The sequence below is a fragment of the Hyperolius riggenbachi genome, unplaced genomic scaffold, assembly GCF_040937935.1.
Source record: "Hyperolius riggenbachi isolate aHypRig1 unplaced genomic scaffold, aHypRig1.pri scaffold_274, whole genome shotgun sequence".
In the NCBI taxonomy this organism is placed as follows: Eukaryota; Metazoa; Chordata; class Amphibia; order Anura; family Hyperoliidae; genus Hyperolius; species Hyperolius riggenbachi.
In genome coordinates, this window is record NW_027152485.1 from 21,660 (window position 1) to 93,748 (window position 72,089).

General features: G+C 45.2%; 1 protein-coding gene across 2 annotated transcripts; it reads left to right on the forward strand.

Annotated features, from left to right (window-relative positions):
* Positions 1 to 1,990: 1,990 nt before the first annotated feature.
* On the forward strand, positions 1,991 to 51,115 carry LOC137543869 (1-phosphatidylinositol 3-phosphate 5-kinase-like). Of its 2 annotated transcripts, none has more exons than XM_068264939.1 (4): positions 1,991 to 2,124; positions 20,386 to 20,543; positions 49,639 to 49,750; positions 51,038 to 51,115. In XM_068264939.1, the coding sequence occupies exons 1-4, from the start codon at positions 2,032 to 2,034 to the stop codon at positions 51,083 to 51,085; spliced, it is 411 nt and encodes a 136-aa protein (XP_068121040.1). In that variant the 5' UTR covers positions 1,991 to 2,031; the 3' UTR covers positions 51,086 to 51,115. The 2 variants fall into 2 exon arrangements, with proteins under 2 accessions (XP_068121040.1, XP_068121041.1); XM_068264940.1 differs by having other exon boundaries at positions 51,042 to 51,071.
* Positions 51,116 to 72,089: the final 20,974 nt, after the last annotated feature.

The following is a 72,089-nucleotide window of genomic DNA, read 5'->3' on the forward strand; positions in this document are numbered from 1 at the left end:
ATAATTTGCATTCAGACTTGAACCTAGCTCATTTACTCATCAGTACTTGGACTGCTGCCTCTACTAGACCTTAGCAGCAAAAAGTCAGCTACACCCCTTACTTGAGGAGTATACTATTCTTGTCACCAGTGGACAATACCACAGGCCATAACCTGGTAGTCACTAGCAGTGTTGCAGTCCATTGCCACCTACAGGATTTGACTCTTTACCTCTTACATGAAGCTATTGTTAAGATACAATTGTCATGGGGCCTGAACGGAGAAACGGTTTGACCACAGTTTGCAGTATACAGACACTGGAACCAGGAATTAAGGTGCAAAAATAAAATAATAAATGCAAATGCAATATTGCAAGCATATATACAAGCGTGAATGCAAATATACAACATATGCACAGCACACAATATATATACGAATAACCCGGGAAGCAGTGACAAAAATATATATATATATATATATATATATATATATATATATATATATATATATATATATATATATATATATATATATAACACCTGACTATCTATTTACAAACGGTGTGCAGGAGGTATATATGTACAAGCAAATATATATACAATAACGCGGTATCAAAGGGAGCAGGCAAAGACAGGTCAAAACGGAATAACAGAGTCAGCAACAGGTAATCAGATACATGCAAGGTACAGAGGAATAAACAGAAGCAGAGTCAGGACAAGCAAAGGTTCAGCAGCAGGTAATCAGATCACAGAGTAGGGTACAAGAAACCAGGTATCAGGAACATAGGTGACCAGAGACACAGACCTGTAACAAAGGAAGTTCTGGCCAGGACTTGGAGGAAGAGGCAGACTTATATAGTCCATGTAACAGGAAGCAGCTGGTGGTAATTGTCCCATTAGAGGCATCTGCAGGCCAGACATTGAACTGCAAGTCTTTTGCATAAGTAGCACACGGCCACCCGCTGGAGGAAGGCAGAAATGCATAGCTGCTAAATTTATTTATTGTATTTATAAAGCGCCAACATATTACTCAGCGCTGAACATTAATTTAGGTTACAGACAATATTTAGGGGTGACATACAGCAATATGACTACAGGAATACAAGAAAACCAGATCACACAGCACAGTATGAGTACCAGGTAATGCTTAGTCAGTCACTAGATGGTGCATGGAGATTAGGCAAGTTAGGTTCACTCAGATGCATAGCATGGGTTCACAGTAATGGAGGTGCATGATCAGGTAGGACACAAAAGGAGGAGGACCTGCCCAAATGCTTACAATCTAGAGGGAGAGGTAAGGACACGAACGGTAGGGGACCAGAGTTCAGCTGTAGGTTTAGAGCACTTGTTAGGGGTAGTAGGCCAGAGTGAAAAGGTGAGTTTTGAGGGCTTTCTTGAAGATGTTGGAGGAGGCTGCCCTAATGGGTGGAGGTAGGGAGTTCCATAGTGTTGGAGCAGCTCTTGAGAAGTCCTGGAGGCGTGCATGGGACTGGGTGATGCGGGGGGCGGTTAGGCGAAGTTCATTGGAAGAGCGGAATGAGCGGCTAGGTGTGTACCTCTGAGTAAGATCGGAAATGTAGGTTGGACAGGTTTTGTGGACAGATTTGTAGGTCAGACACAGTATCTTGAACCTGATTCTGGACTGGATAGGAAGCCAGTGGAGGGATTCTAGGAGGGGATCTGCCGTGGTGGAGCGATGGGAGCAGTGGATAATTCTGGCTGCCGCATTCATGATGGACTGCAGTGGGGCTGTTCGGGTCATAGGGAGACCAGACAGCAGGGCATTGCAGTAGTCAAGGCTGGTGGCACAGTGAGAGTTCAGGATAGACCAGGTAAATACTGCCACCAGCAGGCAGGAGTAGGAAATACATGAGTCGTGACAACAATCTTGTATTGTAAAGATCAATCACTGCTTAGATTCCTGCCTCAGTAGATGATTTATATCACTTATAATTTATATCTATAATTTCATTGAAATGCATAAATTTTTTTCTTATCTTTCATCTAGATCTGCAAGTATTACTAATCTATCATTAGACCGTTCTGGATCGCCCATGCTACCACCTTACGAAAGTTCTGTCAGCCCCCAGTCCTCCCGCTCTTATGCGAAAAATGACACAAATGAAGAGGAGAGGAAGATACTGCTGGTAAATCGAACATGTTTTTATGCATTTATGTTCTTTTGTGACTATTGTTTAGGACTGTGATCTGCACAAGATTTCTCTTCCCTTGATACTTTTAATCATGAGAAAAAAATTAGGACACTGAAAGTCTGTGTGTTTTTGTAACATTCTTGGAAATAGGGATATTTAATCTCAATTTTATAACAGTGGAAGCTGCAAGTAGTGTAATTAAACAGTTAACTACTTCTTGAGCTTTGCTACTCATATCTATGTCCCTGTACACATGCAGATCTGGAGCGTAGATATGTGTATTGTTTACTTACCGCCGCAATTCGCAATCGCCACACCGTTTCCCTTGCCATCGCAAGTCGGCCATTTCCTGATCTGGGTATGGTGAGTGGCTGTTCCCAAACCCAATCACCATGCCGGTGATGAATAAAGGCGGATGTCGGCGAGACGTGGCTTTTATTTTCAAAGTGAAAGTAAACGGATACATACATTTAGGTCCTGTCTAATCGGGAACTAAGTGTAGAGCCATCTTGTGGCCAAAATGTAAAAATACACCCAAATACACAATTTTAAACTGAAAAATTAAAAAGTTAAAGGGACTCCGACCAGTAAATAAAAACAAAATAGCCACATAACTACCCTCCAGAAAGGTAGGATACATGGCACAGGCATCTGTTGATTAAGGTGTTAGTGCATAGGCAGACAGGCAGATAAGGAGGCCATAAAACAGACACTGTGGTTTAGCTCTTCAAAGTTGTTGGAATATGAGCAATAAAGCAGGCTTCAATAATATCAGCGTTGCTTAGTGTGGTTTGCCTTCTTAAAACAGAAGGAATTTACAATAATGCAATATAAATGTAGTTACCCACAATGCACCGCTACTGCATATGCAAATGATCTCTTTATGCCCTTGAAGCTAGGCTAGCATCCAGAACTTTTTTACCAGTGCTGGTACCTGCATGCTATACACACTATATCACTACTATATATATTCTCATTTATTATTTAGCATCCAGAACTGCTGGTGGTCTAGCAAGGCTATCACTTTAAATTTTATGGAGCCATACCAACCCCACATGCAGAAAGTCTGTTTCAAACTTTTGGTCCTCCTCAGTGTATGGCAGGAATTGATATGGCCGTATGGGATAGGGCTTGGACCAGTACAGCACTGTAACCGAGCAGCTCGGGGTGACCCAAAACCACAAGGAAAGCATCTGCATTGGAACTATTAGAGCATGTTCTTGCATAAGCAGACAGACATGTAAAAAGTTTCAGAAAACAAACAAAAAGTTTAGCTCTTTAACCACGTGCCGACCGCCCACTACCTATAGGCGTCGGCAAAGTGGCACCCCCAGGACCGCGTAACGCCGATCGGCGGCGGTACTTGGGGGACTGTTCCGCTGGCAATAGGCTCCGCCCACCCGCGACGTCAACCCGCCGGCCAATTAGCGGCGGCTGGTTGTTAACCCCCGATCTACCGCATAGAAATCATATAATACGCTTTGTAATGTATACAAAGCGTATTATACAGGCTGCCTCCTGCCCTGGTGGTCCCAGTGATCGAGGGACCACCAGGGCAGGAGGCAGCCCCCCTAGTAAACACACACACACACACACACACACACACACACACTGATCCTGCCCCCTGATCGCCCACAGCACCCCTCAGAACCCCCCCTGATCGCCCCCTCAGACCACTGTTTGCACCCAATCACCCCCCTATTCAATCATCAGGCACCCCCTGTCACTATCTGTGAACGCTATATTTTAGATTAGGTCCTAAACTGCCCCCTGGGGGCTCCTGATCCCCCACACCCTCAGATCCTCCCCGGACCCCCCCCCTGTGTACTGTATACATCTATTCTCCCCTGTAATCACCCACTGATCACCTGTCAATCACCCCCTGTCACCACCTGTCACTGCCACCCATCGGATCAGACCCTAACCTGCCCCTTGTGGGCACCCAATTGCCCGCCCACACCCTCAGATCGCCCTCAGACCCCCCCCTCATCACCTCCCCAGTGCATTGATTGCATCTATTCTCCCATCTAATCACCCACTGATCACCCATCAATCGCCTCCAGTCACCCCTTAACACTCCTATCCATCAGATCAGGCCCTAATCTGCCCCCTGTGGGCTTCTGATCACCCGGCCAATCACTCACCCTGCTGCCTCGCGTCATCACGGCGGCCGGCGTGACACTACGGCGCATGCGCGGTTTAATCGCGCATGCGCCGTAGTGTCATGCCTGCCGTCGTAAAGACGCGAGGCGGCCGGCGTGGTGATGTCAGCCATGACGTTTGAGGAAGAGGAGCCCAACACTAGGGGCCAGTGTCGCCCGGCTACCGCCGGCCAGCCATTTTGGAAGAGGTGATGGGATGAAGAGCCAGGACGCCGGCGTGGGACGTCCCGACCTCCACTGGGCTGCAGAAAGCCCCAGGTGAGTACCATTTTCTATTTTAATATGAGCTCGGAGTCCCTTTAATTTAGGTGGTAGGTTGTATGACCGAACAATAAACTGTTAAAGCTGCAGTGGTCTGAATGGAAAAAAAGTGTCTGATCCTTAAGGGGTTTTAAGATGGCAGTCCTTAAGTGGTTAAAGATGTTGCAATATAATCCATAAGACCAGCTCAAATCACAGGTAGGTGGAGAGCTCTCTCATACAGGCATCTGTTAAATAAAGCAAATTCAGCCCAATGGAAGACGATAGCATAATAAAGGGATGTTTCTTGCTCTTCATATGGGTATTATTGCTGGTGGGAGGGGAAACACCCTTCCTGGCAGCAATAATCACCATTTGAAATGCAATAACCACCCCTATATGAAATTTAGCAACCACCCCCGTGTTGTCAGGAGCCGCGGCACTTCCCATTCTCTGCTTATACGCATGTCAGTAATTTTTTCCTGGTTTCTGAGGTAAATGTTACAGGATCAGCTAATTCGCGATTTGGCTTATACACGTGTATATACGGCACAAAGTGTTTCTAAAGGTTTACAAAGTTACAAGCATCACCGGATAACTAATTGTCCTTGAGTAAGTTACTTGAATTACTTGATTTTTTTTCTGCAATTTATTTTATTGAGACATGGTTGGACATAAATTGTTACATTTATACATTTACAGATCAAGTGACAATCAAAGAACCATCGCAATAATGCATAACCTAAAATCTGTCCCTTGGTCATTCCCTCGTGTTCTCTTATTGCTTTTCTGTAATGACTGAAACATTCTTTAGAACTTAGATGAAAGGTTCGAAAACTTCCAGACGTCCAGAACTCTAGATCCGAGAATTTGTTGTATGGTAGTTTGTCTGCTATATATAATTCTCAGCAGCACATTTATGTTCTCAGCATTATTATTAATTTATTATCTGTGGCACTGTACAGAGTTAGGGCCCTTTTATACTTAATCAGTTGGTATACGTTAGTGTGCATTAGTATGCATTTTATCCATAGTAGTGCATTGTGAAAAAGGTTTCAGTTAAAACGCGTATAGTGTGAACTGTCATAGGAAAACATGGGCATTACTTTGAAAATCAGTTTTCTTTCAGTGTTAACTGAGAACAACTGATTAAGTGTAAAAGGGGCCTAAGAAGCAAACAATAGGGTACAAAAGAATACAGACCATTGTATACACAAAATATAGACATACATAGATGTGCATAACACAGCATTGTCAGACCTCTTAATTACAATGACAAATGTAATATGATCAACAAAATGTATAGCAAAAAGGTGAGAGAGCCCTGCATTGTGGTTGATATTACAGAGGGAAGATAAGGATGCTGCAGAGTGGTTTCACGTTTCATAAGTCCTACTTAATGTAGGTTTGGTTGCCTTGTGATGGACCTGAATTCTATAGCTTCTTATACTTTGAAAGCTGTATGTGTTGTACATCAGTTAGACACAACTCCAGACCTGCTTTTCCCATTACCATTCTTATGTAGAGCTGGGGATGCCAACTGCCGAAGAGAGAAAAATCGTGTCATTACAGGTTACAAATTATATTATTTTGTTACTTATGAAAAAACAAAAGCTTCTGCGACCCAAAGTTCTTAAATTCCATCTTTGCATGCAAATACTGCTAGGTATTGAGAAAAAATAAGCAGTATAGCAGTAGTTTTACTACTTCTGAATTAACTAGAAGATATGTTTTTTTTTTTTTTTTTTTTTTTTTTTACTATAAATTGTATTGAATTTTTTGTGCAAACAGTGCATAAAATCAACATATTACATGCCAATGCAGAGTTTACAATCGGGTCATTAGAAACCATCAAACATTATAAATGTATGTTATATAGCACTGTGAAAAAAGGATGAATCAATTATCCAGAAAATATTTTGCTACTGAATGCTTAAGGCCAAGCCATCACACAATTTCATACGGGGAGGATAACTAGCAATAGGGAATACATCCTAAAATATATGCACATAATGCAATATAAGAACAGACATACAGTGGCTTGCAAAAGTATTCGGCCCCCTTGAAGTTTTCCACAATTTGTCACATTACTGCCACAGACATGAATCAATTTTATTGGAATTCCACGTGAAAGACCAATACAAAGTGGTGTACACGTGAGAAGTGGAACAAAAATCATACATGATTCTAAACATTTTTTACAAATAAATAACTGCAAAGTGTGGTGTGCGTAATTATTCAGCCCCCTTTGGTCTGAGAGCAGTCAGTTGCCCATGTACATTGCCTGATGAGTGCTAATGACTAAATAGAGTGCACCTGTATTTAATCTGTCAGTACAAATACAGCTGCTCGTTGACGGCCTCAGAGGTTGTCTAAGAGAATATTGGGAGCAACAACACCATGAAGTCCAAAGAACACACCAGACAGGTCAGGGATAAAGTTATTGAGAAATTTAAAGCAGGCTTAGGCTACAAAAATATTTCCAAAGCCTTGAACATCCCACAGAGCACTGTTCAAACGATCATTCAGAAATGGAAGGGGTATGGCACAACTGTAAACCTACCAAGACAAGGCCGTCCACCTAAACTTACAGGCCAAACAAGGAGAGCACTGATCAGAAATGCAGTCAAGAGGCCCATAGTGACTCTGGACGAGCTGCAGAGATCTACAGCTCAGGTGGGGAAATCTGTCCATAGGACAACTATTAGTCATGCACTGCACAAAGTATTAGGATAGAGATAAGCGCTACATCCAATGCTCCTTACACAAAACACACAATAAAGTTGGAGCAGCTCCTTCTCTATTTAAGATAAACACTAGACTAGAACAACAGAAGGTGCGCCTACACAACTGATAACACTAGTGTAAATATGCAAGGACAGCTCAGAGAAAGTCCCAGTCTAGTTGTTCTATGGCTTTGTAGCGAAATGCCGTCTGTGGTATCTTCAATCAATAATCCACCACCACACCATAAGGAAATAGACTCACCAGATAAGAAGACCTATATAAGGCCTAGTAGCGCATCGGGGCACTTAGGGCCATCCCCCACCTCCTCTGGATCCTCCACTTGACCAAGGATTAATCTCTTATATAATACCGCCAAGCATCAAGATATATTCCTCAAATGAAGAAAAACCTCACATAGTGTAAAACCATCCAAATTTAATAAGTATAAAAAGTTGTTAAACTCACAATATGAAGACTTGTTATCTGGGCATAGAGTTTTTATCACGGGCTCTCCCCCGTTAGGCTGGGCTCCGGCTGCCGTACAGATCCCCTGCGAGTGGTGTCCGTGCGCGCTGCGGTCACCTCTCCGGGTCAGATCCCCGTTCCGTACACCCACGCCTTCTGACTTCAATGGAGACTAATTCTCACTATTAAATTCTACGTATGAGGGTGTTAATCTCCCCTACATTTGAGGATTAACTTGTATGGTTTTAATATATATTTTTATTAAAATTTAGGCTATAATTGTTGTAATGTAATTTTAATGTTCAGCTGTTTATTTGTACTGTAAACGGGCGTCTCCCCCGCTGAGTGGGCTGTGGGATATGCGGCCGGTAGGTGGTGTTCCATTGTTGGACTAATTTGTCCTGTGGGAGTTCTCGGCTGGCCCCCAATGATGGTTCTGAGGAGGTCGGGCAGAGACTCATGTCTCTTAGGAGGGAGTGATTAGGAAGGGGGGCATTAGAAGGTAGCACCATCATGGCTGGACGTGGCACGCACGGTTGGTGTGCAATGTTGGAATCAGTGGAGGGAGGGAAGATGTTAGGGGAGATGGGAGGAGCAGGTAGCGTAGCTGGGTGGCGTACTGGGCATGCGTGGATAGCATGGCCTATGCGCATGATCCGCTTGGTCACGCCCAGGGCCGCAGATGGGATTACGCTATATGGGAGGTACGCAACTGAGTGTGGAACGCTTGACGCACACGTATGGTTGTGCGCCAGCGGGAAGTGACGTAGATGAGGAGGAGAAGGGATGCAATAAAAACTCTCGCAGATGTGCCAGGCCCCAGCTCCTGATGAGTCTTAATGACGAAACATGTCGGGCGGGGCCTAGGCACTGAAGTGAGAGTCTCCATTGAAGTCAGCAGGCGTGGGTGTACGGAACGGCGACCTGACCCGGAGAGGTGACCACAGCGCGCACGGACACCACTCGCAGGGGATCTGTACGGCAGCCCAGCCTAACGGGGGAGAGCCCGTGATAAAAACTCTATGCCCAGATAACAAGTCTTCATATTGTGAGTGTAACAACTTTTTATACTTATTAAATTTAGATAGTTTTACACTATGTGAGGTTTTTCTTCATTTGAGGAATATATCTTGATGCTTGGTGGTATTATATAAGAGATTAATCCTTGGTCAAGTGGAGGATCCAGAGGAGGTGGGGGACGGCCCTAAGTGTCCCGATGCGCTACTAGGCCTTATATAGGTCTTCTTATCTGGTGAGTCTGTTTCCTTATGGTGTGGTGGTGGATTATTGATTGAAGATACCACAGACGGCATATCGCTACAAAGCCATAGGACAACTAGACAGGGACTTTCTCTGAGCTGTCCTTGCATATTTACACTAGTGTTATCAGTTGTGTAGGCGCACCTTCTGTTGTTCTAATGCACTGCACAAAGTTGGCCTTTATGGAAGAGTGGCAAGAAGAAAGCCATTGTTAACTGAAAAGCATAAGAAGTCCCATTTGCAGTTTGCCACAAGCCATGTGGGGGACACAGCACACATGTGGAAGAAGGTGCTGTGGTCAGATGAGACCAAAACGGAACTTTTTGGCCAAAATGCAAAACGCTATGTGTGGCGCAAAACTAACACTGCACATCACTCTGAACACACCATCCCCACTGTCAAATATGGTGGTAGCAGTATCATGCTCTGGGGGTTCTTCTCTTTAGCAGGGACAGGGAAGCTGGTCAGAGTTGATTGGGAAGATGGATGGAGTCACATACAGGGCAATCTTGGAAGAAAACCTCTTGGAGTCTGCAAAAGACTTGAGACTGGGGCGGAGGTTCACCTTCCAGCAGGACAACGACCCTAAACATAAAGCCAGGGCAACAATGGAATGGTTTAAAACAAAACATATCCATGTGTTAGAATGGCCCAGTCAAAGTCCAGATCTAAATCCAATCGAAAATCTGTGGCAACATCTGAAAACTGCTGTTCACAAACGCTGTCCATCTAATCTGACAGAGCTGGAGCTGTTTTGCAAAGAAGGATGGGCAAGGATTTCAGTCTCTAGATGTGCAAAGCTGGTAGAGACATTCCCTAAAAGACTGGCAGCTGCAATTGCAGCAAAAGGTGGTTCTACAAAGTATTGACTCGGGGCCGAATAATTACGCACACCCCACTTTGCAGTTATTGATTTGTAAAACATGTATGGAATCATGTATGATTTTGTTCCACTTCTCACGCGTAAACCACTTTGTATTGTTCTTTCACCTGGAATTCCAATAAAATTGATTCATGTTTGTGGCAGTAATATGACAAAATATGGAAAACTTCAAGGAGGCCGAATACTTTAGCAAATCACTGTATGAAGGAACTAGTAAAGTAAAACTGACAAACCATAACAAAACATGCTGAACCCAACACATATCTAAGCAAGACAGATCACCTTCGTATAAGATTGACCTCTAATACATATATCCAAAGCAGACTCATAAATAAAATGATCTAGTCCTGGTAAACTGCAAGATAGCAGGGACATAAGGAAGGAATGCAATTAAAAGAAAAAATGATCCTGACTCTACTCGGGTAATTCCAAAATATATCTGTGATGCTCAGTCGATCCACCATGCTCATACTCTATGCTGTTTACATAGTAATGATTGAATTTTTAGATTACTAGAAAGTTTAGTTGAGACATGGGTGGCATACTTTTCCCGTTACTCAGAATTAAATGTTCAGCAACTGCCAGAATATGAAATGTGGTTTATCAGAAATTCAATTGGAATATCATCTAGTCCTATATTAAGGATAGCTAGGGTGGGATGCAATAAAAAATGGTCTATGAAGTAGAGGTGCTATCTTATTTTGTATCTCCATCCAAAATGTATCTAGTAATGGACAGTCCCATAAGATATGAGCTAATGTGCCAATATGGCCATACTGTCTCCAACAAAGTGGAGACTGCATTGAGCCAAAGGAAGATTGTTTTCTGGGAGTTAGTTATCATTTAAAGTAAAGCTTCTAAAGCGACTCCTAATGCGTGAAGGCAATGAAAAGGTTAAGACGTTAGGTAAAGCGCTCGATTCATATTCTTAGTATCAATGGGAATTTGGTTTTGGTGTACCGAGTAAGTAGGTAGTGTTTATCCTTCATAAGCTCTCTGTACCATAATGAGATGCCCCTTATTAATGGAATGGGACTGTTGAGAAAGGATATGATAGGTTTAGTAAGAGATGGGATCGAAAGTTTGATTATCTTAGACCTGTGGTTGAGTCTCATATAGCTAAAAGTTTGGCACTCCATTAATTTAAATGTTTCCCTTATTTTGTCAAAGTCCCATAACTTAGTGCCCTCCCAAATATCGTGTTTTCGATATTCCTGCTGATATCCTATATTCCCCATTAATTTAGCTATAGTGTTTAATTCCACTGCAATTTTTGTAGAATTGCTGTCGGTCCCTGGAGTATGGGTCTTAAAGAAGTGCCAAGAAGCTAGCATGGCTGTACCCGTAATTAATGCATGAGCTGAAACCTTAGATCCTATTAAGGAGCCCAAAATAGCATATTTTAAAGGAAGAGGATGCAATGGGATTTCCATAACTGCCCATGGTTTATTTAAGCTAATTGTGCCACCAGAACTTGAAAATGTCTGAGATGCAGGCATGGTAACACACACCCCCCCCCCCCCCATCCTTTCCTTTACTTTTAGGGATAAAAATCTCTTTAATTTCCCTTTTAATCCTAGGTTTCCTTCTTGCCCAAACATAGGTCGAAATTAAGGTGTATGGGTATGTTAATAGAACAAAAGACACACAAAACCATTGTTAGGACCAGCATTTTAAAGACATTTATTCTGCCTGTACATGATACCTCCACCTTAGCAAGGGATTCTAGATCAGATTTCATTTTTTTTTTTTTTAGTAAAGAGGCATCATACAGCCCTGCTACTGTATTAATCAAGGAAATGCCTAAATATTGTATGGACTTTTTTGCCCATGAGAACGAATAATGAAAGAGAGAGATTTTTTTTTTTTTTTTTTTTGTAATCAGAGGCAGGTTTAAATTAAGCATAAGTGACTTTGTAGGATTTACCTTGTAATAAGATGCGTTAACCAAACGTATTCAGGGCCTCGACCGTATGATGTAGAGACTTAGTTGTATTTGTGAGAGTGTCAGTATCACATCATCAGCGAACAGGCCTATTTTATTTGATTTACCCCCAATTGAAACCCCTTGTATATCTTAATTACCGCATATAGATTCAACAAAGGTTTCCATGATCGGAGTGAAAATCAATGAAGATAACGGTCACCCCTGTTGGGTGCCATTAGTAATATGGAAATTGTGTAATATAATCCTGATGTGTTAATTTTAGCCAAAGGGCAAGTATAAAGTGCTATTATGCCTCCTAAAATCTCACTAAGTCATTAATAAATAAATTGAGCACTGGACCCTGTACTTACCCCTGTGGACCCCACTGCTAACAGTCACCCATTTTGAATAAGATCCATTGACCGCAACTTTTTCTGTCCATTAGCCAGTTCCCTATCCATGCACACAGACTCTTCCCCAGTCCTTGCATCCTCAACTTTTGCACCATACTTTTGTGGGGAACAGTGTAGAAGGCCTTAGCAAAGTCCAAGTATATCACATCCACAACATTTCCCAATATCCACGTTAGCATTTACTACCTCATAAAAGCTGAGCATGTTAGTCAAACAGGACCTGTCTATAGCAAACCCATGCTGAGAAATAAAAATTTCTGCTATAAAGTCTTATATAGTATCTTTGTAACCCATCAAATAGTTTGCACACAGCTCACATTAAGCTTACAGGTCTATAATTTCCTGGATCTGATTTTTTGGCCTTCATAAATAATGGTAAAACGTGGGCTGTACGCCAATCTATTATAACTCTGCCAGTTGAAAGAGTCACAAAAGAGAAGATAAAGGTGTTTATCGATAACTGAACTTAATTCCCTTAGGACCCGAGGATGCATGCCATTCGGGGCCAGGTTTCTTATCTATTTTTAATTTATTTAGTATTTCTTTCACTTCTTCCTGTGTTAAGTATTTAATATTACAAATGGAAGGTTGAGATCTGCACCTGTAGTTTGCAACAGTGATGTTTCCCTTGAGAATATAGAAGCAAAGAGCTTTTTTTTTGAAAACTCTGGGCCAATAGAGAACCCACCTTGTTAATTACACTTACTTAGACTAAGTTCTTAGCATATTAAATTCAAATTGGTGTGATAATAGAAGGTGTAAGTCCTGGCGAGGACAGCTTTTGTGGGGTTATTCAAGTTGTTAAACCTTTAACAAGGCCTCATTGATCTTGTAATAGTCTGTTTTTTTTTTTTTTTTTATAGTGACTCCCATTTTGATTAATACCCTCCTAATAAATGCTTTATGGGCACTCCAAATTGAACCCTGTCAGTTTCATCCCCCTCGTCCCAGCTGAAAACATTTTGTAAGTTATCAGCCACAAAATTCCAGTTGTCTTCTTTGCCTATAAGAGAGATATTCAACCTCCAAGGAGAACGGTTGTGTGCTACCAGCCCTAGGGTCAATGTTAGAGATGTTGACGTGTGGTTCGTCCAGATAGTAAAACCAAACTTAGCTTCTGACACTTAATGTCTAGAGATGTCGCGAACCTCCGATTTTCGGTTCGCGAACCCCGTTCGCGAACCTTTGCGGAAGGTTCGGTTCACGGAAAAGTTCGCAAACCGCAATAGACTTCAATGGGGATGCGAACTTTGAAAAATAGAAAAAATTATGCTGGCAACAAAAGTGATGGAAAAGAGGTTTCAAGGGGTCTAACACCTGGAGGGGGGCATGGCGGAGTGGGATAAATGGCCAAAGTCCCGGGAAAAAATCTGGACGTGATGCAAAGCAGCATTTTAAGGGCAGAAATCGCATTGAATGCTAAATTGCAGGCCTAAAGTGCTTTAAAACATCTTGCATGTGTATACATTAATCAGGGGGTGTAATTAGAGTTCTGCTTCACACTGACACACCAAACTCACTGTGTAACGCACCGCAAACAGCTGTTTGCCTAGTGACGGCTGTGCTGGACTGGTGCGCACCGTGGCGAGAGTGTAGGCCGTGGCAGTTTTCAAGCCCATATCATCGCCGGGCTGTGGTAGCTCAATGATAGAACAACAGTGACTGTCCAGCTGATCAAATTTGGTCTGACCACAATGAAGCAACAACCTTATTATCTTTTGTGTCCCACCCTCACCCGAGACACTGATATAGCCGGCAGTCATTGCTTCATTGTGATACGCAATCCCCTTCACCGCGGCAAGGTAATGATCACGAAGGGGGATGGGCACATGTACATGCCTTTTGTTTTTTTTTTGCAGCCGCCCGCAGTGCAGCCAGAAAAATTAGGAAGGCATGTACACGCACCAGAAAAATTAGTGTAGCGGCCGCTACTAGCAGCGGCCTTAAAAATTCAGGAATCAGCCTGGAGTCCTGGACCCTTTTGGTGGTGGCGGAGAAGGCAAGCGGCCTGCAGGCAGAGATGCTGTGTGTGGGGGACTGACTTAGTCTTTGGTCGTGCAGTAGCCCTCCGTGATCCATTCCTCATTCATTTTGATAAAGGTCAGGTACTGAACACTGTTGTGACTTAGGCGACTTCTCTTCTCAGTGATTATGCCTCCAGCTGCACTGAAGGTCCTTTCTGACAGGATGCTTGTGGCAGGGCAAGAGAGAAGTTGTATGGCAAATTGGGACAGCTCTGGCCACAGGTCAAGCCTGCGCAATAAGTAGTCCAAGGGTTCATCATCGCTGCGTGCAGTGTCTACATCCACACTCAAGGCCAGGTAGTCGGCTACCTGCCGGTCCAGGCGTTGGTGGAGGGTGGATCCGGAAGGACTATGGCGAGGAGTTGAACTAAAGAATGTCCGCATGTCCGATATCACCCTGAGATTGCTGGAGCGTCCTGTCCTTGCCTGCGTGGACTTGGGAGGAGGAGGGTTACTGCCAGTGGTACCTTGATTGCGTTGTGCAGCCACATCAACCTTAAACGAATTGTAAAGCATCATCGACAGCTTGTTCTGCAAGTGCTTCATTCCTTTCCGCCTTCTGTTGAGTTGGTATCAGGTCCGCCACTTTGTGCCTGTACCGAGGGTCTAGTAGCTTGGTCACCCAGTACAGGTCATTCCCCTTGAGTTTTTTGATATGGGGGTCCCTCAACAGGCTGGACAACATGAAAGAGGCCATCTGCACAAAGCTGGATGCAGACGTACTCTCCATCTCCTCTTGCTCTTCCTCAGTGACGGGACGCAACTCCTCTTCCTCCCCCCAGCCACGAACAATACCACGGGAACGTGGAGCAGCAGAAGCCCCCTGTGATGGCTGCCGCGGTTGTTGTTCTTCCGCCACCTCTTCCTCCTCCACAGAAACACCTTCCTCATCACCATCATCAGAGTCTGACTCCTCTCCTTCCCCATACGACTCCTCTTCTTCCTCCTCCCCCCTCTGTGCTGCCGCAGGTGTTTTGGAAACATCGGGTTCGGATGTAAATCGATCCCACGACTCCTGCTGCCGTAACTGTTCTCGTTAACGCTCCTCCACAGCTGTATCCACCACTCTACGCACGGCACGCTCCAGGAAGTAGGCATAGGGGATCAAGTCGCTGATGGTGCCCTCAGCGCGACTCACCAGTTTGGTCACCTCCTCAAAGGGCTCCATGACCCGGCATGCATTTCGCATCAGTGTCCAGTTGTTGGGCCACAACATCCCCATCCTCCCAGATTGTGTCCTTGTACTGTAATGATACAGGTACTGGGTGACGGCATTCTCCCGGTCTAGCAGGCGAGAGAACATCAGCAGGGTGAAATTCCAGCGAGTCGGGCTATTGCAAATCAGGCGTCTAACCGGCAAGTTGTTTCTACGCTGAATGTCCGCAAAGCGTGCCATGGCCGTGTAAGAGCGCCTGAAATGCCCACACAACTTCCTGGCCTGCTTCAGGACGTCCTCTAAGCCTGGGTACTTGGAAACAAATCTTTGCATGACCAGATTCAGCACATGTGCCATGCAGGGTACGTGTGACAGCTTTCCCAAGTTCAACGCAGAAGTGAGATTGCTGCCGTTGTCACACACCACATTGCCGATCTCAAGCTTGTGCGGGGTCAGCCATTGCACCACCTGTTTGTTAAGAGCAGCCAGGAGAACTGCTCCAGTGTGACTCTCCGCTTTCAGGCAAGACATGTCTAACACTGCGTGACATCGTACCTGGCATGCAGCATAGGCCCTGGGATGGGGGGGCGGTGTAGCTGGAGAGGAGATCGCGGTACCAGCCGAGGAGGAGGATGACGACAGCGAAGAGGTGGTAGCAGGCGGAGAGGAGGTGGCTGGAGGCCTGCTTGCAAGCCGTGGAGCCGTGGAAAGCCTCCGACTCCACCAGCTTGTATGGTAAAAGCTGGCGAGCTAATAGTTCCGCCACGCTAGCTGTCAGACGCCGGGCAAGAGGGTGACTGGCAGACATTTGCTTCTTACGCTCAAATACGTCCTTCACGGACAGCTGGGTACTGCTGTGGGCAGTGGAGAAGGAACCGCTGAAGGGAAAAGGCGGTGTGGAGGAGGGTGACTGTGAAGGTGCAAGGGAGAAAGCGGATGAAGACGATGCACCTGAAGGAGGAAGAGGAGAGGTAGGGTTGCTTGTCTTTTGGGTGCTGCTTTTCCTCAGGTGTTCTTGCCATAGCTGTTTGTGCCTTATCTCCAGGTGCCTTCGTAAGGCACTTGTCCCTACGTGAGAGTTGGCCTTTCCACGGCTCAATTTTTGCTGGCAGAGAGAACAGATGGCTTTGCTCCAATCTGAGACACACATGTTAAAAAATTTCCAAACCGCTGAGCCCCCCTGGGGTGATGGCGCTACGGTGGCATCAGCAGCTGACGTTGAAGGGCATGTTGGCTGGCTGGCCATAGCTGGCGATACATGGCGCCGAACACTGCCCCCAGCTGTTTCTGAGGATGAGCTCCCTCTGCTTCTATCATGGAGTTGTCTCCTCCTACTCCTCTCTGACTCCCCCTCTGAACTGTCCCCCTGGTCATCTCCTCTACTGGGAACATACGTGGCATCCGTATAATCGTCATCATAATCCTCCAGCCCAGCTTCGCTTTCCTCAGACACCTCCTCAACTGCACCAACTTCAGGTGGTTCATCATCCCCCTTCTCACACGTTACGTCCATACTATCGCCACCTAACTCAGATGTATGAGGTGGTGTACCTGCGCCGCCTTCTTGTTGTTGCAGTAGTGGCTGGGAATCAGTGATTTCACCACCAACACCAAATAACTTCTGCGAAGTGTCAAATGCAGCCGATGTAGTGCTTGTTGTAGCGTTGGTGGCTGCGGAAGATGAAGTGTTGTGTTAAATAGTCAAGCACATCCTCATCTTGGGGAGTAATGGCACGTGCCTTCTTCTGAGCACTGTATTTTGGGCCAGGTCCGCACAAAATCACAGCAACACCACCTCGCACTAACCTGCCTGGTGGCCTTCCTCTAGGTCTGCCTCTACCTCTTCCTCTACCTTGTTTGTCCATTTTGTCCATCTCGGGGGGGGGGGGGGGATGCTAGGTATATGCAGTGAGCTGGGTTCACTCAAAACAAGAGGTAGTTAGATGCAGTGAGGTGGGTTCACTGAACAGTAAAGGTACTTAGATGCAGTGAGATGGGTTCACTCAAAACAAGAGGTAGTTAGATGCAGTGAGGTGGGTTCACTGAACAGTAAAAGTACTTAGATGCAGTGAGGTGGGTTCACTCAACACAACAGGTAGTTAGATGCAGTGAGGTGGGTTCACTAAACAGTAAATGTACTTAGATGCAGTGAGGTGGGTTCACTCAACACAAAGCTAGGTATATGCAGTGATGAGGATGAGGTGGGTTATGTAAACACAACAGGTACTATATGCAGTACTGGGTAGTACAATGTGCAGCTCCCTGTCACACACACAGGTAGTCACTGAATGTGCTGGGCTGCTGGCAGTGGCGCACACACTATCAATTAGCAAGGCTGTGCATGCAACAAAAGTGTCAGTTTGACACACAGAAAAAAAACAAAGAACAGGATTAGCTCTGAAAAGAGCTGTTGAGGGGTGCTATAAAAGCAATAATAATCAGCCAGGAGCAAGCTAAAGAGCCAAGAACCTAACTAATCTGTCCCTAGAAGAACAAGTCTGCAGCAGCTGTCCCTAGTCTGTCTCTAGCAGGCACACGAGTGAGGCTAATAGCAGCCGGAGCCTGCCTTATATAATGGGGGGTGGGGCTCCAGGGCTTAGTGTAGCCTGAATGGCTACAATGTGCCTGCTGACTGTGATGCAGAGGGTCAAAGTTGACCCTCATAGTGCATTATGGGGTAATCGAACTTCCGCAAAAGTTTGCATGGTGCAGGCGAATGCGAACCACCAAAGTTCGCCTGGAACCAGTCGCAGGCGAACCGTTCGCGACATCTCTATTTATGTCAAGTTGAACTGTCTAATAAAAAAAAGTCTATTCTGGTATAAGACTGAAGGACTCCTGAAAAAAAAAAGTGAAGTCTTTTTCTGAATCATGGAGCACCCTCCATGGATCATAGAGACCCCCTCTGTGAAGCAGCTTGCACAAAGGAGATGTTACTCAAGTTTTTTTTGAGGAATCTAAAGAAGGGACTGACCAAAAATTTAAATCGCCTCCATATGTGACTTCACCCTTCTTAAAGCGGACGTGAACGCAGAATGTCCTCTCTGCTCTAAATGATAGACAACCTAATAACCTTTATAAATCTGTACTGTTTCTACTTTGATTCACAGAAGCAGACATATTGTTAACACCCTGTGCTTACAATGAGCTCATCTGCCATCTCTGCCGTAGCAGTCATGTGACACGGGGATCAAATTACAACGTGTGATTAGACACAAATGAGGGATTAACGTAATCCAAGATATATTCTTATTTTGTGCTTCTATTGAATCCACAACTTTGTGTTGTGCTCAGCAGTCAATTCAGCCACTTTATCCTCTGTGTGGGAGACTCTCTCACCCAGCAAGTCAATAGATTTTTACAAGGAGCTGTTGATAGAGCTAATCCCTGCAAGCATAGTGTTTAAAAGACAGAAGGATTTCTGTGGTAAAATCTTGCATGACTGCCTGCTCTGAGGTGGGGAATCCCTCTGTCATGGTGGTGTGTTGGCTCAAATGTATGTAGCTCCCGGCTAGAAGCTGGTCCTAACTCTCCACCTCATAAGTCTTTCTCCTGCAACCTCTGACATGACTTTGCCGGTCTTCTGTATGTTGGAGTGTCCAGATTAGGAGATGAGTAACCAAAGCCTCCTGCACAGCAGAATTCCGGGTCTGTCTGCAGTACCTCCCTTCAACTTCCCGGCTGCAGGGAGTGCTGCCAAGCACTGATTGGCACCATCTTTTTTTTTTTTTCTCTTCTTGGAGGCATTCACCTCCATGCTGTCGTCCTCTGCCATTTCGCCGATCCACAGCTCGTGCTGCTTTGGGGTGGTTAAAAGACAGAGCTCTGCTAAATTATTTAGTCAACGTTTGCCCATTGTAAAATCTTTCCTCTCCCTGATTTAAATTCTGACATTGATCTCATGGCGACATTTTTACTACTGGCAGGTGATGTCTGTGGGAAGAGATGCTTTTGTGGCAGTTGGAAACAGCTGTTCTTTCCCACAATGCATCCAGGCTGGTGCTGGCATCACACTGTGGGAGGGGTTTCACCACAATATCAGTCATACAGAGCCCCCGATGATCCGTTTGAGAAAAGAAAAATATTTCTCATGGGAAAGGGGGTTTCTATAGTGATAAGTGTACGCTGGCATTAACATTTAAGTAATTTAAACATTGGCTAAAGCAGCAATGGAAATACACATTTTCAGATTCGGTTTGGCTGAGTTTAAACGATACCTGATCTGACTTGAGACATGATATAATCACGTGTATATTGTGTACTAGTCCTGCTAATAACTAGCCATTCAAATAGCGGTGGAATGTGCCCCCCTGAAAAGTAAACAAAAGCTAAAACACTTGTAAGAGGAAATACTGCTGATATTAAAATTTCGTACGAGGATGGTCAACCGGGCGGAATCAGGACTTGTGGTGACAATGCATGGCTGAGGTTCTACAGACACGTCCCCAGCCTCTTGGCTAGCGACTCATTCTGTTGCTATTCAGGTGGGAAGGAGGGCTGACAGTGTCTCAGGACAGTTCAGCACAGTGCGGGCAGGGCGAGTAGGTGAGCAATGCCCACTGCTGAGATGAACCATGAGGCTGATTGATTGCTGGGCAGGGTCCCGAGGGATATTTACAACAGTGATGGGCTTCCGAGATGCTATGTGTCCATGGCTGCTCGGAATTGAAATGGTGTTCGTTTGGTTAGATCAGGTGTGACCGTGGGAGACGGGGGGGGGGGGGGCAACACATGTTGTCCGCATTCCACAACTCACTACGGCGCTTTCTCCTTCCGGACGGAAAATGCTATAGTTAAATATATGCAAAGCACATTAAAACCAAGCTGAGGTGCACTTTTACACAAAATTATTGACTTTTATCTTTCTGATGGTTTTTTTTTTTTTTGAACTTTGGAAAACTGTTAAATGCATTACAACCACAGTCTTGAAAAAGTCTGTAAAGCCTTAAGTTCTTGGACTTAAATACAATTACCAATTATTTTTTAAATTTTATTTAGGATTCCGTTCAATTGAAGGAGTTGTGGAAAAAGATTTGTCACCACAGCAGCGGTATGGAGTTTCAGGACCATCGCTACTGGCTGCGAACACACCCCAACTGCATTGTGGGAAAGGAGCTGGTTAACTGGCTAATAAGAAATGGGCACATTACTACTCGGTAAACTTCTTTTCTTTCTCTAAACCTCAATGGAAAGAAAATACGAAAATATTGTTTGCATTATTGTTTGTTAGATATACTAATTATCTTAGCATTTAAAATATTAAGAGGGCTCATATGCAGCCATTCAACAAGAGGAAGCAGATTAGGTGAGCTCCACGCTGGCGAGAAGAAATAACCTCTTCCCGGCACAATCACTGTAGCATGTCCCATGAAAGGAATACTGTACTAAAGTCCATTTATTTACAGAGATAAGCTCTAAACATTCTTTCATTGGTAGAGCAGAATGTTCAGTCTTTGTCAGCTTGTTCATTCTCAGGCTTAATAGTGGCAGATTTTGAGTTGCTATCAGAATGGGATGGGATACGGTCGCTCTTAGGTCAAAAACAACTGGATGTCACAATGGTTTCCACCATGAGACCCCAGAGAAAACTCCTCCAACCCCAATGGGATGGGGAATGTGATGCACACAATAAGGATATAGAGCCGCGCAGGTAAAGATAAAATTAGGCTAAAGTCAAATAAAATGTAGAAAAAATGAGGTGGCGTACCACAATGATGACAGTCAGATAAGACAATAAGATTTGTTATGCACAGGACAGCACGTTTCATAGGGCTGAGCCCGCTTCCTCAGGCCAATAAAATTGCCGCTGTACCAATAGCCAGTAGTAGTACCAATAGCCAGTAGTACTAAGTGCCTCTCGTTGCTTTTGCTTAATTAATCTTCTTGTCTTATCTGACTGTCATCGTTGAGGTAAGCCACCTATTTTTTTTTGTGTTTGATTTCAACCTAATTTTATCTTTACCTTTGCACCTCTTTACCCTTCCTTGGTGAGTCCTTCCATCCCCCTTTTGTTCTAGTATGTCAATGTCCTTTCTATAGTGTGGTGTCCAAAACCGTATATCATCCACCTCTCCTCCCACTTCTTCAGCCCTATCCCCCTCTTGTCAGTCCCTTCACTGGCTCTCAGCTGCTGATTCTGTGCTTCTGCCTATCTGATCCTGTTGCCGACTCAGCCTGAACACTACTCTGATTTAGTCTTCGGTCTTTGTACCGTATCTGTCCGTTTGTTGCCGAATCTGTTTGTCTGACTCTCCTGCCCTCACCAGTGAGCTTAGTCCCTGGTGAGGGATTCTCTGTACAGCTTAATCACCTGCTCCTCAGGTGACAAGTTGCCGCAGTACAGTCTGAATCATCTGCTCCTCAGGTGACCAGTAGCTGCAGTACAGTCTGAATCACCTGCTCCTCAGGTGACCAGTAGCTGCAGTACGTCACCTGCTCCTCAGGTGATTAGGAGCTGCAGTACATTGTTGATCTCCTGCCCCTCAGGTGACCACCGGCTGCAGTGCAGTCTGAATCACCCGCTCCACGGGTGATCAGTATATGTTGTCTTACTGTGCACCACCCGCTCCTCGGGTGAACTGATTACTAGTTCATCTGCATCACCGGCTTGCTGGAATGCTGATCCCTGTGTTCTATAGAGAGATCTCCCTCTACTAGCTCCTCTGGGAAGTTGGTATCTCTATCTGTATTACTGTTGCACCAAACACCTATCTTTACATCTGGTTGTCCTGTGTCTCGCTATACTCGCATTATTGGTGATTCTGCAGATCACTACATAATCAGGTATAGCATCTGTATTATTGGTGATACTGCAGATCACCAATAATCAGAAAATCTGTTCTTACTGACACCAATCGTTACAGAACAGCAGACCAAACATTATGGACGCCCTGCATTGTCAGGTTGAAGTCCTGACCACCGCGGTATACAATCTTACCGGGGTGATCAATACCCAACAGACTCAGATCACTCAACTGTCTGGGACGGTATAGGTACTTCAAACGACTATTGATACAATGCGTTTCCCTTTAGTCACAGATCTTCGTATGTCCGTACCCGAAAAGTTTTCTGGGCATAGATTTGACTTTCAGAATTTCAGAAACCGTGTGCTATCCTATTTTGAGTTGAGGCCCAATCTGTCAGGGTCTGAGAACCAGAGGGTAACCTTTATAAAGACCCTTTTGTCAGGAGATTCACAAACATGGGCATATAGTCTTCACAAAGGGCATGAGGCATTATCCTCAGTTCAGGAGTTTTTTTTAAGGCTATGGGCTTGATTCACAAAGCGGTGCAAACTGTTTAGCACAGGTGTGCTAAACAGTTAGCACGTGAAGTGCCTTTCGCGGACTTTTGCGCATGCAAAGTGCCGCGATTCGCGCGATCGCAGACTTTTGCGCGCACAATTTGCCGCAAATTGCACGTGTAAAAGTCCGCGATCACGCGAATCGCGGCACTTTGCGCTCGCAAAAGTCCACGAACGGCACTTCACGTGCTAACTGTTTAGCACACCCGTGCTAAACAGTTTGCACCGCTTTGTGAATCAAGCCCTATGGCCGTTATATACGATGATCCGTATATTGCTATCATGGCTGAGAGCACACTAAAGACTCTAAGGCAGGGTCGTAATCCAGTGGAGGTTTATGCCGCAGAATTTAGGAGGTGGGCTGTAACAGCTAGATGGGGACCGTATGCTTTATTAGATTGTTTCCTGTCAGGACTATCCGATGCAGTTTCTGATTTGATGTTAGGTCATCCTGAGCCTAAATCTCTAGACAAAGCAATTTCATTGGCGGTGCGGGTTGATCGCCACCTTAGCTATCAAAAAAAAAAAAACCGTGAGAGAAATGCGGTAAGATCTGTTTCCTACGCCTCTTCTCCACTCTCGTCACCTCAGGACGAACCGATGCAGTCGGTCAGTCTAGGTTAACACAAGTGGAGAAGAATCGCAGGTCGTCAGAAAGACTCTGTCTATACTGTGCTGAGGAGGGTCACATTGTCCAGAATTGCCCTAAAAAGTTAGGAAACGCTGCCACCTAAGTATAGTCAGAGGTAATACCCTAGGCGAGCGTGTTTACCTCTAGATAATAACCGTTTACTCCTCTCTTGCTTCATTACCTGGGAGGGTCGGGCCACGGCCACAGAAGCATTCGTGGACTCAGGCTCTGCAGCTAATTTTATAGATTATGACTTGGTCAAAAAATTGGGGATTCCCATACTTCCTTTAGACCGTCAGATTTTGATCACAGCGGTAGATGACTCTCCGTTACAGTGTAAGGGAAGACACCGAGAGCCCAGTATAGTGTAGTATGTACTGTAAATTGGGTATGGAAGGTAAGTATAGGTAGGTTATACTCACAAACAAGGGTTACCATCCAGGTAACCACTATGAAGGAAGGTGAGGAGATTAGACCTGTCCCCACTCAGGATTAAGAAGTCGCTCTCTGTAGATCGGGGGTAAAAGGAAGAATTCCCCTCCACCAGGGGTGGAAACAACTGCAAAAGTAGTACAAAGGCGCCAACAGGGTAAAAACAATATTTCTTTAAAATGGATAAAATGAAGTAGGTAGCGGTGGACTTACCCCTCAAAAACAGACACAAAAAATTGCTGTTTTAAGCAAAAATACGTTTATTTACATAAACATTACACTCCAAACATTGTTTGGAGTATGTAAATAAACTTATTTTTGCTTAAAACAGCAATTTTTGTGTCTGTTTTGGAGGGGTAAGTCCACCGCTACCTACTTCATTTTATCCATTTTAAAGAAATATTGTTTTTACCCTGTTGGCACCTCTGTACTACTTCTCCGTTACAGTGTAGACAGCCTCTCTCCCAGACCCCCTTATTGTTGTGTAATATAGGGGTTCTACATAAGGAGAAACTACAGTTCTTTGTCCTGTAAATGGCAACCTCTACCATAATCCTCGGTATACCTTGGTTGCAACTACACTCCCCTCAGATCGACTGGGCTTCAGGTCAGCTACAGAGCTGGTCAGCCCATTGTCATCATCATTGTTTGGAGAAAGTTGCTGTTTGCGACACCAAGGTTCAGGTGAAAGGGGTGCCAATGCAGTACGCTGAATTTTCTGACGTGTTTTGTCCAAAATCGGCAGAGAAACTCCCGCCACATCGGAGCTTCGACTGTCCCATAGAGTTAAGATCAGGTTGTATGCCCCCTAGAGGCCATCTCTATAATCTGTCGGGGCCAGAGAAGCTGGCTATGCAGGAATACATTAAAGAAAATGTGGCCAAGGGCTTTATCCGTCCTTCCCGGTCACCAGCAGGGGCTGGGTTCTTTTTTGTACAGAGAAAGGACGGTGGGCTTCGATCTTGTATTGACTATCGGGGTTTAAATAAGATCACAGTGAAAAATCGCTATCCACTGCCTTTGACGATTTGTTTGCTCAGGTGACTAATGCCAGTATCTTCTCTAAGCTAGACCTACGAGGAGCGTACAACCTGGTACCCATTAGGGACGGTGATGAATGGAAGACGGCATTCAACACGCCCGATGGGCACTACGAGTATCTGGTCATGCCCTTAGGGTTGTGTAATGCCCCTGCAGTCTTCCAGGAGTTGATCAATGAAGTCTTTAGGGAAGTTCTGGGAAAATTTGTGCTAGTGTATCTGGATGATATACTGATTTTTCTCACCCAATCTAACAGAACATCGGAAACATGTGAAGTTCATTTTAAGAAAATTGAGGCAGAACTTGTTGTATGCGAAGTTAGAGAAATGCCTCTTTGAAGTCACTAAGGTCCTTTATTTAGGATAGATAATTTCCACTTTAGGTCTCTCCATGGATCCTGAAAAAAATCTCTGCTGTATTGGAGTGGCCTCAACTAGAGTTGGGCGAACTGTTAGTTGAACTGCAGCCGAACTGTTCGGCTGCCCAACCTGTCATGTCGCTGTGGCTCTTACTACTTCCGGGTCGCAATGACCCGGAGTAGTACGTCTGCGCAGGCCCGGCGGAGCGCGCCCTAGATCGCGCTCCCGTTGCCGGGCACTCTCTGCGCATGTGTGTGACGTCATGAGTGACGTCACACACATGCGCAGAGAGTGCCCGGCAACATATGTGGCCCGGCAACATATGTGATTGATCTCCCAGCCAGCATGAGAGGTGTGAGGTCATTTCATGTTTCTTTTTTGATTTGTTGAAGCCTGCTGTGCATGTGGATTCCTCCCCCCCCCCCCCCCTGTGATGATTGACGACCAACCTGAGTATGAGATCGAGAAGATTTTAGATTCTCGATTAGTGCAGAATTCTTTACAGTACCTGGTCCATTGGAAGGGGTATGGCCTGGAGGAGAGAACTTGGGTTCCGGAGTGCCGCATGCATGCCGAGGATCTAAAGAGAGAGTTTCATGAGTTACACCCTGAAAAGTCGTGTAAGAAGGGGGGGGGCAGTCAGCTGATCGGCCGGTCAGCTGACTCCAGCAGTGCTCCTGATTGGCTGAGTGACTGGGGCGGCGCTGTTGGGCTCTCTCAGTATATATAGGACCTGCCTGTCAGTAGCTCCTTGTCTGCTGTTGCAAATGCTACGTGTTAGCACTCAGACCTTAGTCAGATCCCAAAATGTGCTAGAACCAGCAGGAGCTGAGGATCCACACTTAGTCAGATTCTGTTGATCGCTAAAGTACTAATTGAATTGTATTATTTGTTATGACCTTCTGCTAGCCTTGACTACTCTTCTGCCTACTGATTCTGTGCTTCTGCCTATCTGATCCTGTTGCCGACTCAGCCTGAACACTACTCTGATTTAGCCTTCTGTCTTTGTACCGTATCTGTCCGTTTGTTGCCGAATCTGCTTGTCCGACTCTCCTGCCCTCACCAGTGTGCCTAGTCCCTGGTTAAGGATTCTCTGTACAGCTTAATCACCTGCTCCTCAGGTGACAAGTTGCCGCAGTACAGTCTGAATCACCTGCTCCTCAGGTGACCAGTAGCTGCAGTACAGTCTTAGTCACCTGCTCCTCAGGTGATTAGGAGCTGCAGTACAGTGTTGATCTCCTGCTCCTCAGGTGATTAGGAGCTGCAGTACAGTGTTGATCTCCTGCCCCTCAGGTGACCACCGGCTGCAGTGCAGTCTGAATCACCCGCTCCACGGGTGATCAGTATACGTTGTCTTACTGTGCACCACCCGCTCCTCGGTTGAACTGATTACTAGTTCACCTGCATCTCCGGCTTGCTGGAATGCTGATCCCTGTGTTCTATAGAGATATCTCCCTCTACTAGCTCCTCTGGGAAGTTGGTATCTCTATCTGTATTACTGTTGCACCAAACACCTATCTTTACATCTGGTTGTCCTGTGTCTCGCTATACTCGCATTATTGGTGATTCTGTAGATCACTACATAATCAGGTATAGCATCTGTATTATTGGTGATACTGCAGATCACCAATAATCAGAAAATCTGTTCTTACTGACACCAATCGTTACATAGTGTTTGTAAGTTGAATTATACACACCACAAATTTATAATAACTAAAAAATACAATTAATCCCTTCCAAAGCCCACTACCCCCACCCCAGTCACCAAACCATCACATTAAGAAAAAATACATAGTCGCCTTAGGGACTCAGCTTATTTTTAATATGTATGTCATGAGGGTGTATTACTGTTAATTCAGAACATAAAGGCTTGCAATTGACCATGCACACACAAAAGAAAACAAAACAGAAAAATTTGTGGTGAAAAAAAAATATACATAATTCACGTGTGAGAAGCAGCGATAAAGTTATGGCCAAACGAATGGGCGGAGTGCCGACCGGTGAAAATAGCTTTTGGTGTTAAGGGTAAAATGGCCTGTAGGCTGAAGTGGTTAAATAAACCTATTTCCAGATAACATCCTACATGCCAACTCTGCTCTGCTTACAATATTCTTCTGTCTTCTTCTCTTGGTCACTTCTTATTGCTGTTGCTTACAAGACTTCTCTCAATCCTCTCCCTTCTTCTGGAACACCCTTCCCTCAACACATCCACTGCTCACCCCACACTTACCTATTTTAGGTAAGAAAACTCACCCCTTCAGGCAATCCTACTCTCCTGTCTATCCTAACCTATCCCTTAGACCAGTGTTTCCCAACCTTTTTGAAGTCTTGATACATCATGTCAAATGCTTGATGTCTCTGACACATCACATATGTATAATAGAAAAAATACTAATAACATTCATGAAATGGATGGAAGGAGTGCATTATCCTCAATGCACTTAAAATGAAGCCTAAAACCTTTCAGGAAAATAAATAAAAATACTTAGCAGGACAGTTAGTAACCCTGCTCTCCTTGATTTGGATTAAACGTACAGCACCAGACAATTTGCACTGCATCTTATAGCCATAGTGTGCCCCCCCCCCCCCCCCCCCTCAAAAAAAAAAAAAGACTCAATATGGGTAGGTAGTTGCCCGAGTATAGGAAGTTTGGTTTTGGTGCCCCCGGTATAGGTATCCAGCTATAGGTGCCCTCAGTATAGGTAGCCAGGTGTAGGTGCCCCTGTATAGGTAGCCACGTGTAGGTGCCCTCAGTATCTGTATACTGGTGTAGGTGTAACCAATATAAGTAGCCAGGCTAAGGTGCTCTCAGTATAGGTAGCCAGGCATAAGTGCCCCCAATATAGGTAGCCACGTGTTTGTGCCCTCAGGCTCGGTATACTGGTGTAGGTGCATCCAGTAATGGTAGCCATGTGTAGGTGCCCCAGTATTGGTAGTCAGCTATAGGTGCCCTCAGTATACGTAGCCAACTGTAGGTGCCCGCAGTATAGGTAGCCAATTATAGGTGCCCCCAGTAGCATGCTGTCGGCGGTGACTCACTCACCAGCTCCATGTATTCCAGCGCTGATGTCACTCTTCAGCACCCCGCTCTGCCTCCCACCTCGCTGCTACATTCTGCCTGCCTCTCTGCTCATAGTTAGAGCAGGGCTGCAAAATAATGTCCAGCAATGTCTGCATTTGTGGACATCGACGGCATTCTCTTGTAGCTCTACTCTTACTAGAGAGAGAGTGGAGACACAGGACATGGTTGGGAAACAACTGCCTCAAACTTTTAGACTGTAAGGCCTTTTGGCCACGGCTCTCTTTCCAATTTGTCTCACAATACTGTGTAACATGTGTGCATACCCTCCCCTGTGTATAAATCTGTACCTGATGTGTTTACTGCATTAGCAGTAAGTCGTGTGTGTGTGTGTGTGTGTGTGTGTGTGTGTGTGTGTGTGTGTGTGTGTGTGTGTGTGTGTGTGTGTCTTGGTATACAGATCGCTGTCTACCTGGGATGATATGTTCTGGGGGTCTCGCGTCCCCCCTGCACACCTGGGCGGAGCTACAAACAGCCAATCAGATTCCACCCATTCAAGTGAATGGAAAAGGCTGCCATTCTCACAGTAATTGAGCCAGAGTCCCCACACTTGGCACAGTTGGTCACTTGGTGACCGAGGATCCAAATCCAGGAAAAGTGGGCGTAGCATAAAACAGCCAATCAAATTTCAGCTATTCAATTTAAATGGGAAAATGTAAACTGCAGCCATTCTTACTGTTAATCGCAGTGTTTTCAAACTTGGCACACTTGGTCACTGGGTGAATGAGATTAATATTCAGGAAAGTGGGTGGAGCCTACAGCAGGCAATCAAAAGTCACCTATTGATTTTCAAGGAGAATATTAAAACTGCTGCCATTCTTACACTGTTAAAGTGGACCTGAACTCTTGCACAGGCCCGAAGGTAAACATAGAGAAATGCACCCTGCGTGTATTTAAAGAGTTTAGCCTATCTAATTACCGCTCATGTGTGTCTAATCACAAGATGTAATTTGATCTTTCACCTTTGTCAGGTGACTGCCACAGCAGATAAGGCAGATAAGCTCATATGAAAGCACAGGGTTTTAACAATATGTCTGCCTCTATGAAAGCAGGAAGTAGAAACAGTACAGATTTTTTGCAGGACTTGTATTAGAAATGTTTTTTCTTTAAATGTTATTATGATGCTGCTTATTATTTAGAGCAGAAAGGAAGTTCTGAGTTCAAGTCCGCTTTAATGGCAGAGGCTTCATACTTGCTACACTCGGTCATTGGGTGACTGGGGTCCAAATTCACTAAAGGGGTGGGGCCACAAACAGCCAATCAGACTTTCTTGGTGGATAAACTGCTTCCATTCACACATTTTCAATGCCAGGAACCTGAACGCTCTCAAACTTGGTCATTGAGTGACTGTGTGTCAAGGTTACAAAAAAATAAAGTTCACTAGGAAAATATAAATTGCAGCCATTCTTACACTGTTACTGGCAGGGTTCTCAAACTTTGCACAGTTGGTCACTGAGTGAATGGGATGAATATTCAAGAGAGTGTGTGGAGCCTACAACAGCCAATTAAAATTCACCTGTTGATTTTCAAAGGGAATATTTACATTGCTGTCATTCTTACACTGTTAATAGCAGATGCTTCAAACCTGGTGCTGTTAGTCACTGGGTGACTGGGGTTCAAATTCAGAAAGGGGGCGGAGCCACAAACAGGCAATAAGATTTGTTTAATTTCAATGGGAATATACAAATTATTGATACCAAAAGCCCAAAGCTCATAAACTTGGTCATTGAGTGACTATGTCAAGGTTAGAAAAAGTGGGCGGAGCCAACAATTACATCTTTTTTTTCCAGGGGAAAATATAAACCACAGCCATTCTTACACTGTTAATGGCAGGGTTCCAAAACTTGACACAGTGGGCCACTGGGTGACTGGGATTAATATTCAGAAATGTGGGTGGAGCCAACAGCCAATCAAATTTCACCTATTGATTTTCAAGGGGAATATTTACATTGCTACCATTCTTACACTGTTAATGGCAGAGGCCTCTTACCTGATAGGTGACTGGGGTCCAAATTCACTAAAGGGGGTGGAGCCACAAACAGCCAATCAGATTTTTTACATTGATTTCAGCCATTCTGTTATTGGCAGGGTTCTCAAACGAGACACAGTTGGTCAATAGATGACTGGGATTGATAGTGGGTGGAACCTACAACAGGCAATCAAAATTCACCTATTGATTTTTAAGGGAAATATTGAAACTGCTGCCACTCTTACACTAATAATGGCAGAGGCCTCAAACCGGCTACAGCCGGTCATGAAGTGGCTAGGGTTCAAATCCACTAAAGGGGTGGAGCCACAAACAGCCAATCAGATTACTTTACTGGATAAACTACTTCCATTCACACAATTTTGATGGCAGAAACCCAAAAACTTAAAACTTGGTGACTGGGATTAATATTCCAAAAAGTGGGTGGAGCCTAAAAAGAAAACCAAAATTCACCTGTTGATTTTCAAGGGGAATATTTAAATTGCTGCCATTCTTGCACTATTAATGGCACAAGCCTCAAACCTGGTACAGTTGGTCATTGGGTCAATGGGGTTCAAATTCAGAAAAGGGGTGGAGCTACAAACAGCCAATCAGATTTGTTTCATCTCACTGGTAAATTACAAATTGATGCCAAGAACCTCAGAGCTCACAAACTTGGTCATTGAGTGACTGTGTGTCAAGGTTACAAATAGTGGGCGGAGTCAAAACCAAATTTCACTAGGAAAATATAGACTGTAGCCATTCTTAGACTGTTAATGGCAGGGTTCTCAAACTTTGCCCAGATGGTCACTTGGTGACTGAGATTAATATTATGGGGAAGTGGGTGGAGCCTATAATAGCCAATCAAAATTCACCTGTTAATTTTCAAGGGAAATATTTGAATTGCTTCCATTTCTGCTCTGTTAATAACAGATGCATCAAACCTGCTACAGTTGGTCATTGGGTGACTGGGGTTCAAATGCCGGTAAGGGGCAGAGCCACAAACAGCCAATCTGATTTGTTTAATTTCTGTGGGAATATACAAATTATTGATGACGAAGACCCCAAAGCTCACAAACTTAGTAATTGAGTGTTTGTGTGTTAGGGTTAGAAAAAGTGGCCGGAGCTAACACCAGCCAAATACATACCCGGGCAACGCCGATTCATCAGCTATTATTCATAAAAGTGGATGGAGCCTACAAAAGCCAATCAAAATGTATCTATTGATTTTCAAGGGGAATATTTCATTACTGCCATTCTTGCACTGTTAATGGCACGAGCCCCAAACTGGGTACAGTTATTTATTGGGTGACTGGGGTTCAAATTCAGAAATGGGGTGGAGACACAGCCCAGATTTGTTTCATTTCAATGCAAATTATTAATGCCAAAGACTGCAAAGCTCACAAATTTGGTCATTGAGTAATTGTCTGTTACTGTTAGAAAAAGTGGGCAAAGCAAACACCAGCCAAATACATACCCAGGCAATGCAGGGTCCTCAGTGGGCGGAGACAAATACAAATTTCACTGGGAAAACTGTAAACTGCAGCCATTCTTACACTGTTAACGGTAGGGTTCTCAAACTTTGCACAGTTGGTGACTGGGATTAATATTCATAAAAGAAGGTGGAGCCTACAAAAGCCAATCCAAATTCATGTATTGCTTTTCAAGGGGAAAGTTCAATTGCTGCCATTCTTGCACTGTTAAGGACAGGCTGCCATTCTTGCACTGTTAAGGAGACTTGCCTAAGGTCTCCTACTGAATAGGTGCTGGCTTACTGAACAGGCAGAGCCAAGATTTGAACCCTGGTCTCCTGTGTCAGAGGCAGAGCCCTTAACCATTACACCATCCAACCACCATTCAATGTGTAAAATAATATCAAAGCGCTATAGCTAATACACAATTAAAACGTCCCAATTGAGTGCACTACCACAAGGTCCGGCAAGACCTAAAAACCTGTACACAATCGCTTAAGCGCACATCCTAGTTCATATAAAAGTCCACATAAACATCAATCAGGAGTTCTCATATGCCGTTGTTATATGCAGTTTCTTGATCTCTTGTGCCACCATCACCATGGACACCCAACAGTAAACAGACTCACCAGATGTATTGGTCACTGCTAGACTGGCCAACCATGCACAAATCCAGGAGCCTCAGTACTTCAGGATCCTGGTACCGCTGTGATGCTGTCCTTTAAAAAGAATTAGAGAGAACACAGAAGGATAATTATTTTTAGGACGTGAAGAGGAGTCGTTGTTTGAAGAGGTACTTTGCATGGATAATGTGGAGAATGATGGTGGTCTAAAAGGACATCATCACAGCGGTACCAGGATCCTGAAGTACTGAGGCTCCTGGATTTGTGCATGGTTGGCCAATACATCTGGTGAGTCTGTTTACTGTTGGGTGTCCATGGTGATGGTGGCACAAGAGATCAAGAAACTGCATAGAACAATGGCATATGAGAACTCCTGATTGATGTTTATGCAGACTTTTATATGAACTAGGATGTGCGCTTAAGCGATTGTGTACAGCCACCATTCAAGCCTGATGTTCCCAACTGTAAGTCATTTATCTAATACTAGTAGACCTAAGCCCGTTACTATAATGGGCTCTAGGTCTGTCTTACAACCCCCTTCCCTTCCCACCCCTGTGACCTCCGCATGTCACTGTGCATGCACGTCCGCCCCGGCCCCGTTCTCCTCCTGTCCCGATGGCTGTCCGTGCTGCACATGCGCAGTAGCGCAAACGCACGGACACAGGGACATGGGACACTGAGACACTTGAAGATTATTATATAGGATGTTGTTCCATGGGGCTACGTCTGCATCTGGCCACCTATTACTGGAGGCTTCTGTGGCTACCTATACTGGGGGGCTGCAACTGGCTACTTAATATTGGGGGGCTCCTCTGGCTACCGTCTAGCAACAGTGTACTTGAGTCTATGGAGAGGGGAGCACAATCTTTACATCTTCGCCCTGAGAGCTATGTAGCCTAGAAACTGTCCTGTACGATCGTGTATCATATGGGCATTAAATCTACCAGCCCCTTTCTGTCTGCTTCCAGATTTCCCATGCTTTATTATTATTATTATTATTTATTTATTTATAAAGCGCCAACATATTCCGTGGCGCTGTACAATGTAAGAAAACAAACAAGGGATACATAATGGTACAGACAATGATATACATGAAAATATGAACACTGATACAAGATACAGCACTGCTGATTACAATTTGATTTAACAGGATGACTAAAATGTATAAATGTCTAACAGTGTGCAAGCAATTGAATTAATAACATTCCATGACACAAAAGGGTGAGAGCCCTGCCCTTGCAAGCTTACAATCTAAAGGAATGGGGTGGAAACAAGAGGTGGGGAAGTATACAGTATATGTACAGGCAGTGCGTAATTAGGTTATTTAGTGGGTGCATGGCCTAAGCTAGAGAATATGCTTGTCGAAAAAGGTGGGTTTTGAGGGAGCGTTTAAAGATTTCAAAGGTGGGAGAGTGGCGGATGTGTTGTGGAAGGGCATTCCAGAGTAGGGGTGAGGCACGTGAGAAGTCTTGTACACGTGAATGTGAGGAGGTAATTGTAGAAGAGGATAGAAGAAGCTTGTGTGCAGATCTGAGATTGCGGTTGGGTTGGTATCTGGAGACTAGTGAGGAGATGTACAGGGGAGAGAGATTGTGGAGAGCTTTGTAGGTTATGGTTAAGAGTTTGAACTGAATCCTCATTAATTGGTAGCCAGTGAAGAGCTTGACAGAGAGGGTCAGCAGAGGAAGAGCGAGAGGAGAGATGAATGAGTCGAGCAGCAGAGTTCAGTACAGAATTGAGCGGTGTTAGTCGGTTAGTTGGAAGTCCACCAAGCAATATATTGCAATAGTCCAATCGAGATATAATAAGAGCATGTACTAACATTTTGGTTGTGTCATGGGAGAGAAAAGGTCGGATACGTGCTATGTTTTTCAGTTGGAAATGGCAGGAGCTGGTTAGGGAGTTAATGTGAGGAGTAAATGAGAGAGAAGAATCAAATATTACCCCCAGGCACCGTGCTTTGGGAACTGATGTTATAGACGTGTTGTTAACATTTATTGTAATATCAGGCAAAGGGGTGGACAGGGATGGTGGAAAGACTATTAGTTCAGTTTTATTCATATTGAGTTTTAAGAAGCGAGAGGACATGAAAGAGGAGATAGCGGACAGGCAGTCGGAAACCCGTGTGAGGAGGGAGTTAAGGTCTGGGGCCGAGAGGTACAGTTGTGTATCGTCTGCATATAGGTGGTATTGGAAACCGAATGAGCTGATTAAGTTACCAAGACCGTGCATGTAGATGGAGAAGAGGAGGGGGCCGAGGACAGAGCCTTGAGGTACCCCTACAGACAGAGGATGTGAAGAGGAGGCCTGATCTGAATAAGAAACAGTGAAAGACCTTCCAGACAGGTAGGAAGATATCCAGGAGAGAGAGAGAGGTCCTTTATTCCTATAGATGAAAGGATCTGTAGGAGTAGAGTGTGGTCGACAGTGTCGAATGCTGATGACAGATCTAGAAGGATGAGTATGGAATAATAGCCTTTGGATTTAGCTGTGAGGAGATCATTAGCTACTTTGGTGAGTGCTGTTTCTGTGGAGTGGTTTGGCCGGAAGCCAGATTGGAACTGATCGAGCAAGGCATTTGCAGATAAATACTGACTTAGTTCAGCATGGATGTGGCGTTCAAGTAATTTAGATGCAAATGGAAGAAGTGACACTGGGCGGTAGTTAGCAAGTTCGGTGGGGTCTAGAGATGGTTTTTTAAGTAGTGGTGTTACAACAGCCCTCTTGAGTGAGGAAGGAAAAATTCCGGAGGAGAGGGATAGGTTAAACAGCGATGTTAGGGCAGGGATGAGGGATGTGGATAGCTGTGGAATGAGATGTGATGGGATAGGATCCAAAGAACAGGTGGTTAGATGGGATTTGGAGATAAGGGAAGAGTGCGAATGTTCGGAGAGTGGAGAGAAACTGGAAAGAGAGCAGTCAACAAGAGGAGTGGAGATGGAGTTTGATGTCTGCGTGGAAAACACACTACGGATTTTTGCAATTTTATCTGTAAAGTATGTTGCAAATTCTTCAGCTGATAAGCATGAAGGAGGAGGAGGAGGGGGTGGACGGAGAAGGGAGTTGAAAGTACTGAACAGGCGCTTTGGATTGTGCAAGTGGGAGGATATGAGGGAGGAGAAGTATGATTGTTTTGCAGAAGAGAGAGCGGTTTTAAACTTGTTCAACTCTTTTTTTGTAAGTAATGAAATCCTCATTAGTATTAGTTTTTCTCCAACGGCGTTCAGCTACCCTAGAGCACCCCTTTAGCTGTTTAGTAGCTTTGGTCAGCCAGGGTTGGCGACTGACACGGTGCGGGCGGACATTGGTGAGGAGTGTGATTTCATCCATGACTTGCGTGATTGAGCAATGATAGTGTGCAGCTGCTGAGTCAGGGTCAGTGAATGGTTGTGTGAGGAGAGGTGCCAAGCCATCAGAGACAGATTGCATGTCTATGTTGCGGTAGTTCCTGCGTGTATATGAGCGTGCTTGAGGCAGGGTGGTAGGAAGTGAGGAGGAGAGAGAGAAGTTTAGTAGGTTATGATCAGAGAGCGGGAGAGGAGAATTAGTGAAATCAGTGATAGAACAGAGACGAGTGAATATGAGGTCAAGTGTATGACCATTAGAGTGAGTTGGAGCAGTGGACCACTGACAGGCCGTAGGAGGAAGTAAGTGACAGAAGTTTAGTGGCGGCAGAATTGTTGGTGTCAACATGAATGTTAAAGTCGCCCATAATGATGGTAGGGATATCGGAGGACAGGAACTGGAGGAGCCATGCAGAGAAGTGATCTAGGAAGAAGGAAGAAATCTATTATTCTGCTTGACTCCCCTCTTTCCCCGCCTGCCTAGGGGACAGGAAGCTCAAGATTCAATGAAATAGCCACATCCTCCTACCTATCCTCAGTGCTTTACTGTCCCCTGGACAGGACAAGATGCCATTTCTAGATCTCCCAGGGGTCCAAGGGTAAGGCCTGCCTGCCTGTGGGAGTTCCTAGATTGGGACTCCGCATGGCGACCCATGTGCGTGGGGGATCCGAGCGGGTGACGGCTGGTAAAACGGAGACCTAGCAAGTGCTGATGCCTTCTGCAGGTCTCTGAAAGATCCATCACGTCCAGCCATAGATTGGAGCGCAGAGCGGTGGGCGGCGCTCTACACTGGAGGCTCCGGCAGAAGTTGACATTGTGGCTACCCGGAACTTATGCCGGAGGGGATGTGGACTCCATGCCTCTTGGGAATGCCGCACGTGTCTATTTCATACGCATAGACGCAGCGGCATAGTGTGCTGGATCAGCTTTCCCCTCAGCCATCTGCAATGGAGGATACCTCTCAGGGCAGGGAAACTGTGGCGCATTCTGACACCGACCAGGTAAGATCTTTTTTCGTCAGTACTTATGGGGCAAAGCTTTTTTATGTATGTACTCTAAGGCTACTTACACACTAAGACATTGCGTTAGGTGCTACGTTAAGGTCGCATAACGTGCCCCTAACGCAACGTATGGTGGTGTTGAAGTTGGACGTCAGATTGAGCTGCGTTATGCAGCTCTCAAAGCAGCCCCTCCAGGTTAGTGATAGGAAGTCCGGAACTTTTTAAGGATTCGGATCATTTGAATCGGATCATTGAAAAGATCCGGATCTTTGAACCAAATCATTTGAATCATTTTACTAGGGAAGCAGATTGGGTGAAATGACTAGCAGGACAGGACTTTTCCTGCACTGTACATTCTGTATGTTCCTGTTTCTTCCAGACAGACATACACTGTGAACCAAATCTTTCATTGTGATGATCCGGATGATTCGACTCACAAAAGAGATCCGGATCAAATGAACGATTCATTCATGATCCGGACAACACTACAGTCCCACCACCAGTCTCAGCAGTGCAGTGAATATTAATTAGCCATGTGGCTGGCCGCAGAGGAGGAGGGGAGACCTTCTCCTCCAACATTACTGAGCATGTGCAAACAGTCTAACGTGGCTTAGCTCAGTATAACGTACAGCATGCAGCACTTTGTTTAAACGTGCTGCGTTACTGTGTAACACAATGTGTGCACTGTGAACAGCACAATTTAATTTACAGTTCTGTGAGTTAGGCTGCGTTACAGGCTGCTGTAACATGGGACTTTAACGTCCCACTGTGAAACCAGCCTAACTCTTTGGCCTTGTTTTCTGCCTGTGTGTTTCAGAACTCCACGCTATTTGAAACCATGAAGGAATGTGGTATATGCCAGAAAAATCTTGCTCCTTCCTATCCCAAACCCTCGTGCAATGCCTGTATACTGCAAGTGGTAAAACATGAAAGTGGTGACATGTTTAATTATATGTCATCTAAGTTTCAGGAGCGTTTAGCAGAAAGGTTTTTGGCTGAAAAGGAAGCTCCTACCCTCCAATATTGGATACGGACTTACCTAGTATATTTGGGGCACAGAGGGTTGTGGATTCCTCCTTGGAGGAAATAAAGCATGTAGGGGAATCTTCCGTTCTGGAAGAAGAGACACCCAGAAGCTCTAATAGAGGAAAATGTAAACTGTTGCCTGAGCAGTCTAATGAATTGTTAGAGAACATGTGTATGGCTTTGAATATTCTTATTGATAAGCCTAAACCTGCTTCTATTGAGGGTGATATGTATTCAGAACAGGTAGTTCAGAAACAGGTTTTTTTTTTGCAGTGCACAAAACAATGGTGGCTTTAATTGTGGATGAATGAAAAGAACCTGATAAGAGGCTGTTTATTTCAAAATCATTCAAAAGGCGATATATTTTTTTTTCTTTAACAAAACAAGGCTGAATACAAAACAATTGAATACAAAAAAAGTAGTAACAGTCTGAGACAGTGTGCATAGGAATATATGTGAATGATTGTATGCAAGTTATTCATTTACAAAGGTAAATGTCATATATTGTTGCATAGGAGTCAGAGACTTGGTAAGTTACAGCAGAGGTGTTATGTTGATACAAATAAGTAATGTAGGCTAGAGGAATTTTATATATAAAACAGGAATAGCCAAATTTGCATATAACAGTAATACAGTGGGGACTTAGAGGTTAGTAATAAATGAATATTAATAGATATGAGCATGGGGAGAAGGCCTCTGGATTGAGTATACATTTTTCCCTTTATCCCTTACTAAATTAAATTTAGGGGCCCTGCCTCTTTGGATGTATATAAGTTTCTTGTATGGCAGGGAGTTGTTAGTTTTTTTTATCCTGTTGGTGACCAGAGGGGGCGTGGGCCCAAGCCATCTGCACGCCACCTCCAGGCTAGCCATAAACAGTGTTTCGGTCATGAGGGTCTTTAAAGAAGAGTCCAGACTTTCATCTTGTATGAATTTCAGCAAACACAGTATAGTGTCCATGTGAGGAAAATGCCAAACGCTCTGAAACCCCCAATAAGTCCTCACATATAGTATAGGGTCCAGTGGGACAGGGAATCCCATTTTAGCATGCAGAAATTTGTTAACTTGTGTGCAGTAATTTGCCACAGGGGGACACTCCCAAATTAGATGTAGAAATGATGGGGAGGTCGCTAGGCATTTGGGTCAAATGTCTGGTGAGTAGGGGCTTATAATTATGTAGTTTGTCAGGGGTAAGGTACGATTGATAAAGTATATATAATTAGTTCATACGGTCACATACGCATGGTGAGGATCTTTTAACTGCCATTAAGGCATCGTCCCAATTATCGTCCGCAATCTCAATACCAGTCGCCTCCCATTTTTGTCTGGATGGGATTGTTTTTTCCAGAGTTTTATTATCAATTCACACTTTGTATATATTGATTATGAGGTGAGGGCTGGGTGCATTGGAGATTAAGTCCATTACAGGTAGAGTGAAGGTGATATCCTTTTAATGTGGTAGACATTATCAAATGGTCTAAATGTCCTAAAATTGATGCTGCCATTTCAAAATTATCCAAAAATTCAGCTATTCCCTTTGAGGATACGGGTTTACTAAAAGATTTTTCAAATAGGAAAATGGAGACTATGCTCAAAAAAAGCCTGGAAGGCAATTTCTGCCTCGTTATCTCCTAATTTAGCAGCCACCTGCACTGCTAATTTAATTCTGTTAAATGGCTGCGGCGGAAATCCTCCACAAGCGTATAATTTGCGGGAACCCAGCAAAAGGTGCAACGCACCTGTAGAGGGAAATTCCTGTCGGCAGGTGGAGCTGTGGAGTGCAGAGGAACAGCTCCTCTGCCCTGCCACAGACGCCAGACAGGAATTGTACGAAGGGAAGAATAGCAGGGCAAGATGGCCCTGAAAGAGAGAGATCAAAGCAACAGAGGGTATGTGTGTCCACCAATCTAGTCGCCATCCTGCGACGATGAACACACAACCATGAAGATCAGGTGAGAAAGCAATCGCAGGGGATGGCGATTGCTAACAGCGACAAAAGACAGAATAAGCACAGAGGAGGAATGTATGTGTGTGCACCAATCTAGTCTCCAACCTGCGACGGTGGACACACAACAGAGGAAACCGAGGGAGAACGCAAAAGGAAAGGAAAATAATAAATGCTAACTAAACGCGAACACCACACTCATTCACAACAGCGAACGCGTTTTCTGCGCGGTCTCCGCGTGTTAAGCACAACAGAGACAAGCACGCCTAACTAACCACCGACAGACAAACATAAAACAGAGGACGCGAGCGCTTGCTTAACAGTTACCTCACCGAGCCTCCAGCAAGCGTTCGTAGCAGACAAGACAGGTACACAAAAACAGGGATCAGTGCGAGATACGATCCACTGCTCTTTCCGCCAGAGCGAGTGCGACCTAAGTAAGGCAACAGAGCTAGCAGGATCCACTGCTCTTACCGTCAGAGCAAGTGCGATCCAAGTAAAGCAAGGGAGTTGCAGACCAGAAGGATCCACAGCCGCTACTGCTAGAGGCTAATGTGATCCAAGCACGACAGACAGAACAGAAGGGCCTACCAGTAACAACCGCTGTTCTGGTTAGCACCCCACAGGCAGACAGAACAGGCAATACAAATAATACAATCCTGACTGCCCTAGCAAGGATGCCTAGTGCAGTCCCAGGGATTACTCTAAGCTAATCTTCAAACAATAAGCAAGGCTGACACTCCAGGAGAGTTTCACAGGACAAACCCTTATGACCAGCGACTTACTGTGGAATCACATGGTATATATAGAGCAAGCCTACAAAGGATGTGGCTAGGCAATTTGCATGACAAACATATGCAAATTCCTCAGCAGCAGCAAGCTGCAAAACTGACAAAAGGTCTCTCTTCCAGAGACCTGCAGAATGCAGACCTGAACAGTGGTCAAAAAGCTGCCTGCCTGCGCAGGCAACTGAGCGGATCATTACACTAGCCTTAAGTTAGCCGCTAAGTTCCTTGCGGATGCTTCTAGTGAGGCTGTCAAAATTTCTGCTAGGAGTCTAGCGTTGATCAATTATGTTTGCAGATTTTTATGGCTAAAAAATTGGGAAGGTGATATGGCAACTAAGGTGAAACTTTGTGGCCTCCCATTTGCAGGAGACCTGTTGTTCAGCCCTTGAGCAAGCTCTAGAAAGGGCAGCTGAAAAGAGAGACTTTTCCTCCTCCTAAAGAAAAAAACAGGCTCCCAGAAAAAGATTTCGGGGCTCCAGAAAAAATTAGATTGAAGGAACCGAATAAAAAATGGCATGCGAAAAAGGCCTTAAAGCCAAAGGCTTCCTCTTCAATCCTCAAATACCCCAACACAATCCAATACTGAACAATGACTATGTTCACGTGGGAGGCAGGTTGAAAGCATTTTTCCCCGGCCTGGCAAAAAATTTCAAAAAGCAAATACATTTGCCAGACAATCAGGGAAGGGTACATAATTCAAATTTCCAGGAAACCTCCAAAACATTTCAGAATGAAACGTTTTTTTGCAGTCCCCATTGAAGCAGTCTGCTATGGAAAAAACTGTGGGAAATCTTTTCTAGAAGGGAGTTGTGGAAGAGGTTCCAGTTCAGGAGAGAGGAGGGGGTTTCTACTCCACTCTCTTCCTGGTTCTAAAGCCGAACATAGATTTTCGCCTGATTATAAATCTTTGTTTTTTGAACCGTTTTGTAAAATGCAAAAAAGCTTTGCATGGAATCAATTACTTCCACAATTCAGCTTCAGGGAAAGGATTACTTCATGGCGTCCATAGATCTTATGGACGCATATTATCATGTACCCATTCTGCTGGCTCACTGGAAATATCTGAGAGCAGCAGTTTGCATTCGATCCCAGGTCCTTCACATGCAGTTCAAGGCACTCCCCTTAGGGATTTCAAGTTCTCCCAGGAGCTTTACAAAGATCATGATAGAGGTTGCAGCCCATCTGAAAATGCAGAAGATCATTATAGTACCTGTGAATAAACATTTGTGAATAAACTTTAAAATTTGTGAAACTGTACAAACAAGGCAGACAGGGAATAGTCAAAATCCAGGCAGAGGTCAGTGCAGGCGTCAGGCTGAACGTAATCAAAATAAAGGCAAAAATCAGTAACAGTAAGGCAGAAGCACTTAGCTCAGAAACAGTTGGGAAACAATTGGCTATATTGTCATCCTGTGCTTTCAAGCAGTGATGCTCACAGGATGCTTTCACAAGTGAACACGAGTGATTACTCGTGATTCAAATGAGGTTTCATTGGTGCAGGTGTGCAGCGGGGTTACAAGGGGTTATTTACCCATAATTCCGCCATCCGCCCTGCATTTCAAAGAGCTTGCACTTGTCCTATTGGGCGCATTGCAAGCCTCACACAGACACACTTCTTCCTTCAAGCCGGAAAGAGGAAGTGCGCCGATGTGAGGCTTGCAACGCGACCAATAGGATGCAAGCAAGGTAAATGTAGCGGAATGGTGGCGGTGCAATCAGCACAACGGAGCGGATTCACAAGGGTCCTGTGAGGCAATCCATGCCAAAGGACCCGACATGTTTTATCGGCCACTACCGACTTTCTCAATGGAGTGTTGCTAAAGCATAGAGTGTCCTTATGCATGCTAAATGCACACATTCTCACTAATCAGGCTGGCGCTTTCAAAGTTACATAGTTATTTTGGTTGAAAAAAGACATGCGTCCATCGAGTTCAACCAGTACGAAGTACAAAACTAGCCTGCTCCCTCACATATCCCTGTTGATCCAGATGAAGGTGAAAAAACCCTTACAAGGCATGGTCCAATTAGTCCCAAAAGGGAAAAATTCCTTCCCGACTCCAGATGGCAATCAGATAAAATCCCTGGATCAACATCATTAGGCATTACCTAGTAATTGTAGCCATGGATGTCTTTCAACGCAAGGAAATCATCTAAGCCTCCTTTAAATGCAGGTATAGAGTTTGCCATAACGACTTCCTGTGGCAATGCATTCCACATCTTAATCACTCTTACTGTAAAGAACCCTTTCCTAAATAAATGGCTAAAACGTTTTTCCTCCATGCGCAGATCATGTCATCTAGTCCTTTGAGAAGGCCTAGGGACAAAAAGCTCATCCGCCATGCTATTATATTGCCCTCTGATGTATTTATACATGTTAATTAGATCTCCTCTAAGGCGTCTTTTCTCTAGACTAAATAAACCCAGTTTATCTAACCTTTCTAGGTAAGTGAGACCTTCCATCCCACGTATCAATTTTGTTGCCGGTCTCTGCACCTGCTCTAAAACTGCAATATCTTTTTTGTAATGTGGTGGTTCTGGGGACTCGTGACCGGCAGCCAATGGGAGAGGATGACAGTGACACACTGTGTAAAGTGTAGTAAGCAATTTATAAGCAAATTATATTGACTGATATATGGTAGCTGGTGCTACAAAGCACAAATTGTGCTGCAAAACTTCCCCCCCCCCCCCCCCCCCCCCACACACCAAAAAAAACCACAACAAAAAACCTGTATCTATTCTCAAAAAGACTGGTAATAGCAAGGTAGTGGGTATCTAGTAATATCACGAAAAGAGACCAATACCTGTATGCTTCTACTTAACTGGAGCAACTATATATTTACATACATACAGTGCTGCCCATAATTATTCATACCCCTGGCAAATTTTGACTGTTACTTTTATTCAACTACCAAGTACTTTTTTGCCTGGAAACTACATAGGTGTCAAATTTTTCAGCGTTTATTTACATTAGAGCAAAAAGTGTCCAGTCCAACATTTATACCCTTTTCAATATTTAATAGAAAAGCCTTTATTGGCTATTACAGCAATTCTCCTTTTTTTACACCAAATAAAGGAAACCTCATTGCAACCAAACAATTCAATTTTTGTTTTATCTGACCATAACACAGAAGACCAGAAGTCGTCGTCTTTGTCCAGATGAGCATTTGCAAAGGCCAAGTAGGCTTTTGTAGGCCTTATCTGGAGAAGTGGCGTCCGTCCTCCTTGGTCTGCATCCGTGGAACCCAGCAGTGTACAGTGTCCGTTGGATTGTCTGCCTTGAGACATTGCCACCAGCAGAGCCCAGATTCACCAGGATGGCCTTGGTGGTGATCCTTAGATTCTTTTTCACCTCTCTCACTATCCTCCTGGCCAGCACAGGTTTTACTTTTGGCTTCCGACCACGTCCTCTAAGATATTCCACAATGTGGAACATCTTGTATTTTTTTAGATAATACTTTGCACTGTAGCCAATGGAACTTGAAAACATTTAGAAATGGCCTTGTAACCCTTTCCTAACTTGTGAGCAGCTACAATGTGCTGCTGCAGGTCCTCACTGAGCTCCTTTGTCTTAGCCATGACTGTCTAGAAACCAATTGCAGAGAGCTGCTGTTTTTCTCCTGTTGAGTTGATTAAAACAGTTGTTCCCAATTAATCAGGGTAATTAGGATGCTTTAGAACAACTTGGACTATTAGGAATGGTATAGCACTTTGGTTGAACAGACTTAACCTCCTTGGCAGTATCGAGCTCAGCTCGTCCATGACCGCCGGAGGGCGCCGCTCAGGCCCTGCTGGGCCGATTTTCATAAAACATTTTTTTAAAACACACAGCAAGCACTTTGTGTGCTGCGTGTTGTGGACGATTGCCTCTGTTCACCGCCGGTGTGCTGCTACCCGCCGCGTAACCGCCCCCCCCCCCAGACCCCTGCGCAGCCTGGCCAATCAGTGCCAGGCAGCGCTGCGGGGTGGATCGGGACTCCGTCTGACATCGATGACATCATCGCGATCGTTGTAATGGCAGCGGGGAAAGCCCTTAACACTAGATTTACCAGGGCTGCGCAAATTTGCGTTAATTCCCTGGAGCTCACACCTAGTAGCACCCCTGCTGAGTTTTTTAACATGCTATCAACTCCATTGTTCTCTTTCTTTTGTTCTGAAAACAAGCACATTTCCATTTGTGTACTTGAACTAAATCACTTTGGGTCTAAGTTACTCTATTTGACCACCTCCCATCCCCCACAACCAGAGAATTCTGTTCTTTGTGCTGCTAATGTTATCCTATGTGTCTGTGCACACTGGAGCAATGAGGTTTTGTAAAAAACCCCATTGCATTACATTGGGAAGAGCTTTTGAAACCTCTAAAAGCTCTTCCCAATGTAATGCTATGGGTTTTTTTTTTTTACAAAACCTCATTGCTCCAGTGTGCACAGACACTCACTGCTGCCTGGTAAATGCTTGTTGCTGCCTAATAACTGATCACTGCTGCCTGGTATCTGATCACTGCTGCCTGGTATCTGATCACTGCTGCCTGGTATCTGATCACTGCTGCCTGGTATCTGATCACTGCTGCCTGGTATCTGATCACTGCTGCCTGGTATCTGATCACTGCTGCCTGGTATCTGATCACTGCTGCCTGGTATCTGATCACTGCTGCCTGGTATCTGATCACTGCTGCCTGGTATCTGATCACTGCTGCCTGGTATCTGATCACTGCTGCCTGGTATCTGATCACTGCTGCCTGGTATCTGATCACTGCTGCCTGGTATCTGATCACTGCTGCCTGGTATCTGATCACTGCTGCCTGGTATCTGATCACTGCTGCCTGGTATCTGATCACTGCTGCCTGGTATCTGATCACTGCTGCCTGGTATCTGATCACTGCTGCCTGGTATCTGCTTGCTGATGCCTGGCAACTGCTCGCTGCTGCCTGGTAACTGATCACTGCAGCCTGGTAAATGCTTGTTCCTGCCTGGTAAATGCTTGTTCCTGCCTAATAACTGATCACTGCTGCCTGGTAACTGATCACTGCTGCCTGGTATCTGATCACTGCTGCCTGGTAAATGCTTGTTGCTGCCTAATAACTGATCACTGCTGCCTGGTAACTGATCACTGCTGCCTGGTATCTGATCACTGCTGCCTGGTATCTGATCACTGCTGCCTGGTATGTGATCACTGCTGCCTGGTATCTGATCACTGCTGCCTGGTATCTGATCACTGCTGCCTGGTATCTGATCACTGCTGCCTGGTATCTGATCACTGCTGCCTGGTATCTGATCACTGCTGCCTGGTATCTGATCACTGCTGCCTGGTATCTGATCACTGCTGCCTGGTATCTGATCACTGCTGCCTGGTATCTGCTTGCTGATGCCTGGCAACTGCTCGCTGCTGCCTGGTAACTGCTCGCTGCTGCCTGGTAACTGCTCGCTGCTGCCTGGTAACTGCTCGCTGCTGCCTGGTAACTGCTCGCTGCTGCCTGGTAACTGCTCGCTGCTGTCTGGTAACTGCTCAGACACAGTGCACAGACACATAGGATAACATTAGCAGCAGATTTAAAAACTCAAAACGCTCAGAAAAACTCCTGGTGTGCACCAGGCCTATGAGTACAAGGTAATGCATAGTCAGTCACTGGATGGGAGTCTGCTAAGGTTTGTCATTGCCATAATACATATGATATTTATATAAACCCACGACGGACAATTTCTTTACTTCACTGTCACTGTCGCACAGACTGCTGCAGCGCAAAACAATGCTATTGGGCACAGTGAATAAAGTCCGGTGTGAACTTCCACCGCTTGCAAAAGACACTGCACAGCGAGAGGTATTATTATTATTTATTGTATTTATAAAACGCCAACATATTACGCAGCGCTGGACACTAATTTAGGTTACAGACAATATTTAGGGGTGACATACAGCAATAAGACAATACAGGAATACATGCAAACCAGATCACGCAGCACAGTATGAGTACAAGGTAATGCTTAGTCACTGGATGGGAGCATGGAGATTAGGCAAGTTAGGTTCACTCAAATGGGTTCACAGTAATGGAAGTGCATGATCAGGTAGGACACAAAAGGAGGAGGACCCTGCCCAAAGGCTTACAATCTAGAGGGAGAGGTAGGGACACGAAAGGTAGGGGACCAGAGTTCAGCTGTGGGTTTAGAGCAATTGTGAGGGGTGCTAGGCCAGAGTGAAAAGGTGAGTTTTGAGGGCCTTCTTGAAGGTGTTGAAGGAGGGGGCTGCCCTAATGGGTGGAGGTAGGGAGTTCCATAGTGTTGGAGCTCTTGAGAAGTCCTGGAGGCGTGCATGGGACTGGGTGATGCGGGGGACGGTCAGGCAAAGTTCATTGGAGGAGAGGAGTGAGCGGCTTGGTGTGTATCGATAACGTTTATAGATATTGGTTTCGCGCGAAAATTCTCGTTTCCGCGCAAAACGGTATCGTTTCACGTGAAAATTCACGATCGCGCAAAACCAAAAATTCTGTTTTATTTTTCAGTGTTTCAAACTTTACAGAGTTTACAGCGTTTGCAGACCCAGTGTCCATCGTCCCTGCATTTGGCACAGGTGAATTTTTTACATGTTGCACAGGTAAACCTGCTGCGATTCCTGTTGCAGCGCTCTTGCACCTGGCACTGTGTTGTCGGTACAGTCCCTGGCACAGCAGCTGCAACAGCTTCAGCAGCCCGCCTTTGTGCCAATATTTCCTTGTGCTGCATAAATCGGCAACGGAGTTCCTTAGCTAGAAGACTCAGAAACAATCTTCTTTTGCCTGTCCACCCTGTACATGCCTTGTACAAAATGTAGGCATTCACCACCGCCAGGTCCAGCATATTGTAAAAAACTGCTACTGGCCACCTGCGTGTTGCTGCTCTTACGGAATACATCCGTGCCATTTGGTCCAACACGTCTACACCATACTGTAAAAGCAGAGAGAGAAAGAGACATGAGTATATGTGCTTTTTTTCTATAGGCCTGTATAGTACACATCAGAAAACATTGTAGCACTGGCAGGGGCGTTCCTTGGGTCCTTGGAGATCGGGGCACCTGTGCGCCCCCCCCCCCCGTTCCCCTCCCCCCCGCCCAGCCAGCAGCGTCAGACCTCGATCAGCCGGCGACCAGTTAGAGTGGGCGCTAGGACCTACCTAGCGGACACCGCTGATATGCGGAAGTGACATCACTTCCGCATATTTGCGCCTGGCACCCGCTCTAACTGGTCGGGTCGCCCGCTGATCGAGGTCTGATGCTGCTGGCGAGTGACAGCAGGGACCCCCAGTTAGGTAGTGAGTGACAGCAGGGACCCCCGTTAGATAGTGAGTGACAGCAGGGAACCCAGGTTAGATAGTGAGTGACAGGGACCCCCGTTAGGTAGTGAGTGACAGGCGCCCCCTCACCTCGCAGCCAGCAGCGTCAGACCTCGATCAGCGGGCGACCTGACCAGTTAGAGCGGGCGCCAGGCGCAAATATGCGGAAGTGATGTCACTTCCGCATAACAGCGGTGTCCGCTAGGTAGGTCCTTGCGCCCACTCTAACTGGTCGCCGGCTGATCGAGGTCTGACGCTGCTGGCTGTCTGGCAGCGGGAACAGCTGCGGCGGCCGGGGGGGGGGGGTGGTTTGACAGCGGGGCCGTTCTTCCCGCGTGTCCTTGTCATCAAATCGAAGGTGTTGCATATTATTATTATTATTATTATTTATTGTATTTATAAAGCGCCAACATATTACGCAGCGCTGAACATTAATTTAGGTTACAGACAATATTTAGGGGTGACATACAGCAATATGACAATACAGGAATACAAGAAAACCAGATCACACAGCACAGTATTAGTACAAGGTAATGCTTAGTCAGTCACTGGATGAAGCATGGAGATTAGGCAAGTTAGGTTCACTCAAATGCATGGCATGGGTTCACAGTAATGGAGGTGCCAGATCAGGTAGGACACAAAAGGAGGAGGACCCTGCCCAAAGGCTTACAATCTAGAGGGAGAGGTAAGGACACGAATGGTAGGGGACCAGAGTTCAGCTGTAGGTTTAGAGCACTTGTGAGGGGTAGTAGGCCAGAGTGAAAAGGTGAGTTTTGAGGGCTTTCTTGAAGATGTTGAAGGAGGGGGCTGCCCTAATGGGTGGAGGTAGGGAGTTCCATAGTGTTGGAGCAGCTCTTGAGAAGTCCTGGAGGCGTGCATGGGACTGGGTGATGCAGGGGGCGGTTAGGCGAAGTTCATTGGAAGAGCGGAGTGAGCGGCTAGGTGTGTACCTCTGAGTAAGATCGGAAATGTAGGTTGGACAGGTTTTGTGGACAGATTTGTAGGTCAGACACAGTATCTTGAACCTGATTCTGGACTGGATAGGAAGCCAGTGGAGGGATTCTAGGAGGGGGTCTGCCGTGGTGGAGCAATGGGAGCAGTGGATAATTCTGGCTGCAGCATTCATGATGGACTGCAGTGGGGCTGTTCGGGTCATAGGGAGACCAGACAGCAGGGCATTGCAGTAGTCAAGGCGGGAAATTATGAGGGCATGGATGAGGAGTTTGCTGGTGGCAGAGGTCAGGAAAGGGCGAATCTTACAGATGTTACGAAGGTGGAAGTTGCAGGACTTTGTGAGGTTTTGGATGTGGGAAGTGAAGGAGAGTGCGGAGTCCAGGGTGACACCCAGACAGCGGGCTTGAGAGGTAGGGCGAATGGTAGTGTGGTTAACAGTGACATGCACATCTGGGAGGTTCGTGGATGGCCGGGGTGGGAAGATCATAAATTCCGTTTTGTCTAGATTTAGTTTCAGGAACCTAGCAGACATCCAGGAGGAGATGGCGGATAGGCAGGAGGAGACCTTGTCCATGGTAGTGGTGGATATGTCAGGGGTGTGGAGGTAGATCTGGGTGTCATCTGCATACAGATGGTAGTTAAAACCCATGGAGGAGATAACCTTGCCAATGGAGGATGTGTATAGGGTGAACAGTAGGGGGCCAAGGACCGAACCTTGGGGGACTCCCACCGAGAGGTGGTTGGGGGTGGACGAGGACTCATTGAAGGTGGTCGTGATAATTAGATTATTAGATTTGTTTTATATCAATGCAAATTATTAATGCCAAAGACCGCAAAGTTCACAAACTAGGTCATTGAGTAATTGTGTTAGGGTTAGAAAAACTGGGCGGAGCCAACACCAGCCAAATATGTACCTGGGCAATGCCGGGCCATCAGCAAATATGTTTTTATTATTCAAATTTATGTTCCTATTGTTTTTGTCTTTCAGAGTGCAAGCTATAGCAATTGGACAAGCTCTTGTTGATGGTCGATGGTTAGACTGCCTTACCCACCATGACCAACTTTTTCGAGATGAGTATGCCTTGTACAGACCTCTTCAGGTAAACCAACTTTTAATTCATGCACTTGCTCCATATTTTAAGGTTTTTTTTTTTTTTTTTTTTTTTTTTTTTTTTTAAATTTAGCAAATTATAACATACTGTGTTATTTACAGCAAAACCCAAGTCTAGGTACAACCCCTCTTTACCCGAAATTAAGACATTCCCAAAAGTAAGCTCTAGCAGGAATTTTGAGCATGCTTGAAATATAAGCCCTACTCTGAAAGTAAACCCTAGCAGCAGTAAGGGGAACGCATGGCAACTTGTGTTATCACTGGAGCCGATGGTGTGGGCAGGAACATGGCTCCATTATTGGGCCAATCACTGCACTTGCTGCTACTCAGAAACAGAGCCATGATCTGACACCATCAGCGCCAGTAGAAACAAGTCACAGTACTTCTTCCCCATAGACTGACGCTCAGGGACATAGTGGCATGGAGATGGGGAAAAAACGAGTATACAGGGGACAGTCCGCTCCAGCCTATGTGGCGGTGATTGACAGCGCCGCTCGCGCAGGCGCAGTACAGGCCTACCTGGAGATCGCCCTGACAACATCGCCGGGGACCAGGACGGAGCTGCGGTGAACGGCTGACTGCAGAGCTGCGGCAAAGGACATGCTGGGAGCTTGGGGCTGGAGGAAGCCCCGGGTAAGTAGCACTTATTTTCTTTAGGATTGCCTGATGACTTTATAGTCGGAAAACCACTGCACCTGTGCAGCCGCGCCCTCCCTCCCGCTGACGTCACCAGGAGTGTATTGCGCAGGCTTAGTATGATCTGCCCCTGCACAGTACGCTCTTGGTGACATCAGTGGGAGTGAGGACATGGCCACCTAGGTGCAGTGGTTTTCCGGCTTTAAAGAGACTCTGTAACAAAATTTTCAGCCTTATTTCTTCTATCCTATAAGTTCCTATACCTGTTCTAATGTGGCCTGTCTTACTGCAGCCTTTCCTAGTTGAACATTGGCTGTATTATCTCTGTGATATAATCTAATCTTCTTTCCTTTGTCGGCTCAGACAATGTGCTGCTCTGCTGTGATAGGATAGAAGTTATACACACCCTCTCCAGGCCCCCTGCAGGCTCTGTATGAGTCACAGACTGAGCTTCTCTGAGCCTGTCACATGCTGGTTAGCAGCCATGTTTTTTGTTTGAAAACACTGCCTGAAACTGATAATTTCAAGCCAGGATTTCAGCAGGGAGTGGTAGAAACAGCACAGAGGGGCCCAGGAGAACATAATGAATAGAATGGTATGCTTTTTATAATAAGTATTTTAGTACAGATTCTCTTTAAAGTCAGAAATTCCAGAAGTGAACCAGCGGCGGGGCCCGGAGCATCGGTGAGTGGCTGCATGGGCACAAGGCATCTGAGGGGGACCGTTAGAAGCCCCAGGTAAGTTCATCTCATTTTCCCCCGACCCCCTACAGTAGTCCTTTAATGAACAAGCAACACCCATGCTAACCTAGAAATAATAAAATACATATATAAGTAGATAAATACTACTTCTACTTACGTAACAGATGTATTGTGCTATCCACGTAATGATTCCTGTGAATTTTATAAAGGAAAAGCAGAAAATCCTATTCTAGGCAGTGGCCATCTTGCCAAGCTAATGCTGACATCTATCCTCCCTGACTCTTGTTTACCCCCTCCCTTCTCTTGCTCATTGTGTATTCATTAGCTGCTCTCCTCCCAGTCTTCAGACACTCCCACTGAGGTGTATACTAACAACTGCACTTTTTTTTCCTTTTTTTTAATTTACACATCCAATCACTGAGTCACCTTAGCCTTGATTGTAAACACAAGTAATCAGAGGGTGTTCCTGATGAGCAGCTAGGAAGGAAAGTAAATGGAAGAGGTGGAATGTATTATAGATAAAAATAACTCCCAGCATTCAACTCTTTGGCACTAGGGCCAGTGCTCCTAAAGTATGTGATAACTACAAACCATAACAGCAGAAAAAGTTTTGCAAATTTTGAATGCAGGATTAGCATCTTTATCACTTAACCTTCTTGGCGGTAACCCCGAACGTAGTTCGGGGTAAGCCGCCGGAGGGTGCCGCTCAGGCCCTGCTGGGCCGATTTGTTTAATTTTTTTTTTTGCTGGACGCAGCTAGCACTTTGCTAGCTGCGCCAGCACCCCGATCGCCGCCGCCGCGCGCCCGATCGCCGCTATACGGTGTGGCGCGCGCCCCCCCCCCCCCCCCAGACCCCGTGCGCTGCCTGGCCAATCAGTGCCAGGCAGCGCCGAGGGGTGGCCCGCGACTCCCAATGACGACCCGACGTTAGTGAGGGGAAGCCCTCCACGAAATCCCGTTCTTTGAACGGGATTTCCTGATCGGAGATCGCCGAAGGCGATCGAAGAGGGCGGGGGGATGCCGCTGAGCAGCGGCTATCATGTAGCGAGCCCTGGGCTCGCTACATGATATAGAAAAAAAATGTTTTAAAAAAAACTGCCGCGCTGCTTCCTGGCGTATTTTTTTATACCGCCAGGAGGGTTAATACACCCAGACCAGTTGCTGTTGAAATTTGATTTTTATGGTGACCATACCGCTTTAACAGCAGTCTTGATGGACAGTGCTGCTGCTGCTGCTTCACTTAACACTTAGCAATGAATAACATAGACTGAATTCCTCAAGTTACATAGTTAGTTAGGTTGAAAAAAGACCTACGTCCATCGAGTTCAACCATAAAACAAAGTACCACACCAGCCTGCTCCCTCACATATCCCTGTTGATCCAGGGGAAGGCAAAAAAACCCCTTACGCTTGCCATACACTAGGCCGATTCCCGCCAGATCGACAGCAGATTCCCGCTACACGCCGAATTTCGATCTATTTCGTCCGATCCCGTCGATCGCTCCGTGCGGAAAATTACCGTCGATCGCCCGCGGGTAGGGAGCGCGTCGCTAGCGGCGTTCGAGTGCCCGACGACCGACGCAATAGAGCAGCAATACATTACCTGCTCCGCCGGCTTGACTGCCCCCGGTCACCGCTGCTTCGTCTCCGCTCTGGTCTCCGGCATGCTTCACTTTTTCCTGCCCAGCAGGAAGTTTAAACAGTAGAGGGCGCTCTACTGTTTAAACTTCCTGCTGGGCAGGAAGAAGTGAAGCATGCCGGAGACCAGAGCGGAGATGAAGCAGCAGTGACCAGGGGCAGTCGCGCCGGCGGAGTAGGTAATGTATGTGTGTGTGTGTGTGGGGGGGGGGGGGGGTGAGTGGCGGCAGCACCACCACCACAGATTGTGAACGGTTTCATGCTGAAATCGGTCCACGGTCTGTTTGCAGTAAAGGTAGCCATACGATCCCTCTCTAATCAGATTCGATCAGAGAGGGATCTATCTGTTGGTCGAATCTGATGGCAAATCGACCAGTGTATGGCTACCTTTACAAGGCATGGTCCAATTAGCCCCAAAAGGGAAAACAAATATTTCCCTTTTAATGCATCTCAAAATTTTATTAGCTTTAGCTGCAGTGGCTTTGCATTGACTATGATTTAACTTGTTGTCGATGAGTACTCCTAAGTCCTTCTCCAAGTTTGACGTCCTCATCTGTATCCCATTTATTTTGTATGGTGTTAGACCATTGGTACGACCATATGCATGACTTTACATTTTTCAACACTGAATTTCATCTGCCATTTATGTGCCCATATAGCCATCCTATCCAGATCCTGATGCAATATGTCACTATCTTCCTGAGAGTTGATGATTCTGCACAATTTTGTGTGATCTGCAAAAATAGCCGCATTGCTTTCTACTGCATCTACTAGATTGTTAATTAATACATTGAAGAGCACTGGACCCAGTACTGATCGTCTACTATTTTGAATAAGATCCATTGACCACAACTCTTTGTTTTCTGTCCATTAGCCAGTTCCCTACTCATGCACACAGACTCTTCCCCAGTCCTTGCATCCCCAACTTCCGCAGCAGACTTTTGTGGGGAGCAGTGTCAAAGGCCTTTGTAAGTCCAAGTATATCACATCTACAGCATTCCCAATATCCACATTAGCGTTCACTTACCTCATAAAAGCTGAGCATGTTAGTCAAACAGGACCTGTCTTTAGTAAACCCATGCTGATGCTGAGAAATAAGATTATTTTCTACTATGAAGTCTTGTATAATACCTCTTAGTAACCTCTCAAATAGTTTGCACACAACTGATGTTAATTAAGCTTACAGGTCTAAATTAAATAATGGGAAACCATGGGCTGTACGCCAATCTACCGGAACTCTGCCAGTTGAAAGAGAGTCACAAAAGATAAGATAAAGGGGTTTATTGATAACGAAACTTAATTCCCTTAGGACCCAAGAATGTATGCCTTCTGGGCCAGGTGCCTTGTCCATTTTTAATTTATTTAGTCTTGCCTTCACTTCTTCCTGCGTTAAGTATTTAATATTGCATATGAAAACAGGGTGAGATAAATTTGAAGGTGGGTATGACCCGATTGAACAAAATTAGCAAAAACTTCAAGTTTGAAAAATATAAAAAACTTTATTATTAATCCTTCACAAAAATATTAAATCTATATTAAAAGTGTGCCACCCAGCTCCCCATCCCCTCTCCCCCCAACAGGCCACCCACAATCCTATATAACCCACTCTCCACCTAAAGTTCAAACCAGCTATGAAATGACTGAACTCAAGTGATTGTATGTAACAGTGGAGCATGTGCATCTACACCACTGAAGCAGTACCGATTGTCCCATCAGCAAAATATAATTCCAAAAGGAACTTTGAACCTATTTCAGTTAATTCCAGATATGGTATGTACCATCATGTGATCAGCATGCTTTGTTGGAATCACACATGGGTTGATTATGGGGAAAACAGTGTCCAGCCAGCAGTGTATTAAGCAGCCATAGCAAACAGTTTGATTGCAAAATCCACATGGAAAACAGGCATAGATAGGCACAGATGAAACAGTTTGTAGTATCCAGACAAGCACAGCAAGATGTTGTAGCACATGCAGTAAATTCAGCCAGGCAAAGCACTGTCGCATTTCCATGTTAAAGTAGGTTGATTATGCCTTGTCACAGCATTGCAGTACAGTAGCACAGCATATAATAGTAGCAGCTAATGATGACAGTCCACATGCATAAAACAAAAGTCATGCTCGTGGGGCTGCTTACGTCTCCATAAGTGATGTGCTGAAGTTAGGTATAGTGGTAGATATCAGCTGGAGGGTGCCCGATGGTGCCTGTGGTGGATGGAAGTACCCAATTGACCTGTGGGAAAGGCAGAGGTGCGCCTGGTTCAGGGAGGGAGACGGCGTGGAGGCCGGGACGCCGCGCACGCGCCCTCGACCAGTTTTGCCGGACTTCCGGCTTCCACTGGAGGTCTAACACCTTCCTGTGTCCCAGTGAATTTATTCCCTGTCGGCGGGACACGCGCAGCAGGGAGGCCATGCCCGCCCCCTCCGGTGGCCAATGCCGGGCGGGGGGTGGGGCAGGAAGACACAGCGGGAAGGTGCTAAGGCAAACCCGACCGATGTGTCCGGCAGGCCCTGCCCCTACGCCCGAACAGCCGCCGGAGGGGGCAGGCGAGGATGAGCAACAACCACATGCAGCCAGCCAAGGGGGAACAGATCGCATACAGGATCTTCTCTTCTTGTGATAAAGTGCATTATTTTCTGTAATGTATTGATAAATATTAGACTTTCATATATTTTAGATTCATTACACACAACTGAAGTCGTTCAAGCCTTTTATTGTTTTAATATTGATGATTTTGGCATACAGCTCATGAAAACCCAAATTTCCTATCTCAAAAAATTAGCATATTTCATCCGACCAATAAAAGAAAAGTGTTTTTAAAACAAAAAAAGTTCAAATAATTATGTTCAGTTATGCACTCAATACTTGGTCGGGAATCCTTTTGCAGAAATGACTGCTTCAATGCGGCGTGGCATGGAGGCAATCAGCCTGTGGCAATGATCAGGTGTTATGGAGGCCCAGGATGCTTCAATAGTGGCCTTAAGCTCATCCAGAGTGTTGGGTCTTGCGTCTCTCAACTTTCTCTTCACAATATCCCACAGATTCTCTATGGGGTTCAGGTCAGGAGAGTTGGCAGGCCAATTGAGCACAGTAATACCATGGTCAGTAAACCATTTACTAGTGGTTTTAGCACTGTGAGCAGGTGCCAGGTCATGCTGAAAAATGAAATCTTCATCTCCATAAAGCTTTTCAGCAGATGGAAGCATGAACCCACTTTTGAACCAGAAACAGTGGCAGAAAGGGGTCCTTCACAGTGAGGGTGGTTAAAATCTGGAACATCTTACCACAGGAAGTAGTTTTGGCAAACTCTATATCTGCATTTAAAGAGGGCTTGGATGCTTTTCTTGCATTTAGGGGCATCCATGGCTATAATTTTTAGATAATTCTCGGATAAGTTCATCCAGGGATTTATCTGACTGCCATCTAGAGTCCGGAAGGAATTTTTTCCTTTTTAAGCTAATTTGTCCAGGCCTTGTAAGGTTTTTTTGCCTTTCCCTGGATCAGCTGGGATCTGTGCAGGTTCAGGACAGGGATTTATTTGTATTTTATTTTAATTTTTTTTCTGGTTGTACTTGATGGATGAATGTATTTTTTCAACCAAACTAACTATGTAACTATGTAATTATAATATTTTTTTACATTGAAAACATTTTTCTTTCTTTCTTTCAATGAACACCGTCTCTTTCAGAGACCGTGTTCATTGAGGACTGCGAGGACACTGATTCGCCAAGGGATCACATGATCCCAATCAGTGCTGCAGGTCTGCGGTCATGTGCACTCATATGCATTTTACAGGAAGTAAATACTTCCTGTATGGTGGTGCTTATTTAATGATCGCTGTTACACTTGTAACAGTGATCATTGTGGCTTCGAGGGGGGGGGGGGGAGAGGGGGGCGGCGCCGATCGAGTAGAGGACCACATGGTCCCTTGCTCCAATCGGTAGTGCGGAGGGCATGAGTGTGCACCTGCGCGATCATTTGCGGCGGTTGTTTTAGCCTCTGACGTAGCTGCTACGTCCTGGCAGCCTCAGAGGCCCTTTTTTAGTATTACTAGCAGCTACGTCATTTTAAAATCACACAATCAAATTTCACATTTTCTGGCCATTCATATCTTTGGGTCATTAGTAAGACGATGACTACCTGTGTATGTATCCATGTACTAAAAGTTAGCAATTCACGGTTTAATAGGCAAATCATTCAATTATTAAGAAACAAGATTTCATTACATCAAGCCTGTAATTTACAATGCAGGTTTGTTTCCACTTTTTTACATTACACATATTTGACTGATGAATAGAGATGGCTCGAACCTCCAATTTTAGGTTCGCAAACCTCGTACACTAACATCTGCAAAAAGTTCCGTTCGCGCAAACTTTTCGAACCGCAATAGACTTCAATGGGGAGGCGAACTTTGAAAACTAGAAACATTTATGCTGGCCACAAAAGTGATGGAAAAGATGTTTCAAGGGGTCTAACATCTGAGTTTTTGCATGGAGGAGTGGGATACACACCAAAAGTCCCCGGGAAAAATCTGAATTTGACGCATAGCAGCGTTTTAAGGGCAGAAATCACATTGCATGCTAAATTGGAGGCCTAAAGTGCTTTAAAACACCTTGCATGTATATACATCAATCAGGTAGTGTAATTAGTGTACTGCTTCACACTGACAGACCAAACTCACTGTGCAACAGCATGTACGGAATGTTACTGGCCACTGGAGCAAAAATGAGGAGCAGCACTTGCACAGTAACCCACCAGTTGCAGACTTTAATTTGGCTACAGCAGCACAAAAGCAGGAGGATCCCAAGAGAGCTGACAAACTACAGGGGGTTCAAAAAAGCCCTAGGTTAGTAAAAATCTTCTTGTCCTTAGTAAATTAGGGAAGATCATTCTGAAGCAAGTAGGCCTCCACTGTACGCTTGCTTATTAATTGGTCCCTGGGAGCTGGGAGCACGGCTTATAATACATTGTTGTTGTTAAAAAGTGTTTAGTGTTACTGCGCAGGCGCTCCGGCCCACGTGCCGGTGATTGACAGCGCCGATCGCGCAGGCGCAGTACAGAGCGACCTCCAGGTCGCTCTGACGTCATCGCCGGGGACCGGGTCGGAGCTCCGGCAAACGGCTGCTTGCAGAGATGCGGCGAGGGAGGTCCTGGGAGCTTGAGGCTGGAGGAAGCCCCCGGTAAGTAGCGTTTTTATTTTATTTAAAATTGCCTGACAACTCCTTTAACCACTTGCCGACCGCCTACTTCATATTGGCGGCGGCAAAGTGGCAGCCCCAGGACCACGTAACGCAGAATGGCGTCGGGTCCTGGGGGAGGGGATTGCGGGCGATCGCGCGCGCGGACTGCGCGCGCATCGCCGGCATTAGGCTCCGCCCACATGTGACGTCAACCCGCCGGCCAATCAGCAGCGCCGGCGGGTTGCAACTTTTTGAAATGGCCAATTGAAAGTGTATAATACGCTTTGTTGGGTAAACAAAGCGTATTATACACGCTGCATCCTCCCTGGTGGTCACAGCGCTCGATCGACCACCAGAGAGGAAGGCAGCACTGTGAGTCCAAATGCCAGCACACTGATCCTGCCCCCCCTGCACACTAATCGCCCACAGCACCCCTCAGACCCCCCCCTGCCCACCCCCTGACAGCACTGTTTGCACCCAATCACCCCCCTAATCACCTATCAATCACCCCCTGTCACTAACTGTCAACGCTATCTTTTAGATCAGGTCCTAAACTTCCCCCTGGGGGCGCCTGATCACCCCCCCCACACCCTCAGATCCTCCCCAGACCCCCCCCCCCCCCCCCAGACCTCCCCCCCCTCCCCCCAGACCTCCCCCCCTCCCCCCGTGTACTGTATACAGCTATTCTCTGTAATCACCTGTCAATCACCCATCGATCACCCCCTGTCATCACCTGTCACTGCCACCCATCAGATTAGACCCTAACCTGCCCTTTGCGGGCATCTGATCACCCACCCACACGCTCAGATCGCCCACAGGCCCACCCTCATAACACCTACCAAGTGCATTGTTTACATCTTTTCTCTCCTCTAAACACCTACTGATCACCCATCAATCACCCATCAATCACCCCCTGTCACTACCTGTCACTGCTACCCATCAGATCAGTCCCTAATCTGCCCCTTTTGGGCACCCAATCACCCGCCCACCCCCTCAGATTGCCCTGAGACTCCCTCTGATCAACTTGCCAGTGCATTGCTTGCATATATTCGACCCTGTAATTACCTTCTGATCACCTATCAATCACCCCGTCACCCCCTGTCACTGCTACCCATCAGATTAGACCCTAATCTGCCCCTTGCGGGCACCCAATCACCCACCCGAACCCTCAGATCGCCCACAGACCCCCCGCCAGTGCATTGCTTGCTTATTTTCTCCTCTGTAATTACCTACCGATCACCTATCAATCACCCCGTCACCACCTGTCACTGCAGGCTCCTGATCACCCTCCCCCCTGCCCTTATATCTCCCTCTGATCACTCCACCCTGCCCTAGATCACCCCCCTGCCATTGTGTATATCTAATCTCCTGTCTGTAACGCTTGATTGTGCTTTGATTGGCTCCAATTGTCTCAATTGCCCTGTGACTGACTTAGATTGTCCCGTGATTGGTTTTTGATTGTCCCGTGATTGGTTTTTGATTGTCCTGTGATTGGCTTCGATTGTGCTGTGATTGGCTTCGATTGTCCCGTGATTGGCTTCGATTGTCCCGTGATTGGCTTCGATTGTGCTGTGATTGGCTTCGATTGTCCCGTGATTGGCTTCGATTGTCCCGTGATTGGCTTCGATTGTCCCGTGATTGGTTTTCGATTGTATTGTGATTGGCTTCGATTGCCCCGCGATTGGCTTTGATTGCGCTGACTGGCTGTGATTGCCCGCTAATCACTCTTATTGGCTCTAATTGTGTTGTAATTGCCTTGATTGCCCTCTGATTGTCTGTGATTGTTTCTGATTGCCCCCATTGCTGTCTGATTGCCCCCTGATCCCCCCCCCCCCCCCCCCCCGGTCACTATCCTAGTGATCTAAAAATAGTGTTTTTAGTATCACTAGTGTTAACAGTTAGGCCAGTTAGCTAGGCCCCTGTGTTAGTGTCAGTTAGCGCTCAGCCCACCGCACCACAGTCACTAATTAGTCCCTGATTAGCGTCATCACTGTCGCTAATCAGCATTGGTACTATATAGTATCTGTAAGTGATCATTACTGATCGCACACAGATCTATATTGGGGTCATTAGGATCCACTAAAAACGCAGTGTTTGCCGATCAGGCCTGATCGTTCGCCTGCACTTGCGTTCAGCCTGCCCCACCGCAGTGACATAATTTTTTTTTCTGATCACTGCAAAAAACACTGTACAATAGCTGTGGCACTGTAAAGATCAGTTTTGATTTTTTTTTTCCAAAACTCAGTGACAACAGCTTTCTGCTCCGCAAGTACTCCCTTTTGCTAGGTAGGTGCTCTTTTTCCTGGGTAGTCTCAGAGGAATACCCCCTAAATTTAGCAGCCCACCATGGCAAGAAAAGGGTATTCCGATGATGAGGTTCTCAGGTACATGGCCCAGTCGGATGAGGACGATTGGGACATCTCATCCGACGAATCTTCTGGGTCAGAGTACGAACCTGTGGACAGCAGTGGCTCGCTGACCGATAGCGATAACGAGGTTGAGGTCCCGGCTAGAGCCAGGTGTACCACACCCCATGTCACTGGACCGCAGGTGGCGCAGGATCTGCCTCAAGGGCAGCAGAGTGGTGCTAGCGCTGGTCTGAGGTTTCATGGTGAGGCATACACCAGCAGCGCAGCATCTCCTGGACCTGGCACCAGTACTTCCGTAGACCCTGGTGAAGTGGTGAGCACCAGAAGGGAAGTTGAAACTGGTTCGGTGGCACGTGCATTAAGACCCGAGTCGCAGCCACCAAGAAAACGGGCCCGTACTACCCATAGTCTTCCAGAGGTGCTGGCAAATCCCAATTGGCAATCCCCTGGTTCCGCCGCACCCGTACTGCCCCCTTTCACCGCCCAGTCTGGAGTCCAGGTGGAGACAGATAATCTAGTAACGGCCCTAGACTTTTTTCATCTGTTCTTCACCGAGAATCTCTACGACTTAATTGTGGCTGAGACCAACCGTTATGCCACACAATACATCACCGACAACCCGGATAAGTACTATTCCCAGGCTTACCGGTGGAAACCACTCCAAGTTTCCGAACTTAAAACTTTTTTGGGCCTTCTCCTTAACATGGGTCTAGTCAAATTGACGCCCAATATATCACCTGCCCATGTTCTCTGCTATCATGTCCAGGACACAGTTTGAGATGATCCTGCGCTTCCTGCACTTCAATGACAACACAACCTGTCATCGGAGTGACCACCCTGCTTATGACCGGCTCCACAAAATTCGGCCCCTCATAGACCACATGTCATCAAAATTTGCAGATGCTTATACCCCTGAACAGCACATTTGTGTAGACGAGTCCCTCATACATTTTACCGGGCGCCTTGGCATCAAACAGTACATCCCAAGCAAGCGCGCCCGGTATGGGGTGAAACTGTATAAGCTCTGTGAAAGGGCCACAGGCTATACTTATGGTTTTAGGGTCTATGAGGGAAAAGACTCAAAATTGGAGCCGGTCGGATGCCCTGACTACCTGGGGAGCAGTGGCAAGATTGTGTGGGACTTGGTGTCACCTTTGTTCCAGGAGGGGTACCATCTTTATGTGGACAACTTCTACACAAGTGTGGCCCTCTATCAGCATTTAAAGATAGAAGGGATCCGCTGCTGTGGCACCGTGCGGCCTAGTCGCCGGGGCTTCCCCCAACGGCTCGTTAGTACCCGGCTTGCACGGGGGGAGAGGGCTGCCTTGTGTACAGATGACCTGCTCGCGGTGAAATGGAAGGGCAAGAGGGACGTTTACCTTCTGTCCACCATTCACACAGACACGACAGTCCAAATTCAACGGGCAACTGAGGTCACTGAAAAACCCCTCGCCTTCCACGACTATAATGCTTACATGGGAGGGGTGGACTTCAATGACCAGATGTTAGGGCCCTATTTAGTTTCCCGCAAAACCAGACGCTGGTATAAAAAAGTGTCTGTTTATCTAATTCAATTGGGTATTTACAACAGCTTTGTTCTCTACAGTAAGGCTGGGAGAACTGGAGCGTTCCTTAAATTCCAGGAAGACATCGTTATGGAACTCCTGTATCCAGGAGGTGCCGTGGCCCAACCCCAAAATGCAGTTAGCTGGCTGCATGAAAGGCACTACGCCTTTCCCATTCCGTGTGGCCCAAATCAACGCACCCCAAGAAAACGTTGTCGTGTCTGCAGCAGGGCTGGAACAAGGCGTGACACCTCTGTTTACTGTCCCATGTGTCCTGACCAGCCTGGTCTATGCCTAGGGGAGTGTTTCCAGAGGTATCATGAGCAGATACACTTTTAGAGAGTAGGGAACTCCAAACATAGCAGTAGGCACACAAGGGTCTCTGTGCTATTTCACACTGGCGTGATGCGTTAGGGAAAATTGCCTAGCGAAAGTCACACTTTGCGGTCCCCCCCCTACGCCGGAAGTGCTTGACTTAACGCTAGTGCATGCCTACGTTACTGGGTGGCTTCTGTGGCAATTTGGGTCGGCCCGGAAGTCATGTTAGTCTACGGCGACGCAGTTACTTACTAGGCCGAATGCGATTACTGTCGAATGCTACTCTAGCGGTATTCTCTGAAGGTCTGTTTAGGGCGGTGCGCGCGACCCACCGGATACGCCAATATGCAGTGTGAACCCAGACATCAGGTTTCCAGAGACCCTAATACACAGTGCTGCCAGAAACCTCTCCTTTCACTTGGGACAAAGTGCATAATGTACTTCGCCACATCTCTGTGCGATTTGCACTTTGCATATTGTCCCATGGGGGACGAGAGGTTTGTCCTCAGAAAGGTAAGAAAAAAAAAAACAAATAAAAAAAACAGGTAAGCAAAAAAGTTAATGTTTGGTTCCCAATGTTAATGTTTGGGTTAAAAATGTTCATTAAAGTTTATAAAAGTTGATGTTAATGAAGTTATTGCTTTGCTGCTTGCTTGTTTTTTGTGTGTGTGTTTTTCTCTCTTTTTTCCATCCTTTACCCTTCCAGGTGGACTGACCGACCGACCAACCAGCTGCAGCACTGATGGTGCATCCTGACAGAAGCATTGTGTGTCTGTCAGATTACACACAAGTCGGTGCATGCAGCGCTGCAGGACGAGATTTCTCCTCTGCAGTAAAAAAGATACGTTTGCCGAGGCATATGAGCTGAGGGGTGGTGTCGGAGCTCCTATGCTTTGGCAAGCACTTTGTATCAAAAAAGAACTCTGGCAATGATTTGTTCATCCACATCGATCGGTGTGAATGGATAAATCGGCTTTGCCAGGGCATACGAGCTGAGTGGGTGGACGTTTTTGGGTGGCAGCTCCTATTTCCTGGCAGACGCCTTCCCCTCTTTTTTTTTTCCACATTTTTTTGGCAGATATTTTTTCATCCACATTGATTGATTGATTGACTGTCATTTTTCCTTTCAGCCCAGAGTGCAGTACCCGTATGCCCAAAATAAGGAGTATAGCAGAAACTCCTAATAAACTCCTAATACTGGCCATACATGTAATGATTGCAGATCCTACTAAAATGCCAGGACAGACCCCACAAATGATGCCATTTTGGAAAGAGGACACCCCAAAGTATTCCGTGAGGTGCATGGTGAGTTCATAGAATATTTTATTTTTTGTCACAAGTTAGCAGAAATTGTTGTATGTTTTTTTCACAAAATGTCATTTTCCGCTCACTTATGACAAAATTTTTTTTTTCTATGAACTCACCATGCCCCTCATGGAATACCTTGGGGTGTCTTCTTTCCAAAATGGGGTCATTTGTGGGGTTTGTTCACGGTCCTGGCATGTGGGGGGGTTGCTAAATTGTGAGCACCCCTGTAAAGCCTAAAGGTGCTCATTGGACTTTGGGCCCCTTTGCGCAACTAGGCTGCTAAAAAAGTGTCACACATGAGGTATCGCTGTACTCAGGAGAAGTAGTATAATGTGTTTTGGGGTGTATTTTTACACATACCCATGCTGGGTGGGAGAAATATCTCTGTAAATCACAATTTTTTAATTTTTTTTACACACAATTGTCCATTTACAGAGATATTTCTCCCACCCAGCATGGGTATGTGTAAAAATACACCGCAAAACAAATTATACTACTTCTCCTGAGTACGGGGATACCTCATGTGTGGCACTTTTTTGCACCTTAACTGCGCTAAGGGGCCCAAAGTCCAATGAGTACCTTTAAGATTTCACAGGTCATTTTGCGACATTTGGTTTCAAGACTACTCCTCACGGTTTAGGGCCCCTAAAATCCCAGGGCAGTATAGGAACCCCACAAGTGACCCCATTTTAGAAAGGAGACATCCCAAGGTATTTAGGAGTATGGTGAGTTCATAGAAGATTTTATTTTTTTGTCACAAGTTAGCGGAAATTGATTTTAATTGTTTTTTTTTTCACAAAGTGTCATTTTCCGCTAACTTGTGACAAAAAATAAAATCTTCTATGAACTCACCATACTCCTAACTGAATACCTTGGGGTGTCTTCTTTCTAAAATGGGGTCACTTGTGGGGTTCCTATACTGCCCTGGCATTTTAGGGGCCCTAAACCGTGAGGAGTAGTCTTGAAACCAAATTTCGCAAAATGACCTGTGAAATCCTAAAGGTACTCATTGGACTTTGGGCCCCTTAGCGCAGTTGGGGTGCAAAAAAGTGCCACACATGTGGTATCGCCGTACTCAGGAGAAGTAGTATAATGTGTTTTGGGGTGTATTTTTACACATACCCATGCTGGGTGGGAGAAATATCTCTGTAAATCACAATTTTTTAATTTTTTTTACACACAATTGTCCATTTACAGAGATATTTCTCCCACCCAGCATGGATATGTGTAAAAATACACCGCAAAAACAAATTATACTACTTCTCCTGAGTACGGGGATACCTCATGTGTGGCACTTTTTTGCACCTTAACTGCGCTAAGGGGCCCAAAGTCCAATGAGTACCTTTAAGATTTCACAGGTCATTTTGCGACATTTGGTTTCAAGACTACTCCTCACGGTTTAGGGCCCCTAAAATCCCAGGGCAGTATAGGAACCGCACTAGTGACCCCATTTTAGAAAGAAGACATCCCAAGGTATTCAGTTAGGAGTATGGTGAGTTCATAGAAGATTTTATTTTTTTGTCACAAGTTAGCGGAAAATGACACTTTGTGAAAAAAAAAACAATTAAAATCAATTTCCGCTAACTTGTGACAAAAAAATAAAATCTTCTATGAACTCACCATACTCCTAACGGAATACCTTTGGGTGTCTTCTTTCTAAAATGGGGTCACTTGTGGGGTTCCTATACTGCCCTGGGATTTTAGGGGCCCTAAACCGTGAGGAGTAGTCTTGAAACCAAATGTCGTAAAATGACCTGTGAAATCCTAAAGGTACTCATTGGACTTTGGGCCCCTTAGCGCAGTTGGGGTGCAAAAAAGTGCCACACATGTGGTATCGCCGTACTCAGGAGAAGTAGTATGATGTGTTTCGGGGTGTATTTTTACACATACCCATGCTGAGTGGGAGAAATATCTCTGTAAATGGACAATTGTGTGTAAAAAAATCAAAAAATTGTGATTTACAGAGATATTTCTCCCACCCAGCATGGGTATGTGTAAAAATACACCCCAAAACACATTATACTACTTCTCCTGAGTACGGCGATACCACATGTGTGGCACTTTTTTGCAGCCTAACTGCGCTAAGGGGCCCTAAGTGCAATGAGCACCTTTAGGCTTTACAGGGGTGCTTACAATTTAGCACCCCCCAAAATGCCAGGACAGTAAACACACCCCATAAATGACCCCATTTTGGAAAGTAGACACTTCAAGGTATTCAGAGAGGAGCATAGTGAGTCCGTGGCAGATTTCATTTTTTTTTTGTCGCAAGTTAGAAGAAATGGAATTTTTTTTTTCCTTTTTTTTTGTCACAAAATGTCATTTTCCGCTAACTTGTGACAATAAATAAAATCTTCTATGAACTCACCATGCCTCTCAGTGAATACTTTGGGATGTCTTCTTTCCAAAATGGGGTCATTTGGGGGATATTTATACTATCCTGGAATTTTAGCACCTCATAAAACATGACAGGTGCTCAGAAAAGTCGGAGATGCTTCAAAATGGCAAAATTCACTTTTTGCACCATAGTTTGTAAACGCTATAACTTTTACCCAAACCAATAAATATACACTGAATGGGTTTTTTGTAATCAAAAACATGTTTGTCCATATTTTTCGCGCTGCATGTATACAGAAATTTTACTTTATTTGAAAAATGTCAGCACAGAAAGTTAAAAAAATCTTTTTTTTGCCAAAATTCATGTCTTTTTTGATGAATATAATAAAAAGTAAAAATCACAGGAGCAATCAAATAGCACCAAAAGAAAGCTATATTAGAGAGAAGAAAAGGAGGTAAAATTCATTTAGGTGGTAGGTTGTATGACCGAGCAATAAACCGTGAAAGCTGCAGTGGTCTGAATGGAAAAAAAGGCTCTGGTCCTTAAGGGGTTTTATGACTGCAGTCCTTAAGTGGTTAAGAGGGCCTTTAGAAGGGCAGATACCAGTAATCGGATGTCTTTACTTACTACCGGCTCACATCGGGAAAACGATGTGGAGCGTTCTGTGCGCTTCTGCACTCGATATTCAGCCCAGCATCAAAAAAATACCAACATAATTGAGAAGCACTGGCACATTCTTGTTAATGACCCTAAGCTGAGCAAACACATTACTAGTAGGCCTCTATTTTTTTTTTTTTAGACGGGCACCATCTTTGAAGGATAAGTTGGTTAATAGCCATTTTGTTGATCCTTCAACGAGTGGCAAACACTATAAGGCCTTAGGCACATATACCTGTGGTGGTTGCACGATGTGCAGGTACATACAGGTAGGCAGGACTGTCAGGCTACCGGATGGTAGGAATTGGGAATTGGGTCATTATGTTAACTGTGGCACTATTCTTGTTGTCTATCTACTTATATGCCCATGTGGGGCGTTTTATGTGGGTAAGACAAAATGTGAGTTTCACGCATGTATTTCAGATCATGTTATTAATATTAAAAGCACCAATCTTTCCAACCTGACCCCCGGTAGCGAGGCATTTCAAAACAGTAGATGCGGGTAGCCCAACTAGAATGCGATTTGTGGGTCTAGACCGGATCCACACCTCCATTAGAGGTGGGGACATGGACTGCCTGTTACAGAGAGAATCCCGTTGGGTTTTTGAGTTGCGGGCTACTGAGCCCCCTGGCTTGAATGAGAATACTAGTTATGTCTCGTTCTTACCTTTATGATGCTTTACTGACTCTCATTGATCATCCCTGGTGCGGTGGGGCTCGTGCCCTTGCCTGGTAGCTGTGGGGGTGTCCTGCCATCCATCGCCAGATGTTCCCCTTTCTTCCTTTTTTGTATATTTAATTCAGATGATGAGTGTTTTTTTACACTCTGCTACGGGGTTACCCTCTGTGACTCGACGAATATGTGATTACCTAGGTGATTAAATTTCCCCGTTTATGGCTTTTCGGATAGTATAGCGTTTTTCTGCCACACTGTTTTCTTTTTCCTTTTTCGTTTTGTTTTAGATTGGTTATCCTCATGATTCATTTATTTTTGCTTTTTTTTATACTTTATACCTTACCTACAGGATCTTCTCAAAAAATTAGCATATTGTGATAAAGTTCATTACTTTCTGTAATGTACTGATAAACATTAGACTTTCATATATTTTAGATTCAAATACACACAACTGAAGTAGTTCAAGCTTTTTATTGTTTTAATATTGATGATTTTGGAATAAAATCATCAATCGGGAATCGGGGTCGGGAATTCTTTTGCAGAAATGACTGCTTCAATGCGGCGTGGTATGGATGCAATCACCCTGTGGCACTGCTCAGGTGTTATGGAGGCAAAACCTTTTTCCCTCCACCCGCAAATCATGTCTTCTTGTCCGTTGTACAACCCTAGGGACAAAAAGCTAATCTGCCAAGCTTTTGTATTCCCCTCTGATGTACTTACACATGTTAATCAGGTGACCTCTCAGTCGGCTTTTTTCCAAGCTAATTAATTTAGTTGCCCGTCTTTATACCCATTCCAGAAGGTCAATGTCTAATGTCCTTTCTATAGTGTGGTGCTCAAAAATGTGTTCTATACTCCAGATGTGGCCTCACAAGTGATTTATACAGAGGGAGTAGTATACTAGCATCTCAGTATATTATTGCCCTTATCCTTCTCCCAGAATTTTATTTGCTTTAGCTACCGCTGCTTTGCGTTGAATGCGATTACCTAACTTATCAACCAGTATTTCTAATTCTGCATAATTTTGTATCATCAGCAAAGATGGCTACATTACTGTGTATTCTGTCTACTAGATCATTAATAAATCAATTGAAGAGAATAGGACCAAGTACTAATGCCCTGTGGTACTTCACTGCTAACAGTTTCCCATTTTGAGTATGTTCCGTTTACCACCACTCTTTGCCTCCTATCCCTTAACCAGTTCTCTATCCACATACACACATTTTCTCCTAGTCCCTGTATCCTCAGCTTTTGCACCAGGCTATTGTGAGGAACAGTGTCAAAAGCCTTTGCAAAGTCCAAGTACACTACAGCTATAGTTTTCCCAAGGTCTAAATTTTAATTCACCACTTCATAAAAGCTGAGCATGTTTGTGAGACGGGACCTGTCTTTAGTAAAACCATGCTGTCGAACTGAAATAAGATTATTCTGTGCTGCTTAATTTTGTACAGCATCTCGTAGAATACCTTCAAAAAATTTACACACAACTGATGTTAAGCTTACTTGTCTATCATTTCCTGGGCCTGATTTTTTTTTCCCTTCCTGAATAAGGGGAAAAGATCAGCTTTACGCCAGACATAAGGAACTGACCCACTTGAAAGATAATCACAGAAATTAAGATAAAGTGGCTTATTGATGACTGAACTCAACTCCTTTAATACCCGGGGGTGGATGCCATCTGGGCCAGGTGCCTTGTCTATCTTAATCTTATTTAATCGTTCCTGCACACCTTCCTGTGTTAGGCAATTCATGCTGAATGAGGAAGATTGGGAACAACCCAGGGCCGTATTATGAGCTAAAGGCCTCACCTTGGTAAAGACGGAAGCAAAGGAAGCATTTAAAATTTCTTCTTTAGCTCTGTTCTGCACAATCAAGTTTCCCGCCTGACCTTGTAAAAGTCCTATATTCTCTACCTTCTTTCTTTTACTGTTAATATATTTGTAAAACGTTTTGGGATTTGACTTTATATCACTAGCCACTTACTTTTTCTGCTTCCAGTTTCGCAAGTCTGAATATTTTTTTGCAGTTTTTGTTACTTCCCTATAATTCTTTAGTGCAGATGCAGTCCCCTCATTCTTTAGGGCACTAAAGGCATTCCTTTTACACTTCATCATGTCTAAAACAGTATTATTTATCCATACTTGCCTTTTTTAGATCTAGAATTGTTATTTCCATAAGGTATGTACATTCTACAATAGTCATTAAGAATCTGTTTGAAAGTTTGCCATTTACTTTCAGTGTCCTTGCCCTGTAATTTACTCTAGCAGTCTAAAGGTGCGCGTACACACGCACTATTGTACCAAAGACGGGTCCGTCAGACCCTCCTGCGGCGCAGTCGTTCTGCCGACAGTAGTACGTGAGTAAAGGCTGTCGGCAGACTGATAAGATCAGTCAAATATGTCTTATCAGTCTGCCGACAGCCTGTACTCACGTACTACTGTCGGCAGAACGACCGCGCCGCGGGAGGGTTTGACGGACCCGTCATTTGTTACAATAGTGCGTGTGTACGCACCTTTAGCAACTCCTTGAGCTTGTTAAAGTTAGCCTTTTTAAAATTCATAGTTTTATTTGTCCCCTTGTTCACAACCCTATTGAGTAGTAGGTTAAATGTTACCAAATTATGGTCACTATTTCTCAAATGTTATCGAACTTGCACATTAGCTATTATAACATCTGGTCTATTTGAAATGACCAAATCCAGCAGAGCATCTACCCTGGTTGGTTCGGCTACCATCTGAGTTTAGTAATTGTCTTGCAGTGTTAATATAAATCTGCCACTTTAACTAGAGCGAGTGACCTCAATTTCCAAGTTAAAGGATACCAGAGGTTACATGTGAGATAGACGTGTATATACAGTGCCTAGCACACAAATAACTACGCTGTGTTCCTTTTCTCTCTGCCTGAAAGAGTTAAACATCAGTTATGTAAGTAGCAGTTCCTGTCTGAGTCAGGACTAGGTCAGACTACAGCGTGACCCTCACTGATAAGAAATTACAACTATAAAACACTTTGCTAGCAGAAAATTGCTTCTGAGAGAAGAGATAAAAACAAACACAGAAAAACACAGAACACTTATATAGCGCTTTTCTCCTGGCGGACTCAAAGCGCCAGAGCTGCAGCCACTAGGACGTGCTCTATAGGCAGTAGCAGTATTAGGGAGACTTGCCAAAAGTCCTCTACTATATAGGTGCTGGCTTACTGAACAGGCAGAGCCGAGATTCGAACCCTGGTCGCCTGTGTCAGAGGCAGAGCCCTTAACCATTACATCGTCCAGCCACTAGCTGGATGGTGTCATAAGTTAATAGATTTTAGCTCTGGCATACTTCAATGAATGTGTCATTGAGCAAAAACAATAAAGACTTAAAAAGTAGATTTGAATATAAAATAAAACTGGGGAATATTACATAGTTACATACATAGATATTTGGGTTGAAAAAAGACAAACGTCCATCGAGTTCAACCAGAGAACAAAGTACAACACCAGCTCGCTCCCTCACATACCCCTATTGATCTTAAAAAAAACATTTAAGAGAAGGAGGGTAGATATAATTGTTTATTTCATTTGTTTATTTTCACCTCGGGGGCCATATGCAATTAACTTTTTCTGCTAAGTTTTCTCCTAGGTGATATTTTTAAACTTGTCAATAAAATGCCTTTTAACAACTTCAGCTCTCTTTTCCACCTCCCCGCCTCCCTCTACAATCGCATGCCTGTCTGCAGAAGACTTTGCAGCATACTTTGTGAACAAAATTGAAACATTACAGAACAGCTTTCAAAAGCAAACCTCTTCACCAGTCCAATCACCTCTTACTTTCTTCTCTCTGCCTGGCTGTTCCCCAACTTACAACTCCCACTCTCTGCATGACCAGTCACTCACTCAAACCTCCTCCCTACTTAACCACCTTCTCTCCCTTAACTGAACAGTGTCTTTCTTCACTGATCTCTAAAGCTCATCTCACTACCTGTGCCCTGGACCCTATTCCCTCTCATCTTATACCTTAGCTCTCCTCCCTCATTCCTGCTTTAACAACTTTTTTAACCTCTCCATCTTTCCTGCCATTTTCCTTTCTTCATTTAACCTCCCTGGCGTTATGGGTAATGCGTACATAAGTACGCATTACCCATTTTGTTAAATAATTTTTTTCCGCATGCTGTAGCTAGCGGATTGCTAGCTACAGCAGTACGCCACACCATTCGCATCTGCATGCGCCCTCCCAATCCCCGCCGGCCATACTTACTCGTCCGTGATCCCGCGGGAAGCATGACTTCAAATCGTCGCGTCTCCCATCGCCATGATGATGATCGGACATGACGTCATCGACGTCATGAGGTCATGGGGAGCTCCGATCTTTCCCATTGCGCAGCTTGGCGGTGATTCGCCAGGCTGCGCTAGGCGTTTCGGGGGGGGGCAGCCCCTTTAGCGGCGTATTGGCGAGTAGCGGCGGCGATCGGACAGAACATGTAGGTAGCAAAGTGGTAGATACATGTTCTGAAAAAAAAAAGTAAGTAAAAAGACCCCCCAGAGTCTGAGCAATCCTCCCTGGCGTACATGGACAAGCTGAGCTCGTCCATAACGCCAAGGAGGTTAAACAAGCTATCCTAACACCCCTAATCAATAAAACCCTCCTTAGACCTTACTGCCATTTCTAATTACTGTCCAGCCTCCCTCCTTCCCTTTACCCCCAAACTGCTGGAACGACACATTTACTCAGAGCTGTCTGACTTTCTCTCAGCTAACTCTGTGTTGGACCCCTTCCAGTCCAGGTTCTGCTCTCAACACTCCACAGAAACAGTTCTTATTAAGGTTGCCAATGACCTTCTAGTTGCTAAATCCAAAGGCAGATTTTCTGTACTAATACTCCTAGATCTTTCCTCCGCATTTGACACTGTTGATCATACTCAGCTTCTCCAGACCCTCTCAACACAGGGTGTCAAGGGTCTAGCA

Excerpts from the sequence above, each read along its gene's own strand:
- LOC137543869 (XM_068264939.1), top strand. The coding sequence starts at position 2,032 with ATGCTACCACCTTACGAAAGTTCTGTCAGCCCCCAGTCCTCCCGCTCT. Across the intron at positions 2,125-20,385 it reads AGGAGAGGAAGATACTGCTG|GATTCCGTTCAATTGAAGGA; the intron begins GTAAATCGAACA and ends AATTTTATTTAG. Across the intron at positions 20,544-49,638 it reads AATGGGCACATTACTACTCG|AGTGCAAGCTATAGCAATTG; the intron begins GTAAACTTCTTT and ends TTTGTCTTTCAG.